The sequence below is a fragment of the Schistocerca serialis genome, chromosome 5 (genome assembly GCF_023864345.2).
Source record: "Schistocerca serialis cubense isolate TAMUIC-IGC-003099 chromosome 5, iqSchSeri2.2, whole genome shotgun sequence".
NCBI lineage: Eukaryota > Metazoa > Arthropoda > Insecta > Orthoptera > Acrididae > Schistocerca > Schistocerca serialis.
This window is the reverse complement of record NC_064642.1, coordinates 292,985,139-293,057,227: the sequence shown is the minus strand read 5'-3', so window position 1 is coordinate 293,057,227 and position 72,089 is coordinate 292,985,139.

The following is a 72,089-nucleotide window of genomic DNA, read 5'->3' as shown; positions in this document are numbered from 1 at the left end:
CGGACTTGGAATAGCTGGACAGTATTTTATAACAAATCCTGACAGTGCTAAAACCCTTCGGAAACAGAAAGCTGGACATTTCACATGAGCAACCATTCATAAGACGCCAAACCAACCGTTTCATTTTATAACAAACAAATAAACCACAGCAGTTATCCAAGACACCATGACATTATTTTTGAGCGTTCCCAGGTGCACAAAATTATTTGCAGCCGACTGCGAAAAACCGTAAACCAGGAATAACATTATATGGATACTGGCTGCAACAGCCTGTGAAGCTGTGAAGCACAAGTAGATACACTTCCAGCTGATTCAAGGGCTCTAATGTCGGCTGCTTACGGTAAATGCAAAGTATTGTCAACCTGTGTGAAGCCGGCACGTCAATACAAAAGAAAATCTTTAACGAAAAAGAAACTCTCAAATGCTTTGTGAAATAATGAGTCGAAGAAATGAAACTGAACAGAGAAACATTTAATGTTCCTTTGAATAATGGTCAAAATCACACACATCAAATAAAGTGTGCAGATTAATTTATTTTATTTATTATTTTAGAAAAATGATTTTATAAAACCGCTTTTATGTGCATAGTTATGTTTTATTTCCCTGTTCTATTGGGAAAGCATGAAATATACTACATTTATATATTGATCGGTATTTTATTAAGAACTCCATGGAAAGCAGGACAGTTTCAATTTATGCTGTAATTTGATATTTACTTTATGTTTTCAGCATCAAAGAAATAATTTCACAATTTATACACCAATCTACCTTATTATGCGCAAAACAGCTAGACCCTGAAGTGTTCAACTTTTTGACACTTCATTTAGAAAGCTATCAGCAGCTGCTAGTAATATATTTCAATTTTCCCTCAAATCACAAACTAATTAAACATCTTTGGCTATCCTAGACAGGTCAATTTGATACCACGTTTGTCCATTTCAGATTCTTCATTTTGCTTTAACAATTAGGATAGAAGTTCAGTGTGTAATTTTCCCTTACAGTAGATCACCATTCACGTTCTCCGTAAGAATCATGTTTGCCATCAAGTAACTAGTTATTCTTTGAAAAACTAAACCACACGGCGGTAAATTTCATACCACATTTGCGCAGTCCCCACTCTTCGACTGGCTATGAAAATTCGGAGAACATGCAATAGCGAAATTTCTAGGGAGTCCTCTTTTCGCTCCGCTAGAACAATGACCGGCAAAAGATAGCCATCTCAAGAAGCCAATGCGCGATGTAATAAGTACAAAGAGATCCAGATTGGTATCTTGGCTCTATTTCATTGCAGACAACGTTCCGCCTGATCTCAGACGCCACACACGCCACAGTAGATAATGGAACAAGTTTCATGACAGCGCATTTCCGATTCACGCAGTGATGGATGACGATCCACCCGCGCCGGCAGTCCCATAAACAGCCCTGCCCCGTCGGTAGTACCACAGACCCCTATGGCTATACGATTACTAGTTGCAGCGTGAATAGTTTCTGCAGCAGGAAGCATCTATAGAGACGTCAGAATGGTTACCAAGAGTCCATAGTACCAACATCAGGATCCCAGTTAAAAAAAGAAGTTTATGTATAATTTGTTTAGACCCGTGGTCTAGGGGTAGCGTCTTTGATTCATAATCAAAACGTCTTCGGTCTCGGGTTCTATCCCCGCCACTGCCTAAATTTTGATAAATAATCAGCATTGGCGGCCGAAGACTTCCGGCATAAGAAGTCAGCCTCATTCTGACGACGGCCTTGTCAAAGAAGGCGGAGGAGCAGATAGAGGTTCAGGGCACTCTCTTGTCCTAGGGGTGGGAAATTGCCCCTGAAGGTGGAAGAATCACCAATGATCAACAACATGAGGATGCAGAAGGCAATGGAAACCACTGCATTAAAGACACGTAACGCGTATCCACAGGACATGTGGCCTGTAATTGAAGAAGTGTCATGATGATCTCTCCATTGGCAAGAGATTCCGGAATAGTCCCCCATTCGGATCTACGGGAGTGGACTGCCAAGGGGGAGGTTACCACGAGAAAAAGATTGAATATTCAACGAAAGGATAACGTTCTACGAGTTGGGGCGTGGAATCTCAGAAGCTTGAACGTGGTAGGGAAACTAGAAAATCTGAAAAGGGAAATGCAAAGGCTCAATCTAGACATAGTAGGGGTCAATGAAGTGAAGTGGAAGGAAGACAAGGATTTCTGGTCAGATGAGTATCGGGTAATATCAACAGCAGCAGAAAATGGTATAACAGATGTAGGATTCGTTATGAATAGGAAGGTAGCGCGGAGTGTGTGTTACTGTGAACAGTTCAGTGACCGGCTTGTTCTAATCAGAATCGACAGCAGACCAACACTGACAACGATAGTTCAGGTATACATGCCGACGTCGCAAGCTGAAGATGAACAGATAGAGAAAGTGTATGAGGATATTGAAACGGTAATGCAGTATGTAAAGGGAGACGAAAATCTAATAGTCATGGGCGACTGGAATGCAGCTGTAGGGGAAGGAGTAGAAGAAAAAGTTACAGGAGAATATGGGCTTGGGACAAGGAATGAAAGAGGAGAAAGACTAATTGAGTTCTGTAACAAGTTTCAGCTAGTAATAGCGAATACCCTGTTCAAGAATCACAAGAGGAGGAGGTATACTTGGGAAAGGCCGGGAGATACGGGAAGATTTCAATTAGATTACATCATGGTCAGACAGAGATTCCGAAATCAAATACTGGATTGTAAGGCGTACCCAGGAGCAGATATGGACTCAGATCAAAATATAGTAGTGAGAAGAGTAGGCTGAAGTTCAAGACATTAGTCAGGAAGAATCAATACGCAAAGAAGTGGCATACGGAAGTACTAAGGAATGACGAGAGACGTTTGAAGTTCTCTAACGCTATAGATAGAGCAATAAGGAATAGCGCAGTAGGCAGTACAGTTGAAGAGGAATGGACATCTCTAAAAAGGGCCATCACAGAAGTTGGGAAGGAAAACATAGGCACAAAGAAGGTAACTGCGACGAAACCATGGGTGACAGAAGAAATTCATCAGTTGATTGATGAAAGGAGGAAGTACAAACATGTTACTGGAAAACCAGGAATACAGAAATACAAGTCGCTGAGGAATGAAATAAATAGGAAGTGCAGGGTAGCTAAGACGAAATGGCTGCAGGAAAAATGTGAAGACATCGAAAAAGATATGATTGTCGGAAGGACAAGCTCAGCATACATGAAAGTCAAAACAACCTTTGGTGACATTAAAAGCAATGGTGGTAACATTAAGAGTGCAATGGGAGTTCCACTGTTAAATGCAGAGGAGAGAGCAGATAGGTGGAAAGAATACACTGAAAGCCTCTATGAGGGTGAGGATTTCTCTGATGTGATAGAAGAAGAAACAGGAGTCGATTTAGAAGAGATAAGGATCCAGTGTAAGAATCGGAATTTAAAAGAGCTTTGGAGGACTTACGGTCAAATAAGGCATAAGGGATAGATAACATTTCATCAGAATTTCTAAAATCATTGGGGGAAGTGGCAACAAAACGACTATTCACGTTGGTGTGTAGAATATATGAGTCTGGCGATACACCATCTGACTTTCGGAAAGGCATCATCCACACAATTCCGAAGACGGCAAGAGCTGACAAGTGCGAGAATTATCGCACAATCAGCTTAACAGCTCATGCATCGAAGCTGCTTACAAGAATAATATACAGAAGAATGGAAAAGAAAATTGAGAATGCGCTAGGTGACGATCAGGTTGGCTTTAGGAAAAGTAAAGGGACGAGAGAGGCAATTCTGACGTTACGGCTAATAATGGAAGCAAGGCTAAAGAAAAAGCAACACACTTTCATAGGATTTGTCGACCTGGAAAAAGCGTTCGACAATATAAAATGGTGCAAGCTGTTCGAGATTCAGAAAAAAGTAGGGGTAAGTTGTAGGGAGAGACGGGTCATATACAATAGGTACAACAACCAAGAGTTAATAATAAGAGTGGACGATCAAGAACGAAGTGTTCGTATTAAGAAGGGTGTAAGACAAGGCTGTAGCCTTTCGCCCCTACTCTTCAATCTGTACATCGAGGAAGCAATGATGGAAATAAAAGAAAGGTTCAGGAGTGGAATTAAAAATACAAGGTGAAAGGATATCAATAGTACGATTCGGTGATGACATTGCTATCCTGAGTCAAAGTGAAGAAGAATTAAATGATCTTCTGAAAGGAATGAACAGTCTAATGAGCACACAGTATGGTTTGAGAGTAAATCGGAGAAAGACGAATGTAATGAGAAGTAGTAGAAATGAGAACAGCGAGAAACGTAACATCAGGATTGATGGTCACGAGGTTCAAAAAATGGTTCTAATGGCTCTGAGCACTATGCGACTTAACTTCTGAGGTCATCAGTCACCAAGAACGTAGAACTAATTATACCTAACTGACCTAAGGACATCACACACATCCATGCCTGAGGCAAGATTCGAACCTGCGACCGTAGCGGTCACGCGGTTCCAGACTGAAGCGCCTTTAACCACACGGCCACACCGGCCGGCTGGTCACGAAGTCAATGAAGTTAAGGAAATCTGCTTCCTAGGCAGTAAAATAACCAATGACGGACGGAGCAAGGAGGACATCAAAAGCAGACTCGCTATGGCAAAAAAGGCATTTCTGGCCAAGAGAAGTCTACTAATATCAAATACCGGCCTTAATTTGAGGAAGAAATTTCTGAGGATGTACGTCTGGAGTACAGCATTGTATGGTAGTGAAACATAGACTGTGGGAAAACCGGAACAGAAGAGAATCGAAGCATTTGAGATGTGGTGCTATAGAAAATTAGGTGGTTCTACGCAGAATCGGAGAGGAAAGGAATATGTGGAAAACACTGATAAGGAGAAAGGACAGGATGATAGGACATCTGCTTAGACATGAGAGAATGATTTGCATGTTACTAGAGGGAGCTGTAGAGGGCAAAAACTGTAGAGGAAGACAGAGATTGGAATACGTCAAGCAAATAATTGAGGACGTAGGTTGCAAGTGCTACTCGGAGATGAAGAGGTTAGCACAGGAAAGGAATTCGTGGCGGGCCGCATCAAACCAGTCAGTAGACTGATGACAAAAAAAAAAAGTATAACCCAGACCGGATATGAACAGGCCATATGTGAACTAGGACTACTCTACACAGATAGGGAATCGTCGTTAAGCCTGAAGCAGAACATCACACTTCCTAAATTTTCAACAATATAGATTCGCCAGTCAACATTGTTATGAGACTGCACTGCCTCCATCTTTTCTGGGGAACATTTGATCCTGAATTCATTATTATGGATAACAATGCACGACCGCAGCGAACAGCGTACGCGGAAGTGCTCGTGGAACAAGGGGGTATTCAGTGACTGAAATGGCTTGTCCATTTCCTCGACTAATGTTCCATCGAAAACGTGTAGGATGCGTTGGGGAGCAGTATTTCGGCACGTGTGTTGCACCAGAAACTTTCCAGCGGTTGTCGTCGGTGCTGACAGATGAATGGTACACCCTATCACAACAACTTCTTCGTGATCAGCGTGGCATCACGTTGTAGAGCATACATTGCCGTCCGTGGTAGTCACATACTCTATTAAGAACCATGTCTCACCTTTTTCTGTCTCCAGAGAACCATCATACATCGGTGACTTCAGAGTAGATATTGTCACTGAAGGAAAATGTCACTTCTCTTGTCTAATTGAGTATTTCTTTCAGTGTCCTTCCTTACTATCTATAGGCAACGGCCTTGCCGCAGTGGATACACCGGTTCCTGTCAGATCACCGAAGTTAAGCGCTGTTGGGACTGGCCAGAATTTGGATGGGTGACCATCCGGGCCATCATACACTGTTGCCATTTTTCGGGATGCACTCATCCTCGTGATGCCAACTGAGAAGCTACTAGACCGTACAGTAGCGCTCCGGGAGAGCGGTGTGCTGACCACACGCCCCTCCTATCCGCATCCTCAGCTGTGGATGACAAGGCTGTCGGACGGTCCCGATGGGCCACTTGTGGTCTGAAGACGGAGTACTTTTTTACTGTCTGCAGCAGTTATTTCTATATAAAGTCAAAGTTCCATCCACTCATGTTATCTGGCAGTGACACATCATGCGAAAGCTACTTTCGCCTTAGGTTTTGCACGCCATTGTATATAATTAAATGCAGAGTCCACTTACTTCATGTGAAACACCACAGAGCTAAAGTGATTTAGGTCGCTCTCCAATCTCTGTAAGTTTATTTGAGTCTTCGTCGCTGAATGCTCATTTTACTCCATTCATGTGTCTATCCCTACGCAATTTGGCTGATAACTAGTCCATAAGGATCATATTTCACATATAAATAGGTGACCTACCACTAAACTACAGAAGTCGTAGGGGACTGATGACCTCGGAAGTTAAGTCCCATAGTTCTCAGAGCCATTTGAACAGAAGTCTTGCCAGTTATCAAGTTATCATAACTTATTGAGACACAAAAATGTCTCAGAGCGTTCCATTACTTTTGAAGCTTAAGGTAAAAATTCTCTACTAAGGTTTTCTCTCGACTGTCTCTGGCGGCACAGGAATGAGTTGATAACAATAGGCGTATCGCTTGAAGCACGTCACGCAGAATCTCGGTACTGACGAAACAACAGATCCTTGGACTTTTCTTGGAATATGGTAAATGGAGGTAGGAAACAAAAAAGACGAGGACTTTGTGGCTGCGACTGTTTTACTCATCTGTAACTGTCTATGGATCCCCATGTATTATGGTAATTTGTGGCATTCGTTATGTTATTGTTTTACGCAAAATACAGTACAGTAATTCACTGATTCATCATCATCCGGCTCTAGGACACACTTTTATTCATCCGGCTCCAGGAGATACATTTATTGAGAGACATTATCTTCTACGACCCAATATAGCTCGCGGAGCGCAATTCCAAATTGTAGGTTCCGGCCAACGAAGCCTAAAATGAAAGATATCACAAGTGTACGTGGAAGAAAATCGTTTATTAACGCTATAGGTTTAATGATAAAAATATGACTCGAAGTGTTGTTATGGAACGTTTCAAACGCAAGAGAGGAGAGATATAGTGAGATCTGCGAAATTAGGCAATATTTGTAAAATCTCTTAGCGTACAATTATGCAAAGCAACTTAAAGTAGACAGAATTAATAAAGAACAAGACCTTGAGTATCTGTCCTACTGGATGCTGAAAACGCACCCGTATGTCATTAGTAATTATAAATAAAATAGTGTCTGGTAGCACGATGATTTTAAACGTCATTTATAACATGATCGATTTTGACATCCAACTAAGATTGGGAACATAGTAACTAACCTCGTTAAGATGTGTTCTTAAGCTGTATCTGAATATGGGTATGAAATTCGCCAAATCTATCATGTAATAAAATAGTTAGGAATCCATCCTTGTGCCAGAGGAAGACGTTACGCTGGCCAGCGTACTTATTTTAAAATCATAGCACTCTATTAAGTGCTGACTTTTAGAACTGCGTTTCAGTACTGTCCTACAACACCATCCAGGGCGGGAAACTACAGAATTCAAGCATTATTTTTTGGAAACTCCTTAAATACCTCTCATTACGACAAAGCTCTGAATAGTGGCTCAAAGGAGCATGTTTTATTTCTATGCAATGGCGCAAAACCGTGGAAAAGTGTTGCGCCATCCTCGGGCTCTACGACGCTTCAAATGGCACGGTGTCGACAGACGAAAAAAAAGGCCACAGCTCAGACGTTCATCTGACGCTTAAGACGAATTAATTATGTCACATTAGCACCAAATTTCTCCACAATTCTGCCCAGCATCATTATGGATGTGTCACACGATGGGAAAGGTCGTCACTGCCATTCTTATCCACATTTTACCTCTTCTTTAGACGCCTCTACGATGGAGGTCAGAAACGTGCCTCTCAGCGTTGAAATCACGCGGTTGTCTTACGAGTGGTCGAGGAAAACATTTCAAACACACAGCCGGTCACAGCCTGAACGAAAAGGCGTCAGAGGGTGCCATAAGTACGACAATGATCCCTTCCCTTTCATGGTTCTTCGATTTTCGCGATCGTAAACGACATTTCGCAGTGAGATGATCAACAGGATGACGTCATTAACAGCCTTTGATACTGCTGACACCCGCGAATGTTTCAAACCGTCTGTAAGGACTTTAAGGGACTGCATCTTCACTAAACATGGTCGTGCCTCTTTGGACAGCAGCGCGCCCACTGTTATTTGCTCTTGTGTACAGGTTGTAACCACTATGAAATGTCCAATACTATTGCCCAAAATCTGAAGCGGCAAAGGGTCTTATGCTGTCTCAGCCCTCCTGTTTCCTGCCCTCCTCTGGCGTGACCACGGAGGGGTGTGACATGGTCACAAGCGTAAATAGTACGCCAAAGGGCCTTCTACGGTCTGCCGGTTAGGAAAAACCCTTGCTGCCACCTGGCTAGCTTTAATGAGAATTTTAAAAATGAACTTTCGTAGAGATAACCTGTAACGTAGCCTGGGGCGCCAGCTGACACGCAACTGGAAACTTACAGGTATCAATTCGCAATCATCCTGCCGCTTAGGTTATATGTCATGTCCTGTAGCCATGCGCCGTTCACTGTTTCTACAGCCTGACGAGACGTAACATTATAAGCTTTCCTGTCGAAATAACAGCGTTGCCCTCAATATTTGTCACAAGCCTAAAGATTCGTGTTTTATTTCTTCATTTTATGTTCTCTGATTAACAATGTGTGTAGTTTTTCTTGATCGATAGAGTATTGTGTATTAGTCCTGTTAAAAACTTCTTAATATCAAGGTACTTTAGCTATGTATTTCAGGGCCTTTTTACGCTATACGATATGTGAGTTTCTTTGTTAATTTGTTTTTGGGTTTTTTTGAGAAAAATCGTACTTAAAAGGGCCTGTGGGCGATTCTTATTTAAGTAAAGCTGTTCTATCCCTTCCGTTCTTAATCTGTCTTCTGTGACTGTGGATACCAGATCGAATCAAGAATATAGTAAGAGAAGAACTCGATGCTTTATGCACGGTCATAGCAGTAAGTAGGGTTGTGGGTTCTCGTTTACAAGCTACACGGCTAGGGACAAGTTTTCACCTTATCACGACCTTGGTTACACCATGATAAGATTTTCATAATGTCAAAACTAGGGTCGTTACATATTCACTGTTTCTACAGCCTGACGAGACGTAACATTATAAGCTTTCCTGTCGAAATAACAGCGTTGCCCTCAATCTTTTTTGCCCAGAAACCTGGTTCCGCCACTAAAACAAGTTCTCGACCACTTGCTCACCCTCCTGAGAGACGATCATAGAACTGAAAAGTTGGTGGCGATGAATATTCTTCTGCTCCTACACGGAGTTAGCTTCTCTAAGCAGTAACGTCGCGAGCCAACTCTACCAAAAGTAGACTCCGAGAAACCTGTAAATTGAGAATTAGCGCCCAGACAGATAATACTGTAGGATTTAAGAGTGTATGGTTTATCCTTAGGCAGGTGGCTTTCGTTAGTCGGTGCTGATCTGAGAGGGCAGCTGGAACCTATTGTATCATATTTGCTAAGTGTAGAGAACATTTTAGCGAGCGTCTCTCCTCTAAGCCGCTCAAGAGGCCAAGGAGGACCTTACCCTCAGTTACGCGTTTTATTGCTCCATATTGTGTCTTTTCGTTTCTTATGTTTGCGGTGTTTCTTGACTGATCACATGGTGGGTAGCAATGTCATAACAACTTCCGGTATATATAGGCACTTTCGCCATTTGAAAATATACCTTTATAATTCAGTATGATGGCGACAACAATGCTACTCACTGTGACTCTGAACAATGCCCGAACTAATTCGATGCCATAGGCATGGTCACGGTAGGAAATAGAGCGGTGGTGGTCGTTTTCAAGTCACATATCTGTGAGCCTTTCCACAGAGCATTACTTTGTGCCAAAGAATTCAGGTAACAAGTAAGAAGCGAGAGAAATCACAGCTTACGTCAGACTATAAGAATATAAAGTATTTGAGCACGACTACTATTTTTAGTAACTGTGGATTATCACTGAACTGTCAAATTGGATAAACTACTGTCACAAATACAGATCTATGTTTCTGCTAGTTATAAAGTAGACAACACCAAGAGAATGTGGAAAATTGCAACATTTGAAGTATTATATGTCAAAGCGCTGTATGTACGTCACAACTTACGTTTGATACCCCCTTTTCCTTGTCATTTAGGATTTAAATTTCCAAATATCAGCACTATCTTAAAAAATATCAGTGCCTTTAGTATGCAGAAAATATAGTCTTACCTTTTCATTTACAACTTTTATAGAATGATTCTTGCAGCCCACGAATGAATTACAAAAAATGTAATTACCTATCGCAAATGAACTGCCACTAAAGTCAAGTCTACAACAGTCTGTAAAGTAGGAAAAGTGATTAAACGCCGTTCTGAATCGTACTATCGGAGTTTACCGTAATTATTATGATATCTAAATTTCATTCAATATGATAATTAATAAGACACTCATTGTTTCAGTCTATTAATACAAAATTCGTATGTAGTACGTAGATATGTATATGTAGCATTAACTAACTGCATTGGCTTTAACAGTGTGTTGGTTAGCCGTAGTAACTATTCAGATAAGTCGACGACAAATCATCGACAATCTACTGCTCATTGCAAGTCTTCAAAGAAACGTCAGAAGGAAACTGAATTCAACGTGAGAGGTCATCTACCAATAGGCGGAGGACAAAAACTAACGCGACCATTGCTCCACCATCTCTCACATCTACGAGTCACCTCAAAACTTCATTCAGAGCAGAAGTGATAGGACATGGTTAACATGACATGGTAATATTCCGTAGCAAGCGAAGAAAATTTTGAAGGCCTAACAGGACTTGTGTCACTCAAAGGCGGAGTAAGGGGGGAGGAGGGAGGGGTGGATCAGATATTGGTTCATTAAGTATCGATCGCAGCATTTGCTGGATCTACAGGAAAGCTGAATCAGGATGCAGTATGAACTTTCCTCCCGCCCAGCCTGCCCCATCTTTCTCGAGTTCCAGTCCGGTGCCTTTACAATCTGCTACAAAGTCTCGGCCCAAGGAATTTTTCTGTATGAATTTCCACGCGACTATCAGCTGATACATTTCAGAAGGACGTAATCCAAGCTCCCCAAATCGTTCCGCTCTTACGCCATAAGTGCTCGTAACTCTTACAGAGAAAAACCATTGTCATTCTTGAGAGAAATATCTTCATATATCTAGCATTTATATTTTGACAAGAGAAACTGACATGCCATTCCGTTAACGAATTCCTTCTGACCCACTTGTAAACTAAATTAGAGATTTTTTAAATTTTTCCTGGGAAAATTATTCTCAGTAAGCGCAAAGTATTGACAGAATTTTTCTGTTACTCCGTCGGCCGTATGTTATTGTTCCAACTGTAATGGAAAAGGGCAGGGTTGAGCTCTGAGTGATCATCACTTTCAAACGTACTTTATTCCACCCAATACTATCAAGCATCAAAAAAAGATTCCATGATTGAGTGCTCAAGAGTCGTGTCAAATCCTTTCAACATTGATCAATTTACTGAGCACCTCCATGACACAAGGTAAAGCCAATTTTTGAAAATTGAAGATGGAGAGGAGAGAAAGGAAAGGAAAGGGAGGGAATTATTGATTTCAGCTTTGCGCGGAATCAGCGGCGACGAACGAAAATGTGTGCAGTACTTGGATTCTAACCAGCTTACCTTTTTTATAACACTCAAAGGCAAACGCTCTTCCGACTTGAAAATATTAGTTCCAGTTAAAATAGAGCGTTCCGCTTCAGGCTGCTGGAGACAGGGTGGGCAGGGGTCGAATCCAGAGCCCACACTACACTTTCACCTCCGCGTCGCTGAACGCCCACTCCAATTTTATTTTCATTTCCTTCAACTTTTTGTAAATATAATTATTTTGTTCTTAGACTCCAAAATCGCGGATACAATTGCAATAAAAACTGTTTCTGTTAGTAAGAAGGCATTGTAAACACGTTGTCTCATCTCAACATGAAACATTTAACCACATTTACTTCGTGTATCCACCTAATACACGGATGAAATCACAGATCTAATAACACGTAAGAGAATTGAAATTGTCAAAGTTGTCTTGCTTAAACAATGACCACATGATCAAACTAAACCAAAATAATGATGAAAGATAAATCAAGCATGCCATTCCACGAGCGCTTCCCATCTGCGGACAATGTTAAACGGTACCAAGGCGACAACCATTTCACCTCGTATCAAGGTCCACTCTGTGGGTCGTCTTCTGCCCGTTACACCTCAACTGCGAGGGAGCAGACACTGCACAAACAATTTGCGAAGAAATGTTGATAGCGAGGAGTGTGTGCTATGACTATCTTGGAGATATTGCCATTAGTCAAGAACCATCTTCTCACCATCGCAGAAGAAGTAATAAATGGAAATGCTTTTTGTGGTGTGCATATTGTAAGACCTTCAGTACACATACCATCAGATCATTTGACTTGTCGCTCTAACGAAGTAGTCGAGTGTCAGCAATATGTCTCTTGGTCTTATTGTGGCGTATTTATCTTCTACCGTTAGGTCAAACGATAGAAATGCCACTTACGCTTAGAGCAGCAGATTGATGGTGACCAACTTTGAACAGAACTTGATTAATTTTTACACACATTTATTAAAATAATAACAAGCATAAAAATTACTTAACTTGGTTCTGGATGCTATTTACAATTGACAATCTGATGTTCCTTTGGTATTGGTACGTTAATCTTATTCTCACATATATTTCTGATACTTGAGAAAAGTGTCTATACAATTATCTTCATGGCTATGTACAGGAATATGGTAATATTATTAGGCGCAAACTGAAACTTGACTATAGACTGGTACAGACAAATGGAGAACTCGTACAGACTGGTACAGACAAATGCAGACTGGTACAGACTGGTGCAGACAAATGCAGACTGACTAATTGGAGGTCTGTGCACTCTTTATAATGCCTCACGTGTTCATGTATCACTGCGTGAGTGTGATCCGCTAGGAGAAAAGGTTCTACATTAGCAGCAATCTCATTGGCTGCGTTACATATTAATACATGGATCGGTGGAAGCAGAATTTGGTCCGTCTCTATTGCAGCGCCATCTCGTAGTGCGGAGATGGACGAGCGCTGCGCCTGCGCTGTTGTGCTTAGCGGGGCGCGCTCTAGTGGGAAAGTTGTGTACGTGCTGATTACGCAGAACTTTATACAAAACACTTTTAAACCATGTTATAGCGTAAGTCTTCGCAGTCGGAAGTAACTATGCTTTGGGCATCGGGGCTTCATCGTGTAAGATGGAGCACGAAGGTAATAGGCGAGTATAATAGGCGGGAACCTCCTGTACCAGCATCCATACGTGAAACGCTGTTCGACATGTGAAACAGTGTTCAGCAGGGTTTGGGAGGGTGTCACTGGGGGCAGAGAGGAGATTCCGTGAGCCCAGTAGCCTGCAAACCTGTGTCGCATCAAGTATTTCCCATGGACTAGATGGTACCATGTTGCTCGTACCCATGTAGACACGAAGGTTTGTTGGACTGCTCTCCACACGGCATGCCACAGTGCGGCTGCGATTATACTGTCAGTCACATTGCGAGGTAATGATCTGAGCAGCAGGTAAATGTCTCTCTCCTTCGGAGCTCCAGTGGTGGGCAGATCAAGGTGTGCGTAATTATAATAGCTACATTCGAGAATGAATGCGGAGATATCGAGAAGAGAGAGAGAGAGCGATATAGGCAGTGTAACAGGAGGGAGGATGGATGCCAGTATCAGTTCCTCGAACAGACTGCCTTCATGTACAGTATGTTGACAAGTCCTCAGTTCTGCCAATGTGCACAAATATAAGGCTGCAGCCATCGCGCATACATTTAGAAGTCCCAGTCCACCTTCGAATGGAGGAAGGGTGAGGGTGTCGTAGTGGACTTTAAATAGTGATCCACCAGTAAAGTGATGTCCAAATTCCGCCTGTAATCTGCGTGCCACCGCTCTCAATAGAGTGAGGACCTAAGCCGTGTGTATCAACTTGCTCGCCACATTAAATTTTAGACACTGTACATGCTTTAGAAGGTCCATGTGTCGAGGTACGTTCTGGTAGACTTCTGTACTTGTCGCCAGCATCAGATGTCTACGGTTCATGGTAGCCATTCTTCGCATATCTCGTATAAATGTAATACCCAAAAGTCTGCTCGCATCCACCTTTGGGAGGGGTGCCATGCAGTCCTCCTGGATGCCCCTTGCGATAGGCATCGCCTCCAACTTGGTTCCATTCATGTGGCTTCTCGTCACAAATCCATATTGCTTAATCCATCCAAGCACGGAGCCCACCTCATCACTTGAGCGGACCCGCAGTGGAAGGTAGTCAGCATATTCTCTGCAGTGGAAGATGGCCCCTCAAATTATTCCCCGAAATCCAGCATTTCAGCCCTCGTACAAGCGTGGGTACACGTGGTCTAGGGGTAGCGTCTTTGATTCATAATCAAAAACGTCTTCGGCCCCGGGTTCGATCCCCGCCACTGCCTAAATTTTGATAAATAATCAGCATTGGCGGCCGAAGGCTTCCGACATAAGAAGTCAGCCTCATTCTGCCAACGGCCTTGTCAAAGAGGGCGGAGGAGCGGACAGAGGTTCAGGGCACTCTCTTGTCCTAGAGGTGGGAAATTGCCCCTAAAGGCGGAAGAATCAGCAATGATCAACGACATGAGGATGCAGAAGGCAATGGAAACCACTGCATTAAAGACACGTAACGTGTATCCACAGGACATGTGGCCTGTAATTGAAGAAGTGTCATGATGATATCTCCATTGGCAAAAAATTCCGGAATAGTCCCCCATTCGGATCTCCGGGAGGGGACTGTCAAGGGGGAGGTTACCATGAGAAAAAGGTTGAATAATCTACGAAAGGATAACGTTCTACGAGTCGGGGAGTGGAATGTCAGAAGCTTGAACGTGGTAGGGAAACTAGAAAATCTGAAAAGGGAAATGCAAAGGCTCAATCTAGTTATAGTAGGGGTCAGTGAAGTGAGGTGGAAGGAAGACAAGGATTTCTGGTCAGATGAGTAGCGGGTAATATCAACAGCAGCAGAAAATGGTATAACAGGTGTAGGATTCGTTATGAATACGAAGGTAGGGCAGAAGGTGTGTTACTGTGAACAGTTCAGTGACCGGGTTGCTCTAATCAGAATCGACAGCAGACCAACACTGACAACGATAGTTCACGTATACATGCCGACGTCGCAAGCTGAAGATGAACAGATACAGAAAGTGTATGAGGATATTGAAACGGTAATGCAGTATGTAAAGGGAGACGAAAATCTAATAGTCATGGGCGACTGGAATGCAGCTGTAGGGGAAGGAGTAGAAGAAAAAGTTACAGGAGAATATGGGCTTGGGACAAGGAATGAAAGAGGAGAAAGACTAATTGAGTTCTGTAACAAGTTTCAGCTAGTAATAGCGAATACCCTGTTCAAGAATCACAAGAGGAGGAGGTATACTTGGAAAAGGCTGGGAGATACGGGAAGATTTCAATTAGATTACATCATGGTCAGACAGAGAGTCCGAAATCAGATATTGGATTGTAAGGCGTACCCAGGAGCATATATAGACTCAGATCAAAATATAGTAGTGATGAAGAGTAGGCTGAAGTTCAAGACATTAGTCAGGAAGGATCAATACGCAAAAAGAAGTGGCATACGGAAGTACTAAGGAATGACGAGATACGTTTGAAGTTCTCTAACGCTATAGATAGAGCAATAAGGAATAGCGCAGTAGGCAGTACAGTTGAAGAGGAATGGACATCTCTGAAAAGCGCCATCACAGAAGTTGGGAAGGAAAACATAGGTACAAATAAGGTAGCTGCGAAGAAACCATGGGTAACAGAAGAAATACTTCAGTTGATTGATGAAAGGAGGAAGTACAAACATGTTACGGGAAAACCAGGAATACAGAAATACAAGTCGCTGAGGAATGAAATAAATAGGAAGTGCAGGGTAGCTAAGACGAAATGGCTGCAGGAAAAATGTGAAGACATCGAAAAAGATATGTTTGTCGGAAGGACAGACTCAGCATAGAGGAAAGTCAAAACAACCTTTGGTGACATTAGAAGCAACGGTGGGAACATTAAGAGTGCAATGGGAGTTCCACTGTTAAATGCAGAGGAGAGAGCAGATAGGTGGAAAGAATACATTGAAAGCCTCTATGAAAGTGAAGATTTGTCTGATGTGATAGAAGTAGAAAAAGGAGTCGATTTAGAAGAGATGGGGGATCCAGTATTAGAATCGGAATTTAAAAGAGCTTTGCAGGACTTACGGTCAAATAAGCAGAAGGGATAGATAACATTTCATCAGAATTTCTAAAATCATTGGGGGAAGTGGCAACAAAACGACTATTCACGTTGGTGTGTAGAATATATGAGTCTGGCGATATACCATCTGACTTTCGGAAAAGCATCATCCACACAATTCCGAATACGGCAAGAGCTGACAAGTGCGAGAATTATCGCACAATCAGCTTAACAGCTCATGCATCGAAGCTGCTTACAAGAATAATATACAGAAGAATGGAAAAGAAAATTGAGAATGCGCTAGGTGACGATCAGGTTGGCTTTAGGAAAAGTAAAGGGACGAGAGAGGCAATTCTGACGTTACGGATAATAATGGAAGCAAGGCTAAAGAAAAATCAAGGGTCTTTCATAGGATTTGTCGACCTGGAAAAGCGTTCGACAATATAAAATGGTGCAAACTGTTCGAGATTCAGAAAAATGTAGGGGTAAGCTATAGGCAGAGACGGGTCATATACAATATGTACAACAACCAAGAGGGAATAATAAGAGTGGACGATCAAGAACGAAGTGCTGGTATTAAGAAGGGTGTAAGACAAGGCTGCAGCCTTTCGCCTCTACTCTTCAATCTGTACATCGAGGAAGCAATGATGGAAATAAAAGAAAGGTTCAGGAGTGGAATTAAAATACAAGGTGAAAGGATATCAATAGTACGTTTCGCTGATGACATTGCTATCCTGAGTGAAAGTGAAGAAGAATTAAATGATCTGCTGGACGGAATGAACAGTGTAATGAGTACTCAGTATGGTTTGAGAGTAAATCGGAGAAAGACGAAGGTAATGAGAAGTAGTAGAAATGAGAACAGCGAGAAACGTAACATCAGGATTGATGGTCACGAAGTTCAAAAAATGGTTCTAATGGCTCTGAGCACTATGCGATTTAACTTCTGAGGTCATCAGTCACCTAGAACTTAGAACTAATTATACCTAACTAACCTAAGGACATCACACACATCCATGCCCGAGGCAGGATTCGAACCTGCGACCGTAGCGGTCACGCGGTTCCAGACTGAAGCGCCTTTAACCGCACGGCCACACCGGCCGGCTAGTCAATGAAGTTAAGGAATTCTGCTACCTAGGCAGTAAAATAACCAATGACGGACGGAGCAAGGAGGACATCAAAAGCAGACTCGCTATGGCAAAAAAGGATTTCTGGCCAAGAGAAGTCTACTAATAACAAATACCGGCCTTAATTTGAGGAAGAAATTTCCGAGGATGTACGTCTGGAGTACAGCATTGTATGGTAGTGAAACATGGACTGTGGGAAAACCGGAACAGAAGAGAATCGAAGCATTTGAGATGTGGTGCTAGAGACGAACGTTGAAAATTAGGTGCGCTGATAAGGTAAGGAATGAAGAGGTTCTACGTAGAATCGGAGAGGAAAGGAATATGTGGAAAACACTGATAAGGAGAAGGGACAGAATGATAGGACATCTGCTTAGACATGAGGGAAACACTTCCATGGTACTAGAGGGAGCTGTAGAGGGCAAAAGCTATAGAGGAAGGCAGAGATTGGAATACGTCAAGCAAATAATTGAGGACGTAGGTTGCAAGTGCTACTCTGAGATGAAGAGGTTAGCACAGGAAAGGAATTCCTGGCGGGCCGCATCAAACAAGTCAGTAGACTGTTGTCAAAAAAAAAAAAAAAAAAAAAAAAACTAGCGATTCCAGTGTGATCGCGTAAAAAGCCATGGTCAGTGTTCGTCATCGTCAAGTCGAACGGTGGATTGGCGAGAGATCCTCCGTAAACCCATTTACCAGAAGTCGGGAGAGTGCTCCGCGTAAAATCACGTCGTGGAAATCAGGTGGGAAGGAAAGCCCCTGTGGGCTAGAACTGACATAAGAAAGTTGTTGTGCACTCTGCCAAGAGCGTGGTGGAACTTAATTAAAATTACAGCAGCTGCGAGGCGACAGTGTCTGGTGAGAACTATGAAATCCCTACGTTCACCAGCGGTATGTTGGACTTTCCTGCTTGTGTCGTTTTCCGCACTGAAAATATGAGTGGTAGGACCATCTTCATGCGCACTACCAGGAGCCGGGCAAAAATTTTATAGTCCAATTTAATATTGTAATCGGGCGGTAGTCCTCGATCGATAGACCACTGGAAGAGTTGTGTATCGGGATTCTATGACGAAGGCAGGTGGTACACAAAAGCACAGCCCGATAATGTCACGTTGGATCACCATGTACCAAGAGGTCACTCTTGGTACATGGTGATCCAACGTGACATTATCAGGCTGTGGAAAGCCAGATAGAATTCAAGTGGCAGTCCATCTGGCGCTGGCAACTTCATAGTGCACCCTAATCTAGCGCGTTCTCAACGTCGTCCTGCGTAATCTCCGCTAAAAGCGACAATGCTGGTGTGTCGTCGAGGGTGTGCGACACATCCTGTTAAATGTAATTGTCGTCACCCTCCTCTACAGGGTTATTTCTTCCACCGCGTAGAAATTTGAAGAATTAATCGGTGAAAGGATACGGGACACACCAGGTCTAATTAACTTACGTCTCGAAATGCCTGGTTTCCATACTAGAAACCATTTATTCGGTCATACTTTGTTACAGAGAATGCGGTCTAATACGCTCTGTACCATGCAGCTACAGGTATAGTGTGCGTGGTTTCCTCCTAGACTGTGGTGTTGTTCCTCATACGTCATGCCCTGAAGCCCTCTCCTACCATAGTAATTGGTAATTTTGTGTCCGTTTGACTACTTTTGCTGATTCACCTTGCAGTAGATGTCGTACGGGTTGTACACAATGGTTCCCTGTTCGAATCGAGAGCTTGCTGACATGGTGTTTACTTACGGAAACGCAAATAGCAACGGTCGGCGGACATCAAGGTTGTATTAGCAGACCTATCCCCGCTGACAAAAACCACATCATTCAGTGTGCAAAGCGTTTCGCCGTTTGTCTGGAACAGTGTTGTTCCAGGAAGCAGGACATCATGAGAGCGTACCCGAAATGTTCGGAAACATTTGAAGGAAGATATGACTAACACTGTGGAAGGCGATCGTCGTGTCCGTAACGGGCAGTTTCCCCGCCTGTACAGGGTAAGCTAGACTACTTCTGGAACATTCTACTTGACAATAGTTACTATCCCTTTCACTTACAGTGGGTGCAGGGCTTACTAGCGGCAGACTTTCGACATCGGGAGCAGTTTTGTCGCTGGTTTATTCACCAGGCAACCACGATTCTGGAATTTGTGTCATCCATCCTACACACGGATGAGGCCACCTTTACGAGAAATTGTATCATAAACTCTCATGACAGTCGTCTGTCAGATAGTATACAGAACCCCCATGATATAGTGACAGCGAATCATCAGCATCGGCGCAGCCTGGTCGATGGATCGGACGATGTGGGTCCAGGTGGGTGGCCTGCTCGTTCATCGTTCTCAACAAGTGCCATTTCTGGTTACGCGACCATCTCAAAAGTATCGTGTATGCAGAGCCCATTCCAGATATGGAGACACTGAATCATTGTATTCATGTTGCCTTTGACACTGCTCAGGTGCAGCTTGGCCGACGTGAGCATGAGAGATAGAAAATGCTACGGAGCGTACAAGGATACGTTTGGGCACATGGAAACCATTTTGAACACATACTGTAGCAGTTGCTGCATGGTACAGCGCGTATTACACCACAGACTCTGTAAAAATTCATGAGTAAGTAAATAGTCTCTAGCATCGAAACCATGAGTTTCCAGATGTAAGTTCATTAGACCTTTTTCGTTGTGTATCCCTTATCGATCACTTTGTACACGCCGAAAAAAATCATCCTGAATATTCTCCTCCTGGCAGAAACGTCTATAAAGGCTTCCACAATGGTTGTTTGGGTAGTTAAGTATTCACCATCTGGCAAAGCGAGATCTGTGAATAGCTGTTGTCGGCGTCGACGCCTGTCACGTACGATGTGATGCACGTACAGAATTTTGCTGCTCGTTCGGGTCTGACGCCGCGACCGCACAATGATCCCTTCCAGTTTTCGTCGTGTAAGAGGTAATACTTCGGCGGCTTGCCATCTGTCGATGTGGTGATGGCGGTTGGGTTCGAGTTCGTCGTTCTGGTGACGGCATTTGAGATGCGAGATTGCGAACCATCACATTCAGATTGAGACGCCTGGACACTCCCTTGTTGAGAGCCCATCTTGGAATAAAGTAACAATGCGGACGCGATCGAACAGTGGTACGGACCGTCTAGGCGTGTTTGAGCTACAGACAACACGAGCCGTGTATCTTCTTCCTGGTGGAATGACTGGAACTGATCGACTGTCGAGCCCCCTCCGTCTAATAGGCGCTGCTCATGTATGGTTGTTTACATCTTTGGGGGATTTAGTGATATCTCTGAACAGTCAAAGGGACTGTGTCTGTGATACAATGTACATATTCAACGTCTATCTTTAGGAGTTTGGGAACCGGGGTGATGCAAAACCTCTTTTGGTGTGTGTATATTCCTCAGTGCCTGACTTAGCGAGTAGCGACCCCTTTGGACTCATGTATAATTAGACTAATTAGACGTAGTGATTCATTGACACATCAGACAGAATTACAAGAGTCAGTTATTGAGGTGCTTCCTCCAAAAATAATTTAATTTCTGTCTCAGTTTCTCACAGTTGTCATTGCTATTTCCCCAGCGGCTGCATGAATTGTGGTATGATTCTTATGACCTTAATATGGCCGCTGAAAGCCGGAATCGATGATTTTGTGTCGAAATTATGCTTAATTCTGCCGGTTGATGGACAACTGAAGCAAAAGCGCCTTGGTGCAGGCCATTCTCGCCTGCGCAAGAAACACTTAATTCAGAAGAGTTTAGGCTCTCAGAAAAGACAGGCAACGGTAGCGTAACACTCTTTGCTCGTTCCTGAAATCTTGTTGCTTAATAGGGACTGTATTTTTTGGTTTAATTCGCTATGTAATTAGGTACTCTAACAATTGTGTTACTTTACAGTTGACACTCATCCTGTTCGTTTGTAGGATAGCCTTTAGCCTCGTAACATGGGACCCACTTCACCGTCATATTGTAGGGTAACTATCATCATTTGCGCAAGCATCCAGCCATTTGCTCAGGGGCAGTTTAAGTTTCTCTAACAGTCGTAATTATGAAATGTTTTGAGTTTCTTTGTGTGGAATGTTATAGGTGATTAATCTCGTCAGATGTCCCTCGCGATGTACACTCGCTTTGATTAAGTTGCCGCAGCCTTCGGCTGAAGACGGTATTGCAGTACCTGTGTTGTTAACAAGAAATATGCAGTGTTCCTTCGGATATGCATACATATCCGAACCCGCATGGGATTAGCCGAGCGATCTAAGGCTCTGCAGTCATGGACTGTGCGGCTGGTCCCGGCGGAGGTTTGAGTCCTCCCTCGGGCACGGGTGAGTGTGTTTGTCCTTAGGATAATTTAGGTTAAATAGTGTGTAAGCTTAGGGACTGATGACCTGAGCAGTTAAGTCCCATAAGATTTCACATACTTTTGAAGATTTTGAACATATCCGAAGATGCATTTCTTTGTTCTTCTTAACCGCACAGGTACTACGATACTGTATTGATCACCCTATAAGAGGCAGGGATTAAAATGTCCTTCCCTGTAAAATTACGTAATTATGCATGAGTACAGGCTGTAACGCAGAAAATATAACATGAGGGAGTTTGGGTGTGGCCGTGAGCCGTTAAGGTGACTGTTCGCATGAAGCCGAAAATCGAGGTTAGAGCACTGCTACTGCAGATATTCTCTTTGAGTTTATTGCCTTATACCGTTGAAGGTTGTTCGTATTCTGAACTATAACTACATTTCAAGCTTCCGATGAAGTACCATCAGTAATTCTTCAGCAGATGCACAGTTAAAATTATCAACCATGCAATTCGCACTGAACGAGCTTAGAATTTACTTGCTGATATTCTCTTCGTGATCTCAGTTATTTAATGTTATGTGAAACCACATCTCAGAGCTACTGCGAACTTACGAAATATGCACCAGATTGTTATCACTTTTAGTCTGTCCTGTTGTAATTTTGTTAATATTAAACTACACAACTGGCCATTAAAATTGCTAGACCAAGAAGAAATGCATATGATAAACGGTTATTCATTGGACAAATATATAATACTAGAACTGACATGTGATTACATTTTCAAGCAATTTGGGTGCATAGATCCTGAGAAATCAGTACCCAGAACAACCACCTCTGGCCGTAATAACGGCCTTGATACGCCTGGGCATTGAATCCAACAGGGCTTGGACGGCGTGTACAGGTACAGTTGCCCATGCAGCTTCTACACGATACCACAGTTCATCAAGAGTGACTGGTATATTGTGACTAGCCAGTTGCTCGGCCACCATTGAAGAGACGTTTTCAATTGGTGAGAGTTGTGGAAAATGTGCTGGCCAGGGCAGCAGCCGATAATATTCTGTATCCAGAAAGGCCCGTACAGGACCTGCAACAAGCCGTCGTGCATTAGCCTGCTGAAATGTAGGGTTTCGCAGGTATCGAATGAAGGCTAGAGCCACGGGTCGTAAAACATCTGAAATGTAACTTCCACGGTTCAAAGTGCCGTCAGTGGGAACAAGAGGTGACCGAAACGTGTAACCGGTTGCACCCCATACCATCACGCCATGTGATACGCCAGTATGGCGATGACGAATACACGCTTCAAATGTGCGTTCACCGCGATGTCGCCAAACACGAATGCGACCATCATGATGCTGTAAACAGAACCTGGATTTATCCGAAAAAATGACGTTCCGCCATTCGTGCACCTAGGTTCGTCGTTGAGTACACCATCGCAGGCGCTCCTGTCTGTGATGCAGCGACAAGGGTAACCGCAGCCATGGTCTCCGAGCTGATAGTCTATGCTGCTGCAAACGTCGTCGAACTGTTCATGCAGATGGTTGTTGTCTTGCAAACGTCCCCATCTGTTGACTCAGGGATCGAGACGTGGCTGTACGATCCGTTACAGCCATGCGGATAAGATGCCTTTCATCTCGACTGCTAGTGATACGAGGCTGTTGGGATCCATCACGGCGTTCCGTATTACCTTCCTGAACCCACCGATTCCATATTCCGCTAACAGTCATTGGGTCTCGACCTACGCGTGCAGCAATGTCGCGATACTATAAATCGCAATCGCGATAGGCTACAATCCGACATTTATCAAAGTCGGAAACGTGATGGTACGCATTTCTGCTCCTAACACGAGGCATCACAACAACGTTTCACCAGGCAACGCCGCTCAAGTGCTGTTTCTGTTTGAGAAATCGATTGGAAACGTTCCTCATGTCAGCACGTTGTAGGTGTCACCACCGGCGGCAACCTTGTGCGAATGCTCTGAAAAACTAATCATTTGCATATCACAGCATCTTTTTTCTGTCGGTTATATTTCGCGTCTGTAGCCCGTCGTCTTCGTGGTGTAGCAATTTTAATGGCCAATAGTGTAGAACATATTCCATGATCCTATCACTTTTACTCATCCGACTGGTTTAGTAGTGCTAAAATATATCAGTGTTCACTTCACTTTCACAGTGAACATAGATGTATATGTCTTCTGGGTATAAATGGCTATTTCGAATTAATATCTCACTATTTTTACAGTGCATGATTTTCGTATTTGTGATTCATGTTATGAATTCCATCGTTAGTGGGAACTACTGCTCCTGCTAGTGTGGGATAACGTCCATAGCCTAGGAGCAGTAATTGAGTCAATGATTCAGTAAGTCTTGAAGGAATTTCGGCTATCTCCAGTAAGAGGAACGGACCAACGTGTACACAGTACCTAGCTCACTGCCGAATTAATGTGTCCCTAGTGGTCATTGCCTTCCGCTGGCTGTCTATAATTATTGGTGAGGATGTAATAATTCATTCAGTACTGGAAATTTTACTGATCATACTCAAAAGCACCGACACCGACGAAAAAAAAGAGGACGACTAACATCTTATCGGCGAATAGGGGAACAAACTGACATTGGATAAATATAACGAAGGAAATCGACTACGTACTTCTAATATAATGACCTCCACCTTAAATGACCTACGTAAAATACGAATAACCAAAGAATTGGATGTTTGCTCTGGAATTCGACCATTTCTCTTTTGAAATGACCGTTGACCATTGCGACACCAGTACCAATTCAAAAATCATTAAAACAAATTTACTTTCTGGCAAAGAATTTGACGGTTTCGAATAGTCATTGTTAGATCAGGAAATAAACGGGAATACAGCACTTCGTTTTGTTCTCTTAAGTAGGACTACTTAAAATATTTTGTTTGAAGAAGGGTTCATAACAAAAACGTTTACAAAGGGAAGAAAGGATGACCGTACGCATTATCAAGGAACCATAGTTCCAATTTCCATATACTGGCTGTATGGTCAGATCCTTAAAACTAGAATTGAAAGTGAAATTGCGGAAGTGGAAGAACAGAGTGGCTTCTGTGCAGGAATCTCTTGTGTTGATAATATCTCAAATATTAGAAATGGGACTGACAAGCGAATGACACGTAGCTTGGGACACACGTGGTTTACGTAAACAGTGTACCACTTGATGTGGGAAACAATGAATGACATACATAAGTGCTATAACAAGTTGTTGGAAAACCATGGTCAGATCATACTGGTTGTGTTAGATTAGGGAAGTTGACACCTCAGAAATTTAAGGTTAGCATCGGGTTGATGGTTCAAATGGCTCTGAGCACTATGGGTCTCAACTGCTGTGGTTATCAGTCCCCTAGAACTTAGAACGACTTAAACCTAACTAACCTAAGGACATCACACACATCCATGTCCGAGGCAGGATTCGAACCTGCGACCGTAGCAGTCGTACGGTTCCGGACTGCGCGCCTAGAACCGCGAGACCACCGCGGCCGGTAGCATCGGGTTGATTCAAGGACTTACATTTGATGACGACCTACGGTTCCTAATATTGTAATTACTTCTGAAGTTTAGCTTAACCGTAATAGGTATAGATGTGCTGCTTAAAGAAAAATACGAAAATTTATGCAACACCGGGAAGGCATGGACCGTTGGGGGCTCAGAGGGGCAGAGATGGCAGAGGTCAAATCCGGTGGCGTGGCCACGGTGACCCCCTCACCGCCACCAAAACCAATGAGGCACAGGAAAGTGAAAGAGTTTGTTTTTATTTATGTTTAATTTTTTGTTGTAGCGTTTACTATTGTTATGACATTATGTGAAACGAGACGTCACCCACGTTTTTTGTTTCGTTTTTTGAGTCATCAGTCTTGTGGCTCGTTTGATGCGGCCCGCCACGAATTCCTCTCCTGTGCGACTGTACCAACCTCTTCGTCTCAGAGTAGCACTTGCAACCTACGTCCTCGATTGTTTGTTAGATGTATTCCAATCTCTGTCTTCATCTACGATTTTTGCTCTCTACAGCTCCCTCTAACAACATGGATGTCATTCCCCCGGTATCTTAATAGATGTCCTATCATCCTGCACCTTCCCCTTATCAATGTTTCCCTCATATTCCTTTCCGCTCCGATTCTGCGAAGAACCTCCTCATTCCTTACCTTATCAGTCCACCTAATTTTCGACATTCGTCTGTAGCATCACGTCTCAAATGCTTCGATACTCTTCAGTACTGGTTTACCTGAAGTCCATGTGTCACTACCATATAATGTTGTGCTCCAAAAGTACACTCTCATAATTTTTTCCCCCAAATTAAGGTTTATGTTTGATATTTATGTTTGACACTAGCAGACTTCTCTTGACGAGGAATGCCGTTTTTGCCAGTGCTAATCTGTTTTTGATCTCCTCCTTGCTCCGACATTGGTTATTTTGTTGCCTAGGTAGCAGAATTCCTTAACTTCATCTAATTCGTGACCATCAAACCTGATGTTGAGTTTCTGGCTGTTCTCATTTCTGCTCCTTCTCATTACTTCCCTCTGTCTTCGATTTACTCTCAATGCATATTCTTTACTCATTAGATTGTTCATCCCATTTAGCAGATCATGTAGTTCTTCTTCACTTCCACTCACGTTAGCAATGTCATCAGAAAATCGTGTCATTGATATCCTTTCACCTTGAATTTTAATTCCACGTAGAGGAAAAAAAAACAAAAGATTGGGTAAAAGAAATGAAAAATAAACAAAATTCACGCATTTGCGCAGCGCTCTTCCATCCTCGGAGGTCGGGGTAGAATCGATCGTAAGCGGCTTAAGCTTAGACCGCTCGAGCCCAGTACATGTCTTCAACTCCAGGCATTCCCCAGCTAACTGGAGGCCTAACAAAGACCACTCGAAGATATTAGGCAAATAATGTTTGGTAACATGGTGTGTGTTCGAGTGTTGCACGGGGTGTTTGTAAATACGTCCAGTATCAGTATCTGTATTGCGGGTTTGCTTCTTCTTGGTCTTGACAAGATCTGCTACTCCAATTTGCGTTGTAGCTAAACGGAGATAGAAATCGATTTTAGCAGTGTATTATACTCGTAATTTTCTTTCATTGCGGACAACAGTCTTATTTTTTTCTGAAGCATAATGGAATGAGAAATTAAACTACTGCCTCTTTTCTTATCCGACAAAGAAAGCCACAGCTTATACAACATCGGTACAAACTGCAGATCATTTGCTAAAATCACCATTTTGTCGACACATTTTTTAATCCTTTGAAATATCCCAACCTCTTGTTCTGAGCATCGGAATCCAAGCGAGTAACTTTTCATGAGACTTTTCGTCTTCCTTTTGTCATGCGAATAAGTGGTTGAATAAGATCTGTTCTAGAAAAAAATGTTCAAATGTGTGTGAAATCTTATGGGACTTAACTGCTAAGGTCATCAGTCCCTAAGGTTACACACTACTTAACCTAAATTATCCTAAGGACAAACACACACACCCATGCCCGAGGGAGGACTCGATCCTCCGCCGGGACCAGCCGCCCATCTGTTCTAGGCCACACAAAAAATACCAACAGCTTGGAATTAAATACGTAATTGTGTTTTACGTTAGGTACAATATTATGAATTCTGTGATTAAACGACGGGGCGGAACGTTGGGCCATAAGGTGTATAGAAATGCCACATATACTGATCGTTATCTACATAAAGATTCAAACCACCACCCTAGACAAAAAAGAGGTGTAATGAAAACCTTGTTAGACAGGCCGCACAAAAATTTATGAAACTGTTTATTTAAAAGATGAGATATAACATCTACGGTCAACTTTCGTGAAGAATGGTTATTCTAGCAAGGATATAGATCGAGCACTTCGCTCTAGGCAGAGAATCAGTCGCCCAAGGGCAAAGTTTTTCTTCCGTTCATTAGTAAGGTCACAGATCGCATTGGGAAAGTTTTAAGCAAGTATGGGGTGGAAACTATTTTCAGACCCACCAGGAAAATAAAAGAATTTTTAAGATCGGCAAAAGATGCACGACACCGTTTGGCTACACCGGGGGTATACAAAATTCCCTGGAGTTGTTGACAGGTTTATATCGGTACCACAAAGAGAAGTGTCAACACCCGTCTTGTTGAACATAAGAGGAATTGCCGCCTGGGTCACACTGATAAATCGGCCGTAGCGGAACATGTTTACCAGGAAGGTGATCATGAAATAAAATTCAGCGAGACGAGCGTCATATCAAAAACTCGCATTATTATGCACGCTTGTATAGAGAGGCTATCGAGATTGATAAACACCGTAATAATTTTAACAGGAAAGACGAAGGTATTAAACTAGATAAAATTTGATGTCAGCGTTGCACCGCAAGCGTGACGATCGATTACTTTCAATCGAGAATGTTGGCATTACCAGAGGCAATCTCATAGCCGACGCCACGTGATCGACAGTGGGGCCCTCTGTACTGCGTATATATAATCAGCGCTTGCTTAAGTTCTCTTCGCACTGCCAGCCCGTCCCGATGGGGAATTGAAATACAATAAAGAAAAAAAGAAAGGTTCTCTTCGCAGTTCACCGCTGTACCTCCGATGATGTCTCCCGCAGTCCGAGACGAAATGTCAGGGGAGAGTTTTATACTTCGACCACGGCCTATCAGCCAGGAAGTATTAAGTGAAGAATTCACAGTGTTACTTATCAAATCAGTTATTTTAGAATGTAGAGTAGCATCATCGGTACCAAATGCTTCTGCCATTTCTATTGCAGATTATGTCATGCGTAAGCCGTCGCCGAAGCATTTCTGATCATTTGCTAAGTTACAGCGTACGACACACTATGCAGTCGAACATTTTTAAGATTCGATGCTTCAGGAAACTCTTGCATCTCTTTTTTAACTCATCGACAAAGCAGCATCGTGCCTCATGAGAGTACGCTTCTGTATCCCTTCTTGGAGTGGAGAGAAGTGTCAAGCAAGGTCACTACCTTTGTTTTCACTTGGGCATTTTATACATTTTAAACTTTGAGAATTTTCGTCGGAATTATCCACACAAAAACACTTAATTTTTCACTATGCATGAATAACGCACTGTTCAGTATTCTTCCTTTTCGACATTTTTAAAACCGTGTAATAAAATAACCACAGAAATAGCCTTAGCCAAAACTAGACTGTAGCCGGTGTAAGAAACACAATGAAAACCTGAACGTCAGCGAAATAATGAGGAAAGTAAATTTGAGCGAAACACATAGAGCAAGCAGACTAACGGAACGCTACCCCAATCGATTGTTAAGAAACAAATGAACCGAAGACTGCAGCCAGTCGTGACCACACCGCCCGAGTAGAGAGTTGGAGTCGGAAGCGCTTACTGAAGGGGAACATCTCGCGATCCACGCTTTGCGAGCCCTAATAAAAAAGTATCTCGGTAAGAGCTGAAATAGAGAACGATACAGTAATTAGCGGCAAGCACCATGTTAAAAGCGTCGCCGGTACGTAACTGCTGGGTACGGAATGTGGACGGCAGTTGTTGGTGGCAGCGCGCGGAACTAAGCGAATCCTGAACCGTACGCTCTCGGTCCTGCAGACACGGCGCGGCACAGCGAGCGTACTGTTTGCGGCGCGACGCGTTCGACGAATGAGCGTGCCGGACGTAATGCTCCACTGTTCCACCAACTGTGGATAATTCAGCGCTTTCAGTAGGACGCCGCCGTTATTATGCAAAATAATGGTGTTTAATGGTTTGCAGACGGACGGCTGGTGTATTTGCCTAATTGTGTTTAACGGTGTCGATTCATAAATAACAAACAATAGCTCATCGCAGTTTCCGCGAAGCCACACATACTAAATTCAGTCCAGTAACGTGCGTCCCCTTTTTATTTCTCCCGCACACACAACGCCATTTACAATTCAGATTTTTGGACTCAAGCTGAGACCTACCGATAATCTTCGTGAATTGGTTAATACGTCGGTATGTTGACATACTGCAGGAAAATACTCTTCATCTGACAACTTGAAATCTATTTCTTTATTTGCATCATAACTATGATGATAGTCCCCAATAATGTTTAATTTAGAGATTGGAACAAAGAAGCAGTAATAGAGGAAACTAACACAACGAAGAGTTTATATCACTAAGGGTAAGACTGGTCGATAGTTTCCAGAAAGTCCATCAATTTCTCAGTCATAATTGCGTAGCTGTTGCACGATCTAGAGCAAGTTTATAGCTGCCATTGCTAGACAACGTGCTACACAGAAGGAGCACAGTCGTTTTGTAATCAAACTACGACCTTGCCGAGTATCGGATGAGAATTGTACCTAAATTCAGGACTTCCCAAGAAATACAACTCAGTGCTTTATGCTTTACGAGACGAAATCGACAGATGTGAAAGTAATTTCTGGAGTATAGGATTATTACTGTTTTACAGGGTTATTACCGTTCGCCCCCTTAGCTGAGTGGTCACATCGACAGACTGTCAATCCTAAGGCCGCGGGTTCAATTCCCGGCTGGGTCGGAGGTTTTCTTTGCTCAGGGACTGGATGTTGTGTTGTCCTAATCATCATCATTTCATCCCCATCGACGCGCAAGTCGCCGAAGTGGCGTCAAATCGAAAGACTTGCACCCGACGAACGCTCTACCCGACGGGAGCCCTAGTCACACGACATTATTATTAGGGTTATTACTGTTTACAGTATGTCATTTCTCAGTTGCACTGCCTGTTTCTGTTGATGGTGACCATTACTGGTGAAATGATTAACTGAATAACATTTGTAATCTCTGGGATATACACAACTGTTCAAATCTGACTAATCGTTATTCCCAATGTAAATTCGTACTATATACTAAGGTGAAAATGTTGAATTGGAATGTATCTATACGGAGTGATTCAAAATGAAGGAACAGATTTCAGTTGTTTGTTACACACAAACTATAGAACACAGAAACACACTGCGCAAGACTCTGGATATAGGAAGGTTCAAATTTCTGACGCAGCTGCATTGCTCTTTGTTTGTAGCAACATGGCGGGTACCACACAAGAGATATCATATTGTGTGTTGGATTTTGCGCGAAGTCAATCCATTGTTCATGTACAAACTGCATTCCGCCGTCGATTCGGTAAGAGGCCCACTCTGCACAAGCAGATGTATGACTGGCATATAAAATTCTGGGAAGTTGGTTGCATATGCAAAGGAAAGAGCGGTGGTCGGCCATGCACGTCTGACGAAAACGGAGCGTACCCGAGATTCGTTCACGCCGAGTCGTTGGAAATGGACAAGACAGATAGGCCAGGAACTTCAGCTGCCTCAAACAACGGTGTGGCTTGTTCAGAAATGACACCTGCAAACGAATTCTTACAGTTTACTGTAACCGCGGCAATTGCGTCCCGGCGGCAGTAACAGAAGGTACGAATTTTTATTTTAGTTTTCCAGATTATGGCAGAGAACACTTCTTCCGAACGACACACCTCTTCGGACGTTTCATCTATCGGATAAACTAAACGATCATAATGTAAGTTTTTGGGGATCACAAAACCCTGGTGTCGTCGTCGGACTTGAAAGAGGTTCACCGAAACAAGTGCTCTCCGTTGTTTCTGCTCACAGAATTTATGCCCCACCCTTGTTTTGCAGAAAAAAGTGTGACAGGACTGGACATGCTGCAAAATTGTTGTTTCCACAACGTCGCGAAGATTCCGTTTTTATGCGTGACGGCTCCCCATCCCACTTTCACCTAGAGGGACGGCGTCGTCTTGACAATACCATCCGACAGCGTTGGACTGGAAGAGGTAGACAACTAGATTTTGTTCGTTGCTTATGGTCTTCCGGTTTACCAGACCCCACGCCTTGAGATTTTTTCCCTCAGTAGGTACGTAAAAGACAGAGGTATTGTAGCTGGTCTTCAAGAGCTGAGCACTGGAATTGTTGAAGCGGTCGATTCAGAAAACAGGGATCTGTTGATTCGTGCGTGGAACGAAATGGACCTGACCTAATCCGTAAACGTAAATAAACGTTTCTGATTGGCCGTACACATACCCAGGCACTTTATGACGTTCTTACGTTAACTGTAATTTCTGCTACCAGATATGGAATTATATGTACCGGTATACTTATAATAACTGCCTTTCTGTATGCTTTTCTTTTTGCTTTTGTTGCCTTCACTTGTGTATGATTTGCTGCCACTTAGTGGCCACTTTAGTTTTCTCGCGCGGCTTTCCAGCCACGGTTGTTCAGTTCCTATTCAATATCACACTTAAGTTCACTCAGTACATTGTATGGTGTCTGGCTGTACCACATTTGTGCAATGTGTTCGCAACTTGTAATCGGTTATGCAAAAATCTCTTTTCAGAATCTCATGACGGTGATTTCGAAACACGTCATTAAAAAGGGTGGTCGCAAAATAACCTGTGGCTACTTTACTGTTATAACAGGGTCCATAATGGTTATTCCCAGACTCCTATCTAGTATGAAATACACTCCTGGAAATGGAAAAAAGAACACATTGACACCGGTGTGTCAGACCCACCATACTTGCTCCGGACACTGCGAGAGGGCTGTACAAGCAATGATCACACGCACGGCACAGCGGACACACCAGGAACCGCGGTGTTGGCCGTCGAATGGCGCTAGCTGCACAGAATTTGTGCACCGTCGCCGTCAGTGTCAGCCAGTTTGCAGTGGCATACGAAGCTCCATCGCAGTCTTTAACACTGGTAGCATGCCGCGACAGCGTGGACGTGAACCGTGTGTGCAGTTGACGGACTTTGAGCGAGAGCGTATAGTGGGCGTGCGGGAGGCCGGGTGGACGTACCGCCGAATTGCTCAACACGTGGGGCGTGAGGTCTCCACAGTACATCGATGTTGTCGCCAGTGGTAGGCGGAAGGTGCACGTGCCCGTCGACCTGGGACCGGACCGCAGCGACGCACGGATGCACGCCAAGACCGTAGGATCCTACGCAGTGCCGTAGGGGACCGCACCGCCACTTCCCAGCAAATTAGGGACACTGTTGCTCCTGGGGTATCGGCGAGGACCATTCGCAACCGTCTCCATGAAGCTGGGCTACGGTCCCGCACACCGTTAGGCCGTCTTCCGCTCACGCCCCAACATCGTGCAGCCCGCCTCCAGTGGTGTCGCGACAGGCGTGAATGGAGGGACGAATGGAGACGTGTCGTTTTCAGCGATGAGAGTCGCTTCTGCCTTGGTGCCAATGATGGTCGTATGCGTGTTTGGCGCCGTGCAGGTGAGCGCCACAATCAGGACTGCATACGACTGAGGCACACAGGGCCAACACCCGGCATCATGGTGTGGGGAGCGATCTCCTACACTGGCCGTACACCACTGGTGATCGTCGAGGGGACACTGAATAGTGCACGGTACATCCAAACCGTCATCGAACCCATCGTTCTACCATTCCTAGACCGGCAAGGGAACTTGCTGTTCCAACAGGACAATGCACGTCCGCATGTATCCCGTGCCATCCAACGTTCTCTAGAAGGTGTAAGTCAACTACCCTGGCCAGCAAGATCTCCGGATCTGTCCCCAATTGAGCATGTTTGGGACTGGATGAAGCGTCGTCTCACGCGGTCTGCACGTCCAGCACGAACGCTGGTCCAACTGAGGTGCCAGGTGGAAATGGCATTGCAAGCCGTTCCACAGGACTACATCCAGCATCTCTACGATCGTCTCCATGGGAGAATAGCAGCCTGCATTGCTGCGAAAGGTGGATATACACTGTACTAGTGCCGACATTGTGCATGGTCTGTTGCCTGTGTCTATGTGCCTGTGGTTCTGTCAGTGTGATCTGACCCCAGGAATGTGTCAATAAAGTTTCCCCTTCCTGGGACAATGAATTCACGGTGTTCTTATTTCAATTTCCAGGAGTGTATATGGGTTATCCCTTCTATTCCAGTCTCGTATTGTTCGTGGAAAGAAGGATTGTCGGTATGCTTCAGTGTGGGCTCTAATCTCTCTGATTTTATCCTCATGGTCTCTTCGCGAGATATAGGTAGGGGGGAGCAATATACTGCCTGACTCTTCGGTGAAGGTATGTTCTCGAAACTTTAACAAAAGCCCGTAACGAGCTACTGAGCGTCTCTCCTGCAGAGTATTCCACTGGAGTTTATCTATCATCTCCATAACGATTTCGCGATTACTAAATGATCCCGTAACGAAGCGCGCTGCTCTCCGTTGGATCTTCTCTCTCTCTTCTATCAACCCTATCTGGTACGGATCCCAAACTGCTGAGCAGTATTCAAGCAGTGGACGAACAAGCGTACTGTAACCTACTTGCTTTGTTTTCGGATTGCATTCCCTTAGGATTCTTCCAATGAATCTCAGTCTGGCATCTGCTTTACCGACGATCAACTTCATATGATCATTCCATTTTAAATCACTCCTAATGTGTACTTCCAGATAATTTATGGAATTAACTGCTTCCAGTTGCTGACCTGCTATTTTGTAGCTAAATGATAAGGGAACTATCTTTCTATGTAATCGCAGCACATTACACTTGTCTACATTGAGATCCAATTGCCATTCCCTGCACCATGCGTCAATTCGCTGCAGATCCTCCTGAATTTCGGTACAATTTTCCATTGTTACAACCTCTCGATACACCACAGCATCATCTGCAAAAAGCCTCAGTGAACTTCCGATGTCATCCACAAGGTCATTTATGTACACTCCTGGAAATGGAAAAAAGAACACATTGACACCGGTGTGTCAGACCCACCATACTTGCTCCGGACACTGCGAGAGGGCTGTACAAGCAATGATCACACGCACGGCACAGCGGACACACCAGGAACCGCGGTGTTGGCCGTCGAATGGCGCTAGCTGCGCAGCATTTGTGCACCGCCGCCGTCAGTGTCAGCCAGTTTGCCGTGGCATACGGAGCTCCATCGCAGTCTTTAACACTGGTAGCATGCCGCGACAGCGTGGACGTGAACCGTATGTGCAGTTGACGGACTTTGAGCGAGGGCGTATAGTGGGCATGCGGGAGGCCGGGTGGACGTACCGCCGAGTTGCTCAACACGTGGGGCGTGAGGTCTCCACAGTGCATCGATGTTGTCGCCAGTGGTCGGCGGAAGGTGCACGTGCCCGTCGACCTGGGACCGGACCGCAGCGACGCACGGATGCACGCCAAGACCGTAGGATCCTACGCAGTGCCGTAGGGGACCGCACCGCCACTTCCCAGCAAATTAGGGACACTGTTGCTCCTAGGGTATCGGCGAGGACCATTCGCAACCGTCTCCATGAAGCTGGGCTACGGTCCCGCACACCGTTAGGCCGTCTTCCGCTCACGCCCCAACATCGTGCAGCCCGCCTCCAGTGGTGTCGCGACAGGCGTGAATGGAGGGACGAATGGAGACGTGTCGTCTTCAGCGATGAGAGTCGCTTCTGCCTTGGTGCCAATGATGGTCGTATGCGTGTTTGGCGCCGTGCATGTGAGCGCCACAATCAGGACTGCATACGACCGAGGCACACAGGGCCAACACCCGGCATCATGGTGTGGGGAGCGATCTCCTACACTGGCCGTACACCACTGGTGATCGTCGAGGGGACACTGAATAGTGCACGGTACATCCAAACCGTCATCGAACCCATCGTTCTACCATTCCTAGACCGGCAAGGGAACCTGCTGTTCCAACAGGACAATGCACGTCCGCATGTATCCCGTGCAACCCAACGTGCTCTAGAAGGTGTAAGTCAACTACCCTGGCCAGCAAGATCTCCGGATCTGTCCCCCATTGAGCATGTTTGGGACTGGATGAAGCGTCGTCTCACGCGGTCTGCACGTCCAGCACGAACGCTGGTCCAACTGAGGCGCCAGGTGGAAATGGCATGGCAAGCCGTTCCACAGGACTACATCCAGCATCTCTACGATCGTCTCCATGGGAGAATAGCAGCCCGCATTGCTGCGAAAGGTGGATATACACTGTACTAGTGCCGACATTGTGCATGCTCTGTTGCCGGTGTCTATGTGCTTGTGGTTCTGTCAGTGTGATCATGTGATGTATCTGACCCCAGGAATGTGACAAAGTTTCCCCTTCCTGGGACAATGAATTCACGGTGTTCTTATTTCAATTTCCAGGAGTGTATATTGTGAATAGCAACGATCCTATAACACTCCCCTGCGGCACACCTGAAATCACTCTTACTTCGGAAGACTTTTCTCCATTGAGAATGACATGCTGCGTTCTGTTATCTAGGAACTCTTCAATCCAATCTCACAATTGGTCTGATAGTCCATATGCTCTAACTTTGTTCATTAAACGACTGTGGGGAACTGTATCGAACGCCTTGCGGAAGTCAAGAAACACGGTATCTCCCTGTGAACCCGTGTCTATGGCCCTCTGAGTCTCGTGGACGAATAGCGCGAGCTGGGTTTCACACGACCGTCTTTTTCGAAACCCATGCTGATTCCTACAGAGTCGATTTCTAGTCTCCAGAAAAGTCATTATACTCGAACACAATACGTGTTCCAAAACTCTACAACTGATCGACGTTAGAGATATATATCTATAGTTGTGCACACCTGTTCGACGTCCCTTCTTGAAAACTGGGATGACCTGTGCCCTTTTCTAATCCTTTGGAACGCTACGCTTTTCTAGAGACCTACGGTACACCGCTGCAAGAAGGGGGGCAAGTTCCTTCGCGTACTCTGTGTAAAATCGAAGTGGTATCCCATCAGGTCCAGCGGCCTTTCCTCTTTTGAGCGATTTTAATTGTTTCTCTATCCCTCTGTCGTCTATTTCGATATCTACCATTTTGTCATCTGTGCGACAATCTAGAGAAGGAACTACAGTGCAGTCTTCCTCTGTGAAACAGCTTTGGAAAAAGACATTTAGTATTTCGGCCTTTAGTCTGTCATCCTCTGTTTCAGTATCATTTTGGTCACAGAGTGTCTGGACATTTTATTTTAATCCACCTACTGCTTTGACATAAGATCAAAATTTCTTACGATTTTCTGCCGTGTCAGTACATAGAACTTTACTTTCGAATTCATTGAACCCCTCTCGCATAGCCCTCCTCACACTACATTTCGCTTCGCTTAATTTTTGTTTGTCTGCAAGGCTTTGGCGATGTTTATGTATGCTGTGATGTTCCCTTTGCTTCCGCAGCAGTTTCCTAACGCGGTTGTTGTACCACGGTGGCTCTATTCCATCTCTTACGATCTTGCTTGGCACATACTCATCTAACGCATATTGTGCGATGGTTTTGAACTTTGTCCACTGATCCTCAACACTATCTGTACTTGAGACAAAACTTTTGTGTTGAGCCGTCAGGTACTCTTTAATCTGCTTTTTGTCACTTTTGCTAAACAGAGAAATCTTTCTACCTTTTTTAATATTTCTATTTACGGCTGAAATCATCGATGCAGTAACCGCTTTATGATCGCTGATTCCCTGTTCCCGGAGCCGCGCTGCTGCTACGGTCGCAGGATCGAAACCTGCCTCGGGCATGGATGTGTGTGATGTCCTCAGGTTAGTTCGGTTTAAGTAGTTATGAGTCTAGCTGACTGATGACCTCAGATATTAAGTCCCATTGTGCTTAGAACCATTTGAACCATTTTTGAACTTATTGTGAAACACGTAGGTGAATGCGTACTCTTATGGATGGCTTTGCTACCCATTTTAACAGATGTTTCCTTTCAGTAGAAAATTATTACAAGAGGTGAAGTGACAGGCAATAGAAAAATCTTAGGATCAGCGTAGTATAGAAAAAGGGTCAGATATGACAAGTTTGTTTTCGTGGCCATCCTTCGGTCGACAGGAAACCGGATGACGAGTACTGCAGCCCTCACGTTAAAATGTCGACCCACTGCCACATTCAATTCTCTTACCTACCAGCAGATAGTGTGTACATGCAGGAAGTTACATGGCTATTTGGCCATCTCTTTTGCGTACTTCACTTTTTTTGTCATCCAGTATGTGTAGTGTAACTCCCCTCAGCATTGTGACTCTTTGCAAATGTGATCAGCCTAATACCCAACTAATGTGCAGTTTTTTCGATATGCAAACAAAAATGTTGAGCGTTATCATATCGGGATGATGTGTATGATAAATGCCGCTTGTAAGCATGGTAAAGATTCGATATTTTGAAACGCTGCATGATGCTGGAATGTAGCCTTCAGCACTAAATACTTTTCTCTATGGAAGTATAATATAATTGTAGAGTTTAGACTGTTAGTTTGGAATCTAATCTAACAATGACCTATGTATGTTGTACATGTATGTAGTATTAGTTATCTAATTGACGAATCCATACAGCAATGTTTCAAAAATATTGACTCAGAAATGAACACCATATTAGTGAAGAGCGCATTCATGTATCCATAATCATCTACAACAACTGCGAGAGGTATTGGATTTAATTGAGGACTCCTACTCTCACATGTTATATATGAAATAGCAGCTTTCTGAGTAACTAGACAGAAATAATCTCCTAAACTATTTCTGTTCATCAGAAAACAGTCAGTTTACCTGCATACAGTCAATAGATGCCCTTAATGCACAGCTGACTACTACAACCGTTCTGGAACTGTACTCTATGTCACTCCTCTTGCTCAAATTGCTACTATAACGATTTTTTTATGTCCTGTAAAATGTTTCTGGCTGAAAGCAAGGGGAAATTACAGTCGTAATTTTTCCTGAGGACATGCATCTTTACTGTATGGTTACATGATGATGGCGTCCTCTTGGGTAAAATATTCCGGAGGTAAAATAATCCCCCATTCGGATCTCCGGTCGGGGACTACTCAGGAGGACGTTGTTATCAGGAGAAAGAAAACTGGCGTTCAACGGGTCGGAGCGTGGAATGTCAGATCCCTTAAATGGGCAGGTAGGTTAGAAAATTTAAAAAGGGGAATGGATAGGTTAAAGGTAGATATAGTGGTAATTAGTGAATTTCGGTGGCAGGAGGAACAAGACTTCTGGTCAGGTGAATACAGGGTTATAAATACAAAATCAAATAGGGGTAATGCAGGAGTAGGTTTAATAATGAATAAAAAAATAGGAGTGCGGGTAAACTACTACAAACTACACCATAGACACAAAGCTCATGCCTACTACAGTAGTACAAGTTTATATGCCAACTGGCTCTGCAGATGATGAAGAAATTGATGAAATTTATGATGACATAAAAGAAATTATTCATATAGAGAAGGGAGACGAAAATTTAATAGTCATGGGTGACTGGAATTCGTTAGTAGGAAAAGGAAGAGAAGGAAACATAGTAGGTGAATATGGAATGGGGTAAGGAATGAAAGAGGAAGCCGCCTGGTAGAATTTTGCACAGAGCGTAACTAAATCGTACCTAACACTTGGTTCAAGAATCATGAAAGAAGGTCGTATATATGAAAGAAGCATGGAGATAAAGCATGGAGATACTGGAAGGTTTCAGATAGATTACATAATGGTAAAAAAGGGATTTTGGAACCAGATCTTAAATTGTAAGATATTTCCAGGGGCAGTTTACTATTTTGACAATAACTTTATTCAAACGTTGAGTGCAAGCGCCATAAAAAAGTTTGCCAACATCAGAGTGGCCCGTCGCATGTGTCAGCGGACACCACGATTTAAAAGATAACCAAAATACGCTTCTAACAAGCAGGCTTAAACAATTCTTTAAGCAGTGTTTATCGAAAGTCTATTGTCACTTATCGTGAGCGCACTTTCGCAAGAGAATTGTTAGAGTGTGAGCGAATATTTATATTTCTTCACTTATTATTATTGTAATATATTTCATTCGTCTCGAAAATGATCAAGTTCAGACAAATGGTGTCTGTAAAGTTTAGGAACCATTTATTTTGGTGCAGATGGCCTTCAGCCAATGGATAAACAGACAGTAGTGGAACACTACGGTAGTAAAGTGGAGATTGGGACTTTCCGAGTGAAGAGCTCAAGAGAGCGATTCGGCATTTTTACGTGGGCTCTGGAAGAAGGCAGACCTGATTAAGGTAAAGATTGGTATTCGATCGTAGAGGTTTTTGATTCTGAGCAGTGAACAGCCGCTACCACAATTTAACTTATGAAGGGACTTCATGTTTCGGCAGTCTGAGAGTACTCCCCAGGACTCCAACTTTCCTGCTTCATTTACGGAACTGAGAATAGACAGAATATGAATTGCTTGGATTCCATGTGTTACTTTGTGAATAATCATGAACTCTGGAATGTTTTATGGTGGTGAATAATTCGTGTATTGTGCTAACGAAACAGACTTAGTTTTCATGTGTCTTTGAGGGCTATTTCGTTTAGAGATTTTGCTACTATTCTCGTAACGCTCTCAACATAACTTTACCGCATTCAATAAAGGTAATTTATGTCAGTATTTTAATTTAATATCGTAGGGACACTTCCCCTTCATTAGAAATGTTCTTTCTTGAATAAACTTTATTCAGCACAATTCTCTGTCGTCTACACCGATTACAAACGTTAGAATACAACTCTTGTTATTAAATTATTCATTTAATTTTCATTTTCTATTTCTGTGTATTTCATTAACTCGCAATTCTAGCCAGTCATTTGACTGAAGGATCACGGCTACAGGTTATTATTTGCAGTGAATTAGCTGTGGGGCATGAAAGCTGACGTATGCTGCTCGACGTTTGATTGCGTAGAGCTATTTTCTTCTTCTTTTTTTAATTTTTATTTTTATTTTTTATTCTCTTTTTTTGTAAACAGACAGAGCAATATTAAAGTCGCTACCGATCTGAACATACGGGATGCTCTTAAAAAGAGCAACTACTCAGCAACCATTGGGTACCGTCGCACTGTGTTTCGGAATGCTTCTCACGCACGGGAACAGTGCAGTGATTAATACCATACTCCTGGGCTGCACTTTTCATACATCGTCTTTCTTCCAGTTGAGCGATGATCCTTCCCCGTGTGAAGTCATATGGCAATAAACACCACCATCAGAGTGCTTTGTACTGCAGGCTGAGTAGCACATAGTGTCTTCCCCCGTTCCGTCAACTGCGTTGCCGGCCAGGGTAGCCGAGCGGTTCTAGATGGTACAGTCTGGAACCGCACGATTACTACGGTCACAGGTTCGAATCCTGCCTCGGGCATGGATGTGTGTGATGTCCTTAGGTTAGTTAGTTTCAAGTAGTTCTAAGTTCTACGGGACTGATGACCTCAGAAGTTAAGTCCCATAGTGCTCAGAGCCATTTGAACGTAGTTTACGTTGATATGTTCGGTTTTTAGTTTGAAACGCATTTTAATTGTTTGACCATTCAAATAAAATTAAGGAAACTATATAAAGCAGAAAATAAATCAACTTAAAATGCGTTATTTAACCCCTCTTAATTCGTAATTTTTCAAGCCACGTTCGTGCAAAGCGGCGCGAAGCAAAAGTTTGGAAAGAACTGGCATAGTATAAAAATTAAACATCCTACGGGCAGTGTCTTTGTTAGCAAATCCTTATTGCCTTTTCAAAGAGGGCCGAGGAGCGGACAAAGGTTTAGGTCTGTCTCTTGCAACTGGGTTGGGAAACTACCCCTTACAGACGAAAGAATCAGCAATTATCAACAGCATGACGGTTTACTCGTAGAAGCCAATGGAAGCCACTGCGTTAAAGACTCGCAAAGTGCATACACAGGACATGTGGCCCGTAATTGAAAAAAAAAAAAAAGTTATGATTATCTTTCCTCCAGCAAAAGATTCCGGACTAGTTCCCAATCGTAGGGTAAGGGGAAAGTGCGAGGGGCGGGGGGGGGGGGGGGGGGGGGGGAGGGGGGGGGGTTGCTGCCAAGGGTCAGGTGACAATGAAAAAACAGAGCACAACCAACGAAGGGATAACGTTCTACGAGCAGGGGCGAGGAAGTTTGAACGTGGTGGGGAAGCTAAAATACATGAAAATGAAATACTAAGGCGCAATATAGATACAGTGCGTATTAGTGAAGTGAAATGGAAAGAAAGCGAGGATTTCAGGTCAGCTAAGTATATATTAATACCAACAGTACCAGCAAATGTTATAATATGATTATGAAGGACAGAGAGTGAGTTAGTGTGAACAGGTTAGTGATAGTGTTGTTCCAATCAGAAAAACAGCAAACCAACACCTGAAAAGGTAGTTTAGGTATACATGTCAACGTAGCAAGCAGAAGACAAAGAGATAGAGATATTGTTTGAGGATACCGAAGTGGTACTTCAGTATGTAAACTAAGATGAAAATCTAATGCATATGGGGATTTGGAATTCAGTTATAGGGGAATGAGCAGAAGAAAGGATTAGGAGAGAATGCAGACTTAGTAGCAGGAATGAGAGAGGAGAAAGAGTAATTGAGTTTTGCAGTAAATTTGAAGTAGTAACAGCGAACACTTTGTTCAAATATTACAAGAGGAGGGGTATACATTGAAAAGGCCGGGAGATACTGGATGATTTCAGTTATATTACATCACGATCAGCCAGAGATTCCGAAATCAGATACTAGATTGTAAGCTGCGCTCAGGAGCAGATATAGACTCAGATCACAATTTTGTGGTGATGAAGAGTAATCTGAAGTTTAATAGACTAGCCGGTATGAATTAGTGAGCAAAGAAGTGGGATACGGAATTACTACAGAATGAGGAGATGCACTAGAAGTTCTCCGACCCTATAAACACTGCGATAAGGAACAGCTCTGTACGCAGTTTAGTTGAAGAGGAATGGGCATCCCTAAAAAGTGCAGTCACGAATGAATGAAGGAACTATAAAAATTTTCCTTGAAATTCAGGGACACAGAAATACATCAAACAGGAATGAAATAAATGGGAATTGCAGGGAAACTAAGGCGAAAGTGCTGCACGAAAAATGTGAAGAAATCGAAAAAGAAATGTTTGTCGGAAGGACTGACTCAGCACACAGAAAAGTCAAAACAACCTTCGGTGAAATTAAAAGCAACGGTGCTAACATTAACAGAGAAATGGGAATTCCACATTTAAATGCAGAAGAGAGAGCGGATAGGTAGAAACAGTGAAGTGGAGGCCTCTATGACGTTATAGAATCAGAAAAGGGAGTCGATGTAGAAGAGATAGGGGACCCAGTATTAGAATCAAAATTTGAAAGAGCTTTGGGAGACTAAAGATCTAATACTACAGAAAGGATAGATAATATTCTATTATAGCATCTACTACCATTGAGGGAAGTGGCAACAGAACGACTGTTCACCTTGGCGTGCAGAATGTATGAGTCTGGCGATATACCATCTGAGGTTGGGAAAATCAACATCGACACAGTTCCAGAGACTGCTAGAGCCGACAAGCGCGAGAATTATCGCACAACCAGCCTAACTATTGCTGACAAGAATAATATGAATTATATGCAGCAGGATGGGAAGGAAAACTGAGGAAGGGTTAGATGAGGATCAGTTTGGCGCTAGGAAAGGTAAAGGCGCCAGAAAGACAGTTCTGGCGTTGCTGTTGTTAATGGACTCAACACTGAAGAATAATCAGGACACGTTCATAGGGTTTATAGATCTGCAAAAGTCGTTCGGCAATGTAAAATGGTGCAAGATGATAGAAATTCTGAGTAAAACATGGGTAAGCTGTAGGGAAAGACGGGTAGAATACGATATGTAAAATAACGAAGAGGCAACAGTAGGAGTGGAAGACCAAGAACGAGAGGGTTCGGATTGAAAAGGATTTAAGAGTGGTATGTAGTCATTCATTTTTGCTGTTTGACCTGTCCACCGGAACAAGCAAAGACGGAAATAAAAAAAGTTCAAGAGTGGAACTGAAATTCAATGACAACGGGTATCAGTGCTAAGATTCGCTGATGACATTGCTGTCTTCAGTGAAAGTGAAAAAGAATTACAGGATCTGCCGAATGGAATGAATAGTGTAATAAATACACAATATGGACTGAGAGCAAATCGACGAAATCCGGAAGTAACGAAATCAGAAATGAGAACAGCGGTGAACTCAAAATTAGGATTGTTGATCACGAAGCAGATGAAGTTAAGGAATCTGCTCTCCAGGCAGCAAAATAACCAACGACAGACGCAGCATGGAAGACATAGAAAAAGCACTAACACTGGCAAAAAGAGCGTTCTTGGTCATTAGAAGCCTACTAGTATCAAACATAGGCCATAGTTTCAAGAAGAAATTTCTGAGATTTGTAGTTTGGAGTACAGCATTTTATGGTGGAGAAACATTGTCTATCGGAAAACAGGAAGAGAGTCGAAGCATTTGAGATGTGGTACTATTGATGAATGTTGAATATGTTGTCAGCTGGTGAAGTATGTAATGATCTGCTTCTCCGCAGAGTCGGCGAGGAAAGAAGTATATGGAAAACACAGACAATGAAGGAACAGAATGGAAGGACATGTGTTAAGGCATAAGAAAATACATTCCTCAGTGATGGGAGGAGTTATTGAGGGTAAAAACTATAGGGAAAAACAGGTGTGGGAATAATTCCAGCAAATAATTGAGTACGTAGGTTGCAAGTGCTACTCTGAGATCTAGAAGTTGGCATAGGAGAGGAATTCGTGGCGGTCTGCATCAAACCAGTCAGAAGGCCGATGACGCAAAGGCAAAAAAAAAGAGAGAATTTCAGCTTTGCGTTATGGACACAAATAAATAATCCAAGTGCCTTCTGAACACAATTGATCTCGTTAGCGCAGTTGTTTCATTGCTGTTGCTAATAATTACGAATACACTAATCACGTATCCATTGTAAAATAACATTAAAATGTACTCGGACAACATGTTCTCTATCTAAAGTAAAAATATTGTAACATACCTGGTGTCTGAGGTAATGCAAGCCCTACCGTAAAGCAGCAAAGCGACAATACCACATGCGACTACTGAATTGCTCCCTCGAAAAAACTCTTTCTGAGAATGACGCAAGCCAGTAACACAGCGTTTTTCTGTTGTTTGGTGATAGATTTCAAGTCCACACTGAATGGGGTAGCAACCGCTTAATCAAAGCGAGCTTTCGACCTGAAATATTTCTGTCTTAAGCTGCCACGTGGGATGGCGTACGCGTTAGAATAAACTGTGCCGTGTAATGGAGCCTTTTCACGTTTTTCTTCCATCATACGGTGGTGTAAACAATCACATTGCTGACGGCCGCAGTGAATAAATGTCCTGAAATCGTTGACACAAAAGGCATTGGGGATAACGTGCATCCCGCTGCGTGCTCGAAATTTTTAAAGGTTTAGTTTTCCAAGAAGAACCGATTGCTTGTATTGGGCGTCAGATGTGTATTCTTCCGACGACTGCCCTCATCCTGTATTTCATTATTTTCAGACCGGTTTGGCGAACAGGATAAAGCTCTTTCGTTGTCAATGTGGGGGCAGCAAGGTCTCGCTCCAGTGAATCCACACAAAAGCACTCGGCTCCAATGACAGTTGAATAATGAAGATTCCGTTTTATTGAAAATAAGTTTTCAGTGCGGCACTCTGTCCCTTCGTGTGATTTCCCTTCCCTATACTTCTATTACGATTAAATGCTCCCATATGGGGTAGCGCAGTAAACGAAGTAGGGAGCCTACTATGGAGTGCCATCCTGAAACCATTACCTTCCAAATTTACATCCAGTAGTACAAATTAGTGTGATATCGTGTAAAAATTTGATAAAAAATGATCATTAATTTTACAAAGATTTTTGCTGCTCAGATTTGTTATAAATGAAAACTACCTTCAATCACAAGCACCTGCATTGTTTTTCGTGTTTTTACGTGGCTATCAGAACTTCGATCTTAAATTCATTTCATCAAAATACAAAATGTAACGGGTATATATCAGATATTTCTGCTTGTGACTGAGGACAGTGTAATGAGTAACGTTACAACAGTATTTACTTCGTATGCAGACTAATAATTATAGCTGTTAGGAGTAGCGTGTCTTCAGATTGGTACATGAAACAACAGCGAGCCATTAATGCTTATTTCCCTTGGGGCTGCAAGTCAGGTCCACAAGTGTTGGCACATGTAAGCAAAACGGGCAATCTATGCAGACAGGCGTAGTCCACTTAGTGGTGCAGTTACGGTCAAGCAGGAAACATCACTTCGTTAAGTTTGTGATCTGTTCGCGGGAAGGCCGGTCGACGCTGAGAAAAGACAGCCAACAAGCTGAGGTTCTGACATACGAGGCCTGTTCAGAAAGTAAGCTCCGATTGATTGCCAAATTGAAACCACAGTGAACATCAGAAATGTTTTACTTGCAACAATTAGCTACACCTTTCAGCTACTTCTCTGCGTAGTCGCCGTTCTGACTTAGACTTTAGTCATAGCGTTGTACCAACTTTTCAATAGCCTCATCATAGAAGGCAGCCGCCAGTGCTTTCCGCCAATTCTCCACGCTGGCCTACACCTCGTTGTCTCTGTCAAAATGTTGTCTTCAAAGACAGCGGTTCATGTGACCAGAGATGAAACTCAGGGGGAGACAATTGCGGACTGTATTGTGGGTAATCTAACATTTCCATTTGAAAACGATGCAGGAGCATCTTCATTGCCCCTGCAGAATGCGGCTGAGAATTGTCGTGAAGACGAAACAGCACGACAGTTATGTAATGTTAGCTGCATAGCTTCAGGCGAAATTTCTCACCAGGCCCTCGTACTTGGCGGCAGACACTATTTTCTAGACATCTTTACGCACTCACTGCGAGCTCAGAAATGAGAAGAGCGACGTGATGCTAACTGGTGTTATACTAGAGACACTACCCAACACATCTGTGCAAAGCTTTATCGGATTTTCATAGTCGTTTCCATTTCGCGACCGATCGGAGCTTACTTTCTGAACGCCCCTCGTATTAAGGTGCCACATATGAAAATATCTGCACTTACACCAGTTACAAACTGTTTTTTTGGTAACACCTAACAACCGATGATGGAAGGGTGGACGAAATTACACAGTAATAAATGTATAGAATTGGTTTTTCGCTTACAAACAAAGAAAAATGCTGAACGAATGGGACGTTGTGCTGGAAAAAGCTTCTCATGTCTGCGGCTAGAGTCTGCGGTTAGAGTTAAGGCTATAACTGAATCCATTCCTTGGTTAACAAACTTTTCAGCAGTGTTTTGAAAACGCCTCATATCCACGAGTTTAAGTTGCAAATTTACAGACATCTCCAGAGGAAAACTAATTTCATACGTTACGAATATCATTTACAAAAGTTTTTTTTGTTGCTGACATCTAACACTCAGAGAATAAACAGATACGTTTCTGTAAGTATGAAACGGCTACTGAACCAAGCCTCGACTCACTGAACCTGAAACACAGTTCTGCTTTGTAAAATGCAAACAACTCTGCTGAAGGACACGGCTTCAAACTCCACTCAAGCTTATAGATTTAGGCTTTCCATAGTTTCCTTGAATCGCTTGAAGCAAAGGTCATGAAAGTGCATCAAAAAAGATCATGGTGGATTTCCTTCCAAACTGTCGTCGTCATCGACTGGATGTTACAACAAAACCTTTATTTCAGCAAGTGAAGATTTGATGGCATGACACTGAAGAAACAAAATCCACTGCTGATAGTTTACTTTAAAAAATACTTGCGAAAAGTCACGACTTGGCTTCGATCCTTCTGCACTGTTTGCATAAACTGTGAGGCATCACTGGGTGATGCCAAATGTTCACGTACAACTAATCGTTTTTACCCATAATTTCTAAAGTACGATGAATTTGAAGTGTTTAATAAATCTGTATGATTCAGCATGATGACAGTTCAACTACCTAAAAAGTGATGATGATGTTAGGTTTGTGGGGCGCTCAACTGCGTGGTTATCAGCGCCCGTACAATTATCCAATCGTTGCTCAGTCCAATTTCGCCACTTTCCTGGATGATGATGAAATGATGAGGACAACACAAACACCCAGTCATCTCGAGGCAGGTGAAAATCCCTGACCCCGCCGGGAATCGAACACGGGACCCCGTGCTCGGGAAGCGAGAACGCAACCGCGAGACCACGATCGGCGGACTCAACTACATAAGTTGGCATTTTCATCGAGAGATACAAGTTTTATAATCATAAGTGTGAACACCAAGAACAGTGTTGGTCTTTCAACAATTCTCATTTGGTCTCCCCATTTCCCGTCTAGCTTCACAGCATTAGTATCAGTAATTGACTTGTGTAAGACATATAGATATTGATGGAAAGTATTTTTCAGAACAGCAGTTTAATAGTTACTCCGTTTAAGATACCATTCGAAGTGAAGATTACTGTAAAAATGTAACTGACACAATCACTAGGTGTAAAGTAATCCTACGCAGGAAGTCTCTTCTAATATAGGATGTACAGTACTAAATGTCCATGCGAAATAAATGTCAGTTACTGTGTTTCCACAGTACGGTTTCATGCACATTGTAGCGTGTAAAGACTCGTTGTTGTTCTACCACAATGTAAGACCGAATAAAAAGGGTACTGAAATATTTTCTAACATTCTACGTATAATTTTTTCTAAATGCTTTGCATTAGGTCATTGCTGAAAATGGTGAACTTTTGGAACTTACTCGGAAACGGCGGAGCAACCCAAGGACGGTAAACGGAAGCGGTCATCGACGTTAACGCAATGCTCTGGAAAGGAAAGATAAGTCTATGAGTTGAGTAACACACATAAAACAAGAAGTATACTAAGTAAACTACAATTTAATGTTATCAAAGTAATCACAGGAATGTTAGTACTTCCGTTATTAAAAAGAAGGTCTAGTTCTTCTGAAATGTGTATTTGTGTTTGTGTGTGTGTGTGTGTGTGTGTGTGTGTGTGTGTGTGTGTGTGTGTGTGTGCCTGTCTGTGTGTGGTGTTTTCACTGGTTTTATCCAACGCTCCATAAATTCTTCTCCTGCGCCAACGTCTGTTTGTAAAACTTCATGAAACGTCCTCGGAGAAAATCCGTAGTAAATAGTTGTAAACATATTTTTAACTGTTAGAATGACTGGTTTCAACTGACCATGAACCATGCTCAGATTCGACTGAATTGACTACAACAATATATATCCAACGTATCAGCGAAGTTTACACACTACGTCATTCTGTTGAGCGAAATGCATCAGCAAAATTTACATGCCCCAACATTCTGTGACGTAGCGTGTAAATTTTTCTTTAAAAAATTAAATCAGTAAAGAAGGACAACAAAAGTATCTTTTGTACTTCCTCTTTCACCATGCTACACTATGATATACTTGTTAACTGCAGTTATTATTGTATTTTCCTGATGTTCAATATGCGTCTGATTAAAATATATACATTTCGACGAAACTGTTGTGGTTAAATCATGACATATGAAGACAGCAGTTCTACGAATAAGCCTGTCTAGATCCCTTAATATATGTTCTTTATAATCTGTTGCTGTTGCCATAATCAGATATAATTTTAGAAATTTTAAAACAAGGTTCAGTGTTAGTAACATATATTCCTTCACATTCAAAATCATGGTCGAGTTCTTTCGGAAGTGTAACGAACATTGCATTTTCTCGGTTTTTCAACGTCTTGCTGTTTAATGTGCGTTCGTCAACTGAGCTATCCTAGGTTATAGCAGATAGAGTTTAGATTGCATAACGCATTCCACTCTTTCCTTTATAAATATGGAGATGGTAAAAAAATGCTGATAACGATAATGTGAATGTTTGTAGTAATTAGATGATCTTGACAAGACAAATTATAAATTAAATTAATGCAGACCACTTACTTCGCTATATGCTTCGCAATATCATCTTCCGCGTCAGAAAGCCAGAACCGTGCTACACATGTTTAGAGAGCATGATAGGGAACTCGCATTGGTGAATTGGTCATCAGATTCGTTTGATCTGAATCCCCTGCAAAACATTTGGGAAGTTATTGGGTGCCATAATGGTGCCCACACACAAGCGTCTTGCGAAACACAACAAGGGATTGTCGAAGTCGTGCCGTGCACTATAGCCCCGTATTGCGCTTCAATGATGGACCAACGCACTATAACGTGAGTGGTCGTAATGTTTGGTTTATCAGTACAAGGCAGTGTATCTTGTTAAAGGGAATGCCATAGACAAATCAGTACCAATTGTATTACAATATGAGCTTCAAAGTATCGTCCAGCAAGTTTTCCTACATAATTGCCGGCTATGGTGGCCGAACGGTTCTAGGCGCTTCAGTCCGGAACTGCGCCGCTTGCTGCAGTCGCAGGTTCGAATCCGGCCTCGGGCATGGGTGTGTGTGATGTCCTCAGGTCAGGTAGGTGTAAGTAGTTCTAAGTTCCAGGGGACTGATGACCTCAGATGTTAAGTCCCATAGTGCTCAGAGCCATTTGAACCAGACCTACATAATTTGACGGACTGGACAGATTATCAACTCAAAACACACCTACGTAGCAACTTTTAATACGCATCTCTGTCCAGTTGACAGTGGTGTCACATAATGGCAAGGATAAGACACCGAATGCTTTGTAGTACCACACTAGATGATGTCAGAGGGCATAAGCCGTAGAGACTGTCATACAACCAACAAATAAACAAAGACATTAGGTGTAAGTGCTGTTCTGAGATCACAAAACTGACATATTAAGGAAAGCTGTTGAGGGTGACATCAGACGGAAGACTGACGACAGGGATAAAAAGAAAATGGAGAAAGGTATTTGGACGTATACTTCCTCAGCGCTCGCCCACAATCGTAAAATATGTGCCACACCAAAGTACCCACACTGCCTGCCTTAACAACGCACTCACCGTTGATAAACCGAATACATCCCCTGATGTGACAGTCGTTGTACGTGTGCCCTAATATCTAGTCCAGCAAAATATACCACGACAGCGTAAAGGATGGCCACCATTGTCCTACTTCAGTAAGGCGAAAGTTTCAGTTCACGCATATTGAAGGGTGAGACTGCACTGACTAATGTTTCGAATCTGCCTCTCGTCGACAGTAACAATCCGATAAAAAAAAAAACATTCCCATCTTTCGACAGATGTTCTAAGACGTACTTCCGATTCTCATTCTTTTTTGTGTTGACCGGACGATCTCAGCCATTTGTAGCTACTACTCCGGCACAAAAGCTGGTCGTCCCCCCGTGAAATGATGGACTAAACCGCTCCCTACGGCTTGGGAGTAGAGATAAATTTCATTTGACTATGTATAGCGTACAATCTCATCAGTCATCACCACCTGTTAAGTGGTGACCCTCACTCTAACGAACCATGCAATTCTCTCAGTTTTTCAACATCTTGCTGTTTAATGTGCGTTCGTCAGCTGAGCTATCCTAGGTCATAGCAGATAGAGTTTAGATTGCATAACACGTTCGACTCTTCTCTCGCTGTATCAAATGGAGTAGCTGATCTAAGTGTAGAACGTAGATACCGGCCGACCTGTGACGAGGGTCGTAGTAATTGCTTATCGTATCTTTCTGTTACGAGTATTTAGGCTGTTTTCTAATTAGGTTTCCAGGTTCATCGTCGTTGTTCACTACTAATGACATGTGGGATCTTATGGGTCAACTAACTTCAAGAAGTACGGAGTTCTTTCCCTAGAAAATGATCAATTTGAGTCACGGTTTAGTCGCTTGTGACGTCGTCTGTCTCGTCGTGACAACAGTGATGCGTTTCAGCAAACACATAAAGGAAAATACTAGTCATAAACCATCAATCAGAAAGTAGTTATTTGTTCATTTTTATCACTATTCCTTTCTTCATCATGCGCGTATATACATTTACTTTTTAAGTGTGACACCACTGTGACTTCCGTAGCTTCTTAATCAATAATCACAGCCGCTGCTTGCGGGTAACTTTGTTCTGAGACTCCAACATGTAAATACAAACAAATCGAATATCAGCGCACACTCCGCTGCAGATTGAATATCTCATTCTGGAAATGGAATACACCTCGCACTAAAGTATATGTATACGACAGTTACATACCGTTTTTCATGCAATCAGAAAATGGATATGACTAAAACGAAATGACTGGTGTCATATTGCAGAGACGGACAACAAATGGTTTTAGAATACCGCTTTATGTGTTGCAAAGAAAGCTAGATAGCTACATTTTGTGGTACTCATAAGCATTTACGTGTTGAACCAATCATTATGGATAGTATGGAACAGTATTCATTGAAGGGTTCTCCATTTCTATGACGCTACCACAGACATTTAGAAGACAGAAATATTTACTTTTTGCTATGGTCTCCCAATAAGGTGTCGCTCATATGTGGTGCACGTATCTTGCTTGCCTGATTAATCCTTCTCTGAAGTGGGAATGTCACGCCTTTACCTTCATACACAAAAAGTAGAACTGGATCTTTTGTTATGGAAGGATGTAACTTTTGTCTGGCAGAAAGACGTTACGAAAATGGAGACAAAGTCACGTTCACGCTCCAGCCACTTCTCTGACAAATGATGCTGTCGGGCTAACCCGAATGTGAGAAGAGGCTGTTATTTCGACGACCGGAGTAGAATACAATGTTGGCGGAGTGTGAAGACTCGTTACCTATTGCCTCTGGCCTTTATTTTTCTTGACAGTATGTTGACGCGCCAAAGTCCTCTATCTTTGATATATGGCTGCGCATTGCAGCTTTATGTGAGGTAATTTATAAATCAAGTCTCTATTTTTGCAATAACAGGGAAAAGTAATAGTCATTATTCTAATACTTACAAACACGACGCTAATGTGAAACACGTCTTCTCTATTGAACGATTGTTTATAGCTCCTCAAGTATCCATTTTAGAGCCCATGTTTACTAGATTTGTTTTTTCTTGTTTTGGTCCATACCACTACCTCGGAACGTTGCCAACTCTACAGTCAAACAACACAGTACCGGTATATTTATTCCACTGTCAGAGGTATCAGAACGATTTTCGCTTATAACTCTCGACTCGTTAGTTTCCGGACCCGTTTCCCTTACCTCAACCGATACATTTATACTTCTCCATCATCCCTGAAAGTTTTTAACATCATCAACGGATCAACCTGTACACAGAGTGCCCCGAAAGAACACCGAAAAGCCTTAGGGACAGGTTGCTTACGGCAAAGCAAGGAAAAAATGTCTAGAAAACATGGATTCTACAGTACTGCATCATCGATCAAAATAAATCTACTTCTTTCTCTTTGCTTTCGATGATTTGGGAGGAGGTACTATGGACCATAACAAGAACGTAATGTATAGTAACCATGTGCTCTAAAGTATCTTCCATCGAAATATATCTGCTTCAAGCTCTTTGCTTTCTATAATTTGGAAGGAGGTAGTACGGACAAAAAAAGAAGAAAATTTCCAGTGAACATGGACTTCACAATGCATACATCAAAGAGCTGTGACTACTTCTTCAGTAGAAGAAATGTATTTCACACTAGCGAATATGAACAAGTGCCCAAAGCTCTTAAAGTTCGCGTTTTCGACCACATGTTAACTGGAAACATTTTTATTGGTTTGGTCCATACTACCTAGTCCCAAACTATGGAAAGCAAATTCCGTACAGCAGAAGACATCTGTTTCGCAGTACTGAAGATGAACAAGAGCTCATAGTGATAATGGCTCTTTTTCAGGCCATGTTTATTGGGCATATTTTCATGTTTGGGCGTAGAGAACCTGCCCCTAAAACTTGTTGGTATCATTTTGGGACACAGTAATAAAGCCGACAAACAGCGGGTAGCATTCCTGACTTGTGGGATAAAAGGTCCTATAAGCTGTGTCGGGAAATGCTTCGTTGCCACAGTAGATGGTGCTGACGAATGACAGTTACTCTGAACACGCTGTGTGATCGACGTAGTATACTGTACGCAGCAGAATGGTCCGATATTCATGTCGACAACAAGCCGATATGGTGATTGTGTAAGGCCAGCTAGATGGACGAGACGCAGCATGGATATACCAAAACAAGTACCTTCACAGATACCAACCATATCACATAACACTTCAAGCCGTTTTAGGACGTCTGTGTGATCATGGGTCCTTTACGACAGGCGAATGTGCAGGGAGGCGGCGGGTTGTGCGTGCACCAGATCTGGAGAACTGGGGCCTACACGATATTGAGACGAACTCTACTACAAGTTCCATATCTGGTGTAAGCACAGTCCGCCGCCTCCCTGAACGTTCGTCTGTCTGGAAGGACCTATGATCACACAAGTGTCCTATATGGGTTTGAAATGTTGTGTGATGTGGTTGGTGCTGTGAGCGTACTTGATTTGGTATAGCCGTGCTACCTCTCGAATTTTTCCTGCTTGACCGTACACAAACAGTTTGTTCCTGACGTCAATGCCGGACCATTCTGCTGCTTATTATATGCTACGTCAATCGCACAGCCTGTAACACAAGGAACTCACGGCACGTGGTCATTCGTCAGTGTCATTTACAATTTCAAAGATGCATTTACGTACACATGTTCATAGGACCTTTTTCCCTCCGTTTCCAGTCAAGAATGTGTCCCTGCAGTTTGTCAGTTTTATTAATGTTGCCATTGGATGACGTTACCGGACACGGGTTCCATCCACATTTTGTTCCTCAAGACACCTACATCCCTTCGAAGTTTGTCGGTATAGTGTTGAAACACTCTGTGACAATATTCCTTAATTCGAGTAATCTAAGTAAAATCTTTCTTGTTACAGAGATAAAGCTGCTGGAATGTAATCCAAACAAATACCAATGATTAAATTCAAAGTTGAGGTAAATTCCAACTCGGACTTCTGTGGACTTTCCAATTCCCTTGACGACACGACGTGTATGGCTTATAAAGTCATCTTCGCGTTCTTTCACAAGGGCGTCATTATTCATAACCTACCTGTCAATATTCAGCTTTTGTATTTCAACCGCCCCACAGGCAAAAATTGAAAAACGTAAGGACCGGGGATGTTGGTGAGAAAGAAAGGTGTCCATTTCTGCAGATTCGTCTTGCTGGTTATGATATATTTAGGTAACCACTAGAAAGAGCAAAAGCCCCATCCTGCTAGAAGAACATACCTGTCATTGTAACCGATAATATCTTACGATTTTGCTGGAAGCTGATTTTCAAGAAAATCTAAATAACGAGGAGCTATAAGACGATATTTTAAAACAACAGTCTCAATCTTCTACCGTAGCAAATCAGATATTTATAGAAAAGCTTTATTAAAATTTGTGTCAAAGGCATGAGGATTTTCATTGGACTACCAGTGTAAGACGCGAGAGGTATTTGTACCATCAAGAGTGAAAGTTACTTATCTGTAAGTGGTGTTAATGGGAACACTGGACGATTTACAACGAGCGAACAACAAAATTCCAATCTCCGATCTTCATATTCTTCTCCAAGGGTCACATCCGCTATGAATGTTAATGATAGTGGCCTCGCACACATATGGAAAATTGTTGCCATTAAAAAGGTATTGGCTCTTTTATACTTTTAGCTTTCATCCAGCATTATATTTTACGTTTATATTCACCCAGGAAACGATCTGATATAAGGCTTTTACAATATTATCATCGATTTAAAAATACAGATGACAGACTATGACACACGCATATATATATGGAACACGTGGAACGTCCTTTAAATGACTGTACAGTTTCGTACGTCTTTAAGTGAGTTGAATCGCTCACTCAGTGAATATAGTTCTTCTGAGCTTTTGGGCTCTCCTGTGCCATCTTGAATTTTGAGTCCAAATATTTTTCTCACTAGTTGTCTTTCTGTTTTTTCGATGTTTTTTACGTTGGTAGTTAATGACGACGTCTCCGTCGATATAGTGCTTCCGTATGAATGTCAGTGAGGTATTTGTGAAGTTCGCCTTTAACTGACAGAGATTTATTGTTGTACATATTCCAGGTAACAGTGTGGGCTTCACGCACTTGGTTGGTTAGCTACTCATTGGTTGCTAGTGTTTCCAGTAGCATCACCTAAATACTTGAAGTGTTTAATTTGTGACAGATTGCCATGTTTTGCGGCAAGTGATAGCAGTTCTTGGAATCATTGTATTGTATTCTTTCGTAAGATGCTAGGAGACCCGTGTTAACGGCGACCTAATGCAGCTTCTTGATGGCGTAGCTGGCTTCCTCGGGAGTCTGGATAAATACTGACAGGACTTCAGCAAAAGTAAAGCGCTTAATGTTGATTCATTTATCTTTTGTTCACATACTTATTAATGGAATAGTAGGAGATGTAGGAGGTGTAACGTGCCGAGATAAGAGCCGGAGTAACATTAATCCAGATTTTTCTTATTACAAATTTATTAACAAGAAATTTCTCCTCAACATTTAGAAAGTGCACATTTTCTCAATCTCGCCCCTCCCCCCCCTCCGGCCCTTTTTTGTTTTAAAAAAAGGAAAAAGGTATTCCTCCAATACTCTTGGTTAAATATTAATCATGATCCAATATTGAGGCAAACATCAGTGACACGATGATATCAAATTGAAGCTCAACAAATTACGTCATCAATGAAAAGTTTCAACCAAAATTAGGTAGCTGGTTGACATTGAAAGTTAAATCCTCAAACCTGTCTTAAAGTGCATATAGGAAAGCTTTAAACAAATTTCATCACGATAAACTGATATCACTCCAAATTTCAATACAATCTTCAGATACAATAAATTTAGCAAAACTAATGAAAATACACAATAACAATTACAGCTGGACCCCTTCTCACAAATTATACGCAAACAAGTTTCACCCGTAGCAGAATTTAAGATTTACTCAGGTAATCAACGGAAATACAAGACAATTTCAAAACAGGCTTAGGTGCAGAGCACCTTCAGATGAACGCCAAATATGGAGACACGAATTGTTTGATTATAAAAGTTGATTATTTAACTCAGAGGCTAATCTGCAACATTACAATTCACCCTATGTTAGTGAGTTAGCAAGCCGTAAACTTCCAACCACATTGTATTTCACACTTCAGTCTTCTGTTCACTTCTTGTCGACACCCTACACTCATGATTAAACTGGCTCTATAAAACCTGAAACATTAATCAGTTACCACCGGTCCCATATATACCCTAAACACATATGACGATTACAAGGGCAGACTCATTGACAACCTTTACAACGTGCACATATAAAATAAAAACGTCACCAGCTGTTGAATAGCATAACTAGTCAGCTTCTCATGGACTGAACAAGTACTCGTCCATAATTGGAACGAGAGTGCAGTGACAGTTGAGTGATGGCTGTACATATCTTCCACCTTTGCCTTGACAGAAGATCCTTTCCGGACAACGGTACTGGATCCAAAAGACGTCTACGAAATCCAGCACATTTCCACCAACGAACATTTGAATTCAAAAGGGGTGGTTCTTTTCAAACAAATGTTCCTCAACCACAACAGAGCCACATTATCACTCTAGGTCCAGACGAGACATTTCCCGTAACGAACACGGGTCTGTCCGCAACACCGGCCTGGCTAGCCAACTTACTCGTGCAATTTCTAATCGAAAATCTCTTCGCTGACGTGCACGAGCCACCTAGTGGACCACGATCACACGACAAGCTGCTCTTTGGCAAAGTGAATCTGTATCACCGCCGACTCCACTACAGGGTCACAATGACGGAAAAGTACAAAATAACTTCTACAACTGCATCTACATCTACATTTATACTCCGCAAGTCACCCAACGGTGTGTGGCGGAGGTGACTTTACGTGCCACTGTCATTACCTCCCTTTCTTGTTCCAGTCGCGTATGGTTCGCGGGAATAACGACTGCCGGAAAGCCTCCGTGCGCGCTCGAATCTCTCTAATTTTACATTCGTGATCTACTCGGGAGGTATAAGTGGGGGGAAGCAATATATTCGATACCTCATCCAGAAATGCACCCTCTCGAAGCCTGGACAGCAAGCTACACCGCGATGCAGAGCACCTCTCTTGCAGAGTCTGCCACTTGAGTTTGCTAAACATCTCCGTAACGCTATCATGCTTACCAAATAACCCTGTGACGAAACGCGCAGCTCTTCTTTGGATCTTCTCTATCTCCTCTGTCAACCCGACCTGGTACGGATCCCACACTGATGAGCAATACTCAAGCATAGGTCGAACGAGTGTTTTGTAAGCCACCTCCTTTGTTGATGGACTAGCTTTTCTAAGGACTCTCCCAATGAATCTCAACCTGACATACGCCTTACCAACAACTAATTTTATATGATCATTCCAGTTCAAATAGTTCCGCACGCATACTCCTGGATATTTTACAGAAGTAACTGCTACCAGTGTTTGTTCCGCTATCATATAATCATACTATAAAGGATCCTTCTTTCTATGTATTCGCAATAAATTACATTTTTCCGTGTTTAGGTCAGTTGTCACTACCTGCACGAAGTGCCTACCCGCTGCAGATCTTCCTGCATTTCGCTGCAATTTTCTAATGCTGCAACTTCTCTGTATACTACAGCATCCGCGAATAGCCGCATGGAGCTTCAGACACTATCTATTTCGGGAGGTTCCGGGCATGGGTCAGTTCCGTATGTGGTGTTTCTGAAACAGATGTAGAGAATGAAAGGGCTGGTAGAGTGGGTCACGACAAGCATATTTCACATAGCAAGGCGTAGTTGAACAGCGTTCCGCGACGCCAAGATAGTAGGCACACAACATGCCATCCGAGCCGTCATGGTAGCAGGTCTTCTGGTCAACGATTTCAATGGATTTATGACATCAAAGTAAAAGAGACGTCAGGTAGAAGTTTTATGACCTGTATTTGCAACCGCTGTTGTCGATGTAGTTGCGGATATTCCCGGCGGGACAACATTAAGAGGTTTACACCTGTAGGGACTTAACGCCTTGTTTTTGCCTTTGCCAATGGCTTTTTGACGCTGACGAGTCTGGTTCACACTGCGTCAGTTTAGCATCAAACGGGGAGACTCTTGTGTTTGTTACTGTGTGGAGCGGACAGGAAATGGAGCGCTGTTCTTGGGAGGAAAGGGCAGTCGTACTTTACTTGCGTGGCGACGGATGGAATTGCTCGCGCTCCTCAACATTAGAATGTTTGGTGGTTTCCGAATCGTCGAATGACAGATCCACGCACATCTAGTGCCATCCACAGGTCCCTATGAGAGACAGGTTAACTTGAAGTACGTCTACACTGGCACGTTCTCGTAATGGCACATGTGCATTTAAGAAGTACTTCGAAGCCCGGTGTATTCATTTTGCGTTACAGGTGCGAGGGCCTGTCGGACGCGGTCGTCAACGCGCAGTGTACACCAGGCCTTGAAGAGGAAAAGACACCCTCAACAAACTATAGAAATGAGTGTAAGCCATTCCACAACATGGCGTGTGTGGCACGAAGATGATTTACACCCCTACGGCCTTCTGAAAGTTCACGCCCTTAACCCAGATGATTTTCCACGACAAGTTGAATACCAACAGTGGTTCTTGCAAAGGTGTGGCATTCGGCCTGACTTCCTGGACCGCGTACTTTTTACGGATGAGGCATCCTTTACTCGAGATGGTATATTCAATAGCTATAATCAGCGCCAACGGGCAAGGGAAAATATGCGCGGCGCCTTTGATCGTGGCCACCAAGATCTCTTCGCCGTCAACATTTGGGCCGGCCTGGTGTTCGTTAATACGTTCGGTCCATAACATTTCCCCCGGCGACTGAAAACAAACAGATGCTTAATCTTTTTACGAGAAACTCTACCAGAGTTCTTGGAACACGTTCCATTCAATGGGCGACCGCCAATGTGGTATCAATGCCATGAAGCAAATGCAGGGCGAACGCATTTGGATGAAACCTTTGGTGAGAACTGAATAGAGTGAGGTGGGCTGGTGTCATGGCCTGCAAGTTCCACCCGACTTGACACCCACTGATTTTGTCTTTTGGGGCCACCTGAAATTTGTTGTCTATTAAACAGCCATTCAGACCGATGAAGAGCTGATAGCTGCGTTATGGCAGCCTCCGATCCAATTTCCACTTCGCCAGGAGCTTTTGAAAGAGTGAGATAATCACTCCAGCGTGACTGCAAGGCGTGCATTCAGGTAAGTTTGCGTAATTTCGAGAGCTTTTGTAAGTGTTTTCAAATAAAGATTATAAACTTCACTCCGACTTTTCATTTACCTTGACGCAACAAACAAATTGAAAAAATTGCCCTGCAGGCCCACTACCATGACGGATGAGATGGCATGTTGTGTGTCTACCCTCTTGACAGCGGGCGACACAACGGCGCCTAACGCTGGAGGCAAAAGAATGTGGACGTGGGTTGCTGTGTGAAATATGCTTGTTATGACCCACTCTATCAGCTCTCTCACTTTCTACATTCATTTCACATATGCACTGTATATATTATTGTGGGCTTGCATATATTTTTTTCCAGGTGCCACAGGAACCCTACAATTATTGCTTTTATTTTGCCTTAAAAGCATACCCGCTACTCTTGTTGATCTGATTACATGTAGCCACTTCTGGTAACTCACCACGTTCGTATGTTTATTACGTTCTTTTCTTGTTTTATGAATTTATTCATAGGTTTTTTCTATGTGTTCTTCATTTTTAGATCTGATCATGGCTGTAAACACTAAAGTGCTCATGAATTTTAATAAAGTAAGAAGTGAGACATCTATTTCTACAACAGCAAGAAGAATATCTCCAGACGTGAATGCATTTGCTTAATCTCATTAGGTGACCGGCACGTAGCTGAAGTTATTAACTAATATGAATTTATCACTGTTGCATACGGTTAGAATCAGCTGCTAGACGATTAATTTTCAGGAAGTTACTAGGTACTACATATGTTTGACAGACTTTAGTTTGTCCCGGCATATACAGTGTTCAAATAACTCACGAGAATGCAGCCGGGGGACGTCGTCGACAACCGTCGATATTTCGACAGGAGCACCAACATCTCATTTTCAAGGCAAAACTGAAACAGATAAGCGCTGTGGAAGCTAGTTTAAAATCTCGGTTTCCACAGAAAGTCCGTAGAGGTAAAACACACACACACACACACACACAAACACATTGTAAGCACTAGCGCCATCATAAAACAAAGACGACCCACATCAGAGATTGTCGGTAGAGAAATTAATAACCAACAGGTGATGCAGCATAAACTTTGTCCCTGTATTTACTGTCAAGTGAGAAGCGGGATTCCATGCAGAATTTAAAGACAAGCGACAATCTCTATTTATAAGGTTACCTGCTAATTTAATTTCAACAGCTTCCTTAATAACATTATCCCAATAGCTAGAAGTGCATTCTAGAATTCCTATGCCAAGTCAGTGTTCTGCATTGGCGGATTTCCTTGGCTATTTTAAGCGTGTGTGCCCCTTATGCTTAGCACACCGATCCTCCATCAATATATGAGACGATACAACTGAAAGGAATACGGTAGACACTCGCAGTACGCAAATCAAGATCACATTTTACGGAACCTACATGGACCCTCATATTAGATGGCGAAACACACTTCGCATCATTTTTCCGCAAAATACAACAAATCCTCTCCTCAATGCTCCTTGCATAAGATAAAAAGGCCGCAGGCTAAGGTGCTCCCTTGTCATTGTCATCACTCACTCGGTGCGCAGTTGGTCGATAGCGCAACGCACATCTAGTCTGTCTTCCACTATAACCATTCTCACGGAAGGTGACTTCTAGGCAGGCACACTCAGCTGACAAACCCTTAAGAATCCGATAAGACATGGGCCCTGTGAACCACGGTACGAAGTACCCCTTCTCTTTGAGCCGGATTTTGACAGCTGTCAGCCTTCAGATACAGATAAGTGTGAGTGAGCTCCCAATAAGCAGCGTGTCCCAAGGTACCATCCATCTTCCTCCTGACAAACACACAAAGGAACACGTAAACGAAGGGAAGACAGCCATCCCTTTCCACGCCCATCGCGAAACGAATGTTTAGGTGGACTAAATTCAGGCGTTCTAGGAAGTCGTTAAAATTCTCAGTAGTGTCTTCGTATCTAAACAAAAAATATCACGCAAGTTTCAAGAAGCCTATTCCAAGACACGTTCCTCGAAATTTTCCATAAACAAATTGGAATTAATAGATGGCACGGGCTTCCCATCGCAACTCCATCTGTCTGCTCCTGATATTGGTCACTGAATAAAAATTAAATGGAAGTCAACACATGTCGAAACAGATTCGCTAAATCAGCACCAAACCTAACCTCAGTGAACCGTAACTAATCAGACAGAGGAACTCGAGTGAAGAGAGAGACTACATCAAAACTTACTAGAATATCAAATTCAAACGCATTCCTTCTAACAGACGTAAGAAATCCCTCGAGTTTTTAATGCGGCACTACACCGTCCTACTATAGGGCTCAACAGGATAGCAGAGTGTTTTGCTAAGCGATGTAACGTAGTACCGATGCTACAATCAAACGAAGAGGAACCGCTTCCTTGTGGATCTGAAGGAGGCCATATAACCTATGGGGAAGAGCACAACAAAAGTTGCGACTCTTAATGGTCTCCTGATGTAAGGAACTTTTCTTTATGAGGCTATTAGTCTTTACCTCGACACTTTTTGTGGGGTCAGCACCGACCCTCTACAAGTTCAATTAGACAGTAAAAACTGCACCTATTGATTTAATCTCACTTGTCCAAAACAAGGTAGTATTGACCTTGTCCGCAGGTAAAACAACAATACCCAGATAAAGTCTGAGTGAACATTTAGCAGCCCTCTCAGCTGTTACGATATTATTCTTGTGTGGAAGTGTACCAGCCAACACACGATGTGTCTTTCTTCTAGCCTCCTCTGCAACCTCAGGAGGTATTTTAGAAACAGCGTGTTCAGTAGAACTAATAAAATCAACCACTGGCAACGCTTGGGAGGTTTTAAACTCGCTTGCACAGCGCTGAATTCTTGCAAATTTTGACTTCAAAATTGTATCGTTTGCTTTTGTCGCAATATAGGCGGTTGTCGATGACGTCACTCTGTTGCATTCTCGTAAGTTTCTGAACAGTTAATTTGTTCTATGGAACTGGCCCTGCATGTTCCCTCTTGCCATGTATTTTGTTGTCATTTGTAAGTCGCGTAATAATGACGTTTCTGTGGCGGATACGTGTTATAACTTAAATGCCGCGTTTTTTATTTGATAATAATAACTCTCATAGATTTAAACTATATGCTGCACTCTCCATTTAAGAATGAATGTGACTGCAGTTAAGAACAAATCTTATTTTTTGACATAACCTCAAAAAGGGCTAGCGAGAAATTTTCCTGGACTGCAAGAGTTTATTGCACAATGGAGCTACTACCATATTTAACATTACTATCTATTCGTTCTTGAGGTGCCAGTCACTCTGTGATTCAATTATCAGACGTAATTAGACGTCTTCGTAACAGATCGTTACTTCAGATATGGTGAGAAGAAAATATTCTCTCGGAAAAAGAGCAAATTAATCCATAATTCTACAAAACAGGATGAAACCAGCGATATAAGGCCATAGTTACGGGTACCACTTCGACAACCCTTCTTTAAGAAAACAATGACATGTGCCTTTTTAATCACTTAGAACTGTTCGTTGCTGCAGCGGCCTACTGTAAACTATTGCTGGACGCCATGAAATCTGTATTGATTCACACAAGTATTTGTCCTTTTTCTCTTAGGAAGTATTTCTTTATAATCCACAATCATCTCTGTGCCATTTAGGCGTTCGTGTGGCGACTGGCAAGAGTGTCCTTAGTACGATTTTCTGAGAGAAACGACCAAATCCTTTATCGGACTTCTCTTCCATTTCGATGTCAGTACAATATCTCTGTGACTGAGTACGAATTCGACTCGTTTCCGGGCTTTGCTCAGAACCTGAGTACATACTGGGTAATACTGGAAGTATTACTGTTCTAATAAATAAGTTTTGTCACGTTTTTCTGTTTTCCTAAGAAGCTTTTTCTTCATCTTCTTTATTTTAGCTGGATTCTTGATCACTTTGACTACTTCAGATTTTCTTCTGTTAGGTATCTGTCTTTCAAGGCTAAGTTTCCACCTCAGTTTCTTCGCCTTATTTTCCTCCAAAAGCTGTACTTCACGTGCGTTTGGCAATTCTGTTGTTGGTTTGATAGACTCTTGCAATGCACGTCTCTTTTGAAGAGTCTATTATTGCCATTTGGTTTTCACAAAAGATGCATTTTTCCTTTTGTGTTTTCCATACTCTGCCAGATTTTAAACGTCCTCTGGCAACTTCAGCACATTTTTTGCACTTGGAATATTAACATACGTTATACATTGATCATCAAATTAGAACTATTCTTTCACAGTCACACACATCCCAATACAGAAAATGAATGGCTATCATATTTCGTAAGACACTTGATAAAAACATCCACTCTTGAGGAAATAAATTCCTTTTAGCACATTGACTTCAGAATAGAAAAGACAGATGAAATATTGTATTTAGTGGAATATAGTGCAGAATAAGAAAAGAGAAAATATGAACGTCAGGAGTAACAACATTCTTTCTGAACAATATGGAGAGGGAAAGGAGAGAGAAAAAGGGGGGAATGTGGAAACAACTGTGTATCAGAAAGGGGAAAATTATTCAGAACCCAATAGTAAGAGATCTAGAAATGTGAAATTATTTTTGTTTTAAATTGGATTTCAGTAACTACAATATTGGCTGCCTATTTTTTGCTTCTGTTTCTTTACATTCTCATCCTGTCGTCTTCATTTTTCTCATGATTGAACACATTTTATTGTTATGCAGTATCAATTTTCATCCTATCGTAAGAGTAATTTGCTCTTAGCTCTAAATTTTCTCCTATTTCAGTCTTTATGTGCACATTAGTCTCTCTTGTAGCTCTGTGCTCCCGTTACCTTATTTCCCTGCGGCACAGATCATTGAAAGTTTCAATTTCTTACTATGTTTTTCTTCTGTCACATTTCTCAAGAACTCTAAACGTTTAGCATTATGTGCATTTACCAATGTGTTTCATCTAGACTTATTAGGTGAATGTTTTCAAAGCTCTAGATTCATCCATCTCCGAAAGTGAAAGCCCACAGATCACCGTTCACCAGTGTTATAAATAATAGGCAATAAAACATCAACATTCATCAGACCAGGTCCTTGAATTTCAGTTCGAATTAAATGCACGTTTCTCACCTTGCATTCCATTGTACACTCGTTTCAATTTGTTGTTGATTGTGCTCATAACTGCTATCACTCATTCGTTGCATTTGTTTAACATGAAATGTCGTGTGCTGAAGGCCTCCCGTCGGGTAGACAGGTCGTCTAATGCAAGTCTTTTTACTTGACGCCACTGCGGCATCTTGCATGTCGATGAAGATGATGTGATGATGAGGTCAACACAACACCCAGTCTCCGAGCGGAGAAAATCTCCGACCCAGCTGGGAAGCAAACCCGGGTATCTCGCATGGCATTCTGTCGCATTGACCACTCAACTATGGGGGCGGTCATTTGCTTAACGTAAACGCCGTTTTACTTTTCTGAACACGCCTTTTGGCGACTGAATTTTTTATGCTGTAGTAGAATTACTGTAGGTTGCCCTAATGTGTTTATAATATTGGAAAATCAGTCTCTACTTGTCAGTATAACATTTGAAATGTTACCGTTAATTTAGCGGAGTGAGGTATTTGGCACAACGTTACACAAAGCACCGTAAAGTGAATATCTCAGTCTATAGCTAGTAGTGTGAAATCTCCCATGATCAGCATTGTTTCTGATCATTCTTCATGTTTTTCTCTAAACGTTCTATAGGGAAGGATCTTCAAGCAGTTCGTGCATGAAGGCATCTGCTCACCACTTGTCACAATTCTGTGGCGCTTATTTTCATCCGTATTATTCCTGATTCATGATATACAATAATCTAAAGAGATTATTTATGATGTTAAATGCGCTGCTATCAATGGCCTTCAACTGCTCTTGCAGCAAGCTATATATTCAAAAATCAATTTAAAATTGCACTGCTGTTCACCTCTAGTTCCAGCCACCTTTTAGTTCCTACGACATTGTCATAATTATTATCGTTAATTTGTGGGCCTCATTTAGGAATTTTACTATAGGCACTCCGGCATTTGAAAATATCATCCTAGTAGTTTTCCTTGCAGAGGTGACTCTCTTTTCCTGGTATGGTTGATCTAATCCTCGCTCACAATACGACTTGTACCTAATGTTCAGGCTTACGTAAGGATTCTGCAGTATTATATTAAAAGTCATACGTGCAAAATATAGCAACAGAATAATTAGGACGGCTAGGATACAGCTGTATCTCTGAAAGACAGGATCTTCATACCTACTTTTAGTGGAAAATCATCTATAGTATGCTTGAGTATGTCGCTATTTTTGCTCAGTAAAGCCATAAATAATAATTCAGGTCACACCTAATTATCTCTATGTTTCAGGGTGGGACCTTCATTGTTTCTAACAAAAGTCTCCAAAATTTTGGAGAGCAAATGATGTACATATTCAAACTTGTTTTTTTTTTGCTGTGTTACAGTATAGTTGTCGCGTTTTTTTCTTGAAAAGAAAAAAAACCCTTCGCCATACTGGCCACAATTCTGCGCACACATCTTCTTCGGCGAAAGCAATTTTACAGGGATTAGCGGTAAGCACCTTCACCCTCCTTTGATAACTGTAGGAACGAAAAAATTCGTAAATGAACGTCTTAAGAGATGGATATCAGCCTGAAAAGTTACGAGAAACTGAAGTGACACCTTGAGCCAAGTAGAAGTGTAGGAAGAGCTCGAACTTCGCAGCTTTACATTTCATACTCACAAAAGGCAGTCTACAAAGCCCTAAAGAGTAAACGAGGGCATGTTTAAGTAAAGCTGCTCCGTTATTAAGTATTTCGTTAATATTGATTTAACCTGCGTCATTGACCATGGTGGATCCTAATTCCATCACAATTTCAGTTGTCGTCTAGGATATTATGCAGTATATCATAATACAAATACGCTAAACTCGCTGGCAGACTTGCGATAGAAGAAAATTTCGTACAATATTCTTTTTGCTTTTCATATGAGTTGGATCTATTCAATGTTGGGAAATTATATTTTATTTAATCGTATGTATAATGACCCCTCGTCGGGCAGACTGTTCGACGGGTGCCGGGTCTTTCAATTTGACGCCACTTAGGCGACCTGCAGTCGATGAGGATGAAAGGATGATGATGAGGACAACAACACAACACCCAGTCCCTGGGCGAAGAAAATTCCTCGACCCAGTCTCGAATAGAATCTGGGACCGGAGGATTGACAATCCGTCACCCTAACCATTCAGCTACCGTGGAAGGACGAATTAGTAAATCATATGAAGTTATTCGCTATGTAATGTTCCGATTTTTTCTTTGCGTTTTTTTGCCAATTTATAACCAAGAAATCGATTACTATGTTTGAGTGTTTTGATGCCATCGCTTGCCCAATCCGACAAGAAGGTAACGGACGCACGCTGCCTAATGTCATTTGAAAGGTCTTCACAAAATATTGATGTAAAATAAGCTAGAAAGATCTTTACACTCTGTGCTGGCAACAACCGATGTTGTTCATCACATCGAAAACTCATATATATATATATATATATATATATATATATATATATATATATATATATATATATATCAGCGTAAGATCATATGAAACAGGTAACTTACTGCCTTTGACAACTGTAACGTCATTTTTATGGCTTTCCTTTCGTTTTCACTACGAACCATCTCTTGGAGTACGACTCGGACAGTGTTTTTCAAATGGTTTTTTGAGTGACGATTTAAATGTGGTTTTCGAAATGTTGTCATTTACGGCCTTATTTCACGTATGCTTTTAGCACATTAGAAGTGCTTTCTTGCAGTGTTGGGGTCTTGTTCTTGCATAACTGTAACACTGAGCCACCCTTAACGTGTTATCTGGAGAGACTTTCAGTGATCGTCTTGAGATTTTCTCAATCAGTAGCCTTTTCTTCGAGATTAATTTTATTTGCATATAAATATGATGGTGTATGTGCTTATACGCAGGACAGTTGTGGACTGTCAGACTTGTATTACGCACCTCACGTCATGCACCGTACGTGATTATCGATGTTTCTGTTTTCGTCATATTTTTATGTCTAATGTTAATAACTGTCATTGCTGCATATATTTTTCTAAGTGTTAAATTTACTCCGATACCGATTCCCTTCACATCACCGAAGTTACCCATTGTCGGGCTTAGGCAGCAGTTGGATGGCTGACTGTCCGGTTCTGCCGAGCGCTTTTGGCAAGTGGGGTGCACTCAGCCCTTGGAAAACCAATTGATTAGTTATTTGACTGAGAAGTAGCGGCTCCGACCACGAAAACTGACAACGGCCGGGAAAACGGTATGCTGACCACATGCCCCTCCATATCCGCATCCAGTAACGCCTGTCGGCTGGGATTGAAACAGCGGTCGGACGTTATCGTTGGGCCTTCGAGGCCTGTTCAGACGGAATTTTTACATTTACTCCACATAAACTATGTTCAAGATGTTTCCCTCAGGACAACATATCAAGCACATCACAACGTATATTGTCTACTGTCATTGTTATTATAATTACTGTAATAATTGTAAGCTCTATTAAGGATGCCGCGTAAAGGGTTTCTTTCATTTTCCAGTGTCCACCCCAAGTTCCTTTTTCCTCTACATATGTAAAACTATTAGTTTTAAAACTTCCTGGGAGATTAAAACTGTGTGCCGGATCGAGACTCGAAGTCGGGACCTTTGCCTTTAGCGGGCAAGTGCTCTTCCATCTGAGCTACCCAAGCAACACTCACGCTTTACTTCTGCCAGTACCTCGTCTCCTACTTTCCAAACTTTACAGAAGCTGTCCTGCGAACCTAGCAGAACTAGCACACCTGAAGACAGCTCATTTATGATTTTAATTTTCGGTGGTGTTTGACCACCTTGGCTGGAGACATTTGTGTATTTAATTACAGTTAATATCACTGTCAAAATTATTTGTGGCCTTTTGATTTAGCTATAAAACGTATGTTCCTGGTTTCTAACAGAAACACCTGCCAAAACTTCATAGAAATGAGCTCTGCTGTTGAGTCAGTGACCTTATATTACTGACACTAAGGATCCATCTATAGTTTCAAAAATTTCTGTAAAGTTTGGAAAGTAGGAGACGAGATACTAGCAGAAGTAAAGCGTGAGTCGTGCTTGGGTAGCTCAGATGGTAGAGCACTGGCCCACTAAAGGCAAAGGTCCCGAGTTCGAGTCTCGTTCCGGCAAAGGTCCCGAGTTCGAGTCTCGGACCGGCACACAGTTTTAATCTGCCAGGAAGTTTCGTACTTTTTACTTTGTTTAACTAATTTTTTGTTATTCTTGTGCTGCTATGGTGAATGTTATTTTTCCCAATAGTTTTTCGTTTATCCCCTTCTCTCACTTGGTTTCACAGTTCTGAAACCATTGCCGTATTTTTTACGTGTTAGCCACATTCCTACTCGATCTGTTGCTTTGGCCGACCAGAGTTGGAAGGTCACATCTTCATACGCGGACGTCGTATCGGGAGAAGCGAAAGAGTCACTTCATATCATCTCAGCAGATGAACAGAGATGTGCTATGGATGGTTGTTGGAAGCTCATTACAGCTAGTCATCGTTCGACCATAGCTACTTTTCCCTCGATTGACGTGTTTTATCACTTCTTTTGTATGTACCATTAGCTGTCAACATGCTGTATACGAATCAGAGTTCTTATAACAGACGCGTCTCAATTGCTTACCTATTAAAAATCTAATGGGCTATTAAGTGAAAACACCGTCAGATACGTGTGAAATAAGGAAACAAGAAGAACTGCACGCTTTTTCTAAAGCTGTGGCAGCTCTGAGGTTGAAGTTGAACATCTAACTGTATCGTCGAAATTATTATAATCACTGGAAAAATCTGTTCTAGACATACTGTTCAGGAACTTTTTCAAGGTAAAGTAAATATTGATTACTATGGCGCTATTCTATTTCGTACTCTACCCTTGGGCGTGAATGATAATAATAATCAGTTTCATAAATTACACAACAGATTTATAAGTCTACCGATGACCGAAGAAGATCGCTGACTATCGTATGGTAGTTTACTTCCTCCGTAGCCTGTAAATTAGATACGAAATGACGAAGGTGATCATAAACAATTTTTACAGTAGTAATAGATGACTTACTATCAGAAATTTATGTCGTTAATTTATGAATGTCTTCAACTCAAAGTCAGTTCCAATTATATTTTAGTTTTCATAAAAATTCTCTGAATATTATTAGTTTCAAAATTACGCTCCAGCTATCTGACGTATTTGTTAGGATAATTTTGGCTCAGTCAGAGCAGTCAATAATCAAAATTTGCTGCGGTGACGTTTGTTACCGCGCTCTCCTCAGAAGCTGGTGGGTGACTTGCTAAGATCTGCAGCTACTATCTCTTCAGGCAAACTCAAGAAGTTACAATCTGAAATTCAAATGAACTTGAAGACCGTGCTCAGAAGAAGTTGAGCGCTCTCTGGAAGAGCCCTCTCTGCTGCCCAAGTTTTACTCTGCAGGAGGAGGAAGATGACGGCAGATAACCCTCAACCTCAGAGAAGTGCACTTATTATGTCGGTTGCCTGAAGAACAGTGTCAAGTATTAAGTTGCTCCTATGACGGTGGGGCGAGTGTACACACGACGTAACCAGGCGGTTGATGATAACCGGTGTTCTAGGCGGGAGACGGTGCCTCCTAGGCTAAGTGTGGAACTGTGGACACTAACATGTTTGCATTTGTTCATCCTCGGTCTAGAACTTGAAGTTAACCAGACATACAATTCTGTGACATAGAGCGGTGACGATCGATCGAATTTTTCACGTAATGCAGCCGAAGTATAGCGAAGTTTAACTTGTCATTTCGGATTGCATTACTCTTAACTATCAGATTTCTTCACAGGTTAAGTTGTTGTGATGAAATTACAGTAGGAGTGTTCGTTTCAACTCAGATTTGGTTGTGGATCTTTAGATGACAAAGCAATATACCCTTCAGATTAAACAATAGGTTCGATAAACAAGTACCCGGTAACATTTGTGGAATAATTGTTGACACTTTGAGGAATATAAGGAACTTAAAACCTTAATACACCTAGTAAATGTACCACAACAATATTAGTTTTTTTACATCTACATGATTACTCTGCCCTGGCGGAGAGTTCATCGAACCAGCTTCATGCTATTTCCACACCGTTCCATTCCCGAACAACGCGCGGGAAAAACGAACACTTATATCTTCCGGTGCGAGGTCTTAGTACTTTTATTTTATTAGATAATCATTTTTCGCCATGGATGTGGGCGCCACCCAAACATTTTCACATTCTGAGAACAAAAACGGAGATTTCATGAGAAAATTCTTCTCAACGAAAATCGCCTCTTCTTTAACGATTGCCACCCCAATTCATGCACCGTATCTGTGGCACTCTCTCTCTCCTATTTCGTGATAATACAAATCCAGGTCCCCTTCTTTGAATTTTTTCGATGCCCTCCGTGAATCCTATCCGATGCGGGTCACACACTGCATAGCAATACTATAGACGAGAGCTGAAAACCGTAGTGTAAGCAGTCTTCTTGGTAGACCTGCTGCATTTTCTGTGTTCTGCTAATAAATGAAAACACTTGGTTTGCTTTCCTCACAATATTATGTGATAGATCCAAGTTTTTAATTTATCCGTAATTGTGGTAACCTCGTATTTGGTTGGATTTACAGCCTTTAGATTGTTGTATCATGTAAGCCAAATTAGCAGATTCCGTTTAGTACTCATGTGGATCACCTCAAATTTTTAATTATTTAGAGTGATTTGCCACTTATCACTCCATATAAATAATCTATCTATATCCGAATACCGCTCCAGCTACTGGCGGGTCTGGGTGCTGACGAGTCCTCTCCATTTGGCTCGGTACTCCCACCATTTTCCTTCCTCCACTTGCTGCCAGGTCACACCTCTTCTTTCAACAGATATTCTCACTCCCATTTTCCACCGTGTTCTTGGGCGCCCTCTAAGTCTTTTCCCATCCATCTTTAGTTCTTCCATAATTTTGGGGAGTCTCTGCCCATGCACCCTCTTAACATGCCCATACCATCTTAATCCCTTTCTTTCAATTTCTTCTCTCATACTTTCTTGTTTGAGGTCCTTTCTAATCTCTACATTCCTTATTCTGTCCATTCTTGTTTTTACCTTAACTGCTCTGAGAAATTTCATTTCCCCTGCTTGCAGTCTGCTCCAGTCCCTTTCTGTCATTGTACATGTTTCTCAACCATAGGTGACAATAGAGATGTAATAATTCTTATACATAAGGAGTTTTGCTCTTTCTGAAACTTCATTATTCCAAATCAGATGTTTTATTATTTGGTAGAAATTGCCTCCCTTCTGTAACCTCCTATTAATTTCGTTAGTTATTCTTCCATCCCTAGATATTTCACTCCCTAAATAAGTGAAACTTTCTACCACTTTGAGTGGTTCTCCATTCAAGGTAATATTTCCGTTGATTCCTTTCTCTCTTCCAAATACCATTACCCCACTCTTATCTTTATTTATTTTTAATCCATACCTTTTCATTATTTCCTTCCACGCATCAGGCTGTAACTGTACATCTACCTCTTTATCACTCCGTATTACCATATCATCTGCAATAATCATCTTTTTGTCTTTTTCT